This window comes from Nicotiana tabacum, chromosome 4 (assembly GCF_000715075.1).
Source record: "Nicotiana tabacum cultivar K326 chromosome 4, ASM71507v2, whole genome shotgun sequence".
NCBI lineage: Eukaryota > Viridiplantae > Streptophyta > Magnoliopsida > Solanales > Solanaceae > Nicotiana > Nicotiana tabacum.
The window spans coordinates 132,016,304-132,088,392 of record NC_134083.1 but is presented as its reverse complement, the minus strand read 5'-3'; the positions used below and the strand labels follow the sequence as shown (position 1 = coordinate 132,088,392).

Here is a 72,089-nt window from a genome sequence, read left to right as displayed (position 1 = left end):
GGGGCTCCTACAATCCAAGCGCTATCATAATCATCAATATAACTGCTGCATCGTGCAGCCCGATCCTATAACTGTCACTCATAACCAGGCACTCAGCCTCACTCAGTCATCAACCTCTCCAATCTCACCACGTCTCACAATGTCATGAAAATAACTCGGAACAATGATATGATGAATCAATAAATAACTGAGTCCGAGATATGATACAAAATGCATTATCATGACTGAGTATGAAATAGTGAATGAAAACTAGTGAGATGACAGCAAGAAACGACCGCTAAGGGTCCAAACAATACCGGCACAAGGCCTAAACATGATATCTAGCATGATATATAGCCACAAGTAATACAATACGATCAATATAGGCTAAAGAAATTAATTTCACAAGAAAAATGCCAAATTATGGCCAAAATCCAAAATCAACTCAAACCCGCCCCCTGGCCCACGTCTCGAAATCCAAAAAAGTCACAAAACCCAAAATCCCATTCACTCACGGGTCTAACCATACTAACTTCATCAATATCCGACATCATTTGGTCTCTCAAATCCCCCAAATCCACTCTCCAAAATCCCAAGCCCTAACCCCCAATTTTCACTTCAAAGCCCTACTAATTAGGTGAGAAATCAACGGGTAAACACCATAGCTAAGGATAGTTAGGATCAAGGAACTTACCTCAGTGATAACCCTCGAATTTCCTTTATCGCTCCAAAAGCTCCAAAGTCCGTGTTCCAAATTGTGAAAATGAGGAAAAATCTTGAAGTCCTCTATTTATACTTTCTGCCTAGAAAAACTGCACCTGCGGTCCAATATCTGCCGCTTCTGCGGAAACTCACTTGATGCACTGGCCCCGCACCTGCGTCCCAGGTCTCGCACCTCCGGACGCGCACCTGCGCATTTCCCTCCGCTTCTACGGAAACAACCAAATTCCTCTCTTCTGCGGACTCGCAGATGCATTCCCCTTCTCGCACCTGTGATTCCTATCCAACCCAGCCTTGCCCGCATCTGCGACTTCCTAAGCGCTTCTGCAGGGCCGCACCTGCGGGCCTCCCACCACAGGTGCGAAACCACCAGAACACCAGAAAAATCTGCCAAGCCTAAGTCCAAAACTTCCTTCCATTGAGCATCCGAAACATCTCCCGAGGATCTCGGAACCTCAACCAATTGTACCAACTAGTCATATCACCCCATACGAACTTATCGAATCTTTGAATCACTCAAAACAATATCAAAACACCAAATTACCCCCGGATTCAAGCCTAAGAACTTCTAAACTTCTGAATTCCACAAACGATGCCGAAACCTACCAAACCACGTCCGAATAACCTCAAAATTTACACACATGTCAAAAATGACACCACGAACCTATTCCAATTTCCTGAAATCCATTCCGACCCCGATATCAAATTTTTCCACTGCCGACCAAAATTGCCAAATTACCAACTTTTGCCAATTCAAGCCTAATTCCACTACGGACCTCCAAATCATATTTTGGATGCACTACTAAGTCAAAAATTACCTAACGGAGCTAACAGAACCATTAAAATTCAAATCTGAGATCGTTTACACATAAGTCAACATCCGGTTGACTTTTCCAACTTAAGTTTCTAATAAAGAGACTAAGTGTCTCAATTCACTTCAAAATCACTCCGGACCCGACCCAACTAACCTGGTATATCACAATATAGCTGAAGAACACAAAAAGAAGAAGAAATGGAGGAAACAGGGCTATAACTTTCGAAACGACCGACCGGGTCGTTACATCCTCTCCCTCTTAGACAAACATTCGTCATCGAACGAGTCTAGAAACATACCTGGAGCCTCAAATATGTGTGGGTATCTGCTCTGCATCTCCCGATCGGTCTCCCATATGGCCTCCTCCACAGGCTGACCTCTCCACTACACCTTCACTGAAACTATATCCTTTGACCTCAACTTCCGAACCTGCCGCTCTAAAATGGCCACCGGCTCTACATCATAAGTCATATCACCCTCCAACTGAACCGTGCTGAAGTCCAAAACATGGGACAGATCGCCAACATACTTCCGGAGCATGGAAACATGAAACACTGGATGCACACTCGACAAATTGTGTGGCAAGTCAAGCTTATAAGCCACTTCCCCTATCCTCTGAAGCACCTCAAAAGGCCCAATGAACCGAGGGCTCAACTTTCCCCTCTTACCAAACCTCATAACACCCTTCATGGGTGATACCTTCAGAAAACCCTTCTCCCCAACCATGAAAGATACATCACGGATCCTCCTGTCCGCATAGATCTTCTGCCTAGACTACGCCGTGCGAAGCCGCTCATGAATCAATTTCACCTTATCTAATGCATCCTGGACCAAGTCTGTACCCAAGAGCCTAGCCTCACCCGGCTCAAACCATCCTACCGGAGATCTACACCTCCTCCCATATAACGCCTCATACGGAGCCATCTGAATACTCGACTGGTAACTGTTGCTATATGCAAACCCCGCGAGCGGCAAAGACTGGTCCCATGAACCCCCAAAGTCAATGACACAAGCGCGCAACATGTCCTCCAATATCTGAATAGTGCGCTCGGACTGCCCGTCCGTCTGAGGGTGAAAAGTTGTGCTTAAGTCAACCTGAGTACCCAACTCTCGCTGCATGACCCTCCAAAACTGTGATGTAAACTGAGTACCTCTATCTGAAATGATTTAAACTGGAACGCCATGCAGGCGAACAACCTCTCAGATATAAATCTCGGCCAACCGCTCTGAAGTGTAAGTAGTACCAACTGGAATGAAGTGCGCGAACTTGGTCAGCCGATCCACAATAACCCAAATAGCATCGAACTTTCTCAAAGTCCGTGGGAGCCCAACTACGAAATCCATGGTGATCTGCTCCCATTTCCACTCTGGGATCTCTAACCTCTGAAACAAGCCACCCGGCCTTTGATGCTCATACTTAACTTGCTGATAGTTGAGACACTGAGCCACAAACTCAACTATATCCTTCTTCATCTGCCTCCACCAATAGTGCTGCCTCAAATCCTGGTACATCTTCGCGGCACTCGAATGGATGGAATACCGCGAGCTGTGGGCCTCCTCGAGAATCAACTCTTTGAGCCCATCTACATTAGGCACACATATCCGGCCCTGCATCCTCAACACACCGTTATCACCAATGGTCACATCCCTAGCATCACCTCGCTGAACCCTGTCCTGAAGAACGAGCAGGTGGGGGTCATCATACTGACACTCCCTGATACGATCATAAAGAGAAGACCTGGAGACCACACAAGCCAATACCCGACTCGGCTCCGAAATATCCAATCTGACAAGCTGGCCCACTAAGGCCTGAATATTCAATTCCAAGGGTCTCTCCGCCTGGTGACTCAAAGCATCGGCCACCACATTGGCATTCCCCAAATGGTACAAAATAGTGATATCATAGTCCTTGAGAAGCTCCAACCATCTCCGCTGGCGCAAATTAAGATCCTTCTGCTTGAATAGGTGCTGCAAACTTTGGTGATCAGTATAGATCTCACAATGAACCCCGTACAAATAATGACACCAAATCTTCAAGGCGTGAACAATGACTACTAACTCAAGATCATGGATAGGATAGTTCTTTTCATGGGTCTTCAATTGGCGCAAGGCATATGCGATTACCCTACCCTCTTGCATCGGAACACATCCAATACCTACCCTCGAGAAATCACAATACATGGTGTAAGTACCTGAAGCAGATAGTAGAACTAACACCGAAGCTTTGGTCAAAGCAATCTTGAGCTTCTGAAAGCTCTCCTCACACTCATCTAACTACCTGAATGGAGCACCCTATTGGGTCAATTTGGTCAAGGGCGATGCAATAGATGAAAATCCCTCCACAAAGCGATGGTAATAGCCCGCCAAACCAAGAAAGCTCCTAATCTCCATGGCTGAGGACGGTCTAGGCCAACTCTGCACCGCCTCTATCTTTTTCGGATCCACCTGAATACCCTCACTAGACACCACGTGCCCCAAGAATGCTACGGAACCGAGCCAGAACTCACACTTGGAGAACTTTGCATAAAGCTTCTCCCCCCTCAATCTCTGTAATACAATCCTCAAGTGCTGAGCATGCTCCTCCTGGCTACTAGAGTACACCAGGATGTCATCAATGAATACAATAATGAATGAGTCCATATAGGGCTGGAATACACTGTTCATCAAATGCATGAACATTGCTGGGGCATTGGTCAGCCCAAAAAACATCACTAAGAACTCATAATGGCCATATCGGGTCCTGAAAGCTGTCTTAAGAATATCCGAATCTCGAATCTTCAGCTGGTGATACCCAGACCTCAAATAAATCTTGGAGAACACTGGTCAAATAGATCATCAATACGTGGCAAAGGATACTTGTTCTTGACCGTGACCTTGTTCAACTGCATGTAGTCAATGCACATCCTCATAGAACTATCCTTCTTCTTCACAAATAGGACCGGTGCACCCTAAGGTGACACACTAGGCCGAATAAACCCCTTATCAAGGAGTTCCTGAAGTTGTCCCTTCAACTCCGCCAGTGCCATACGATACGGTGGGATGAAAATGGGTTGAGTGCCCAGCACCAAATCAATACCGAAGTCAATATCCTTGTCACGCGGCATGCCAGGTAGGTCTGCAGGAAACACATCCGGAAAATCCCGTACCACCGGAACAGAATCAATGGTAGGAGTCTCTGCACTAACATCCCTCACAAAAGCCAAATAAGATAGGCAACCCTTCGCAACCATACGTTGAGCCTTCAAATATGAAATCACCCTACTAGGTACATAATCTATAGAACCGCCCCACTCAACCCTCGAAAATCCCGGCATCGCCAACGTCACAGTTCTTAGCGTGACAATCTAGAACAGAATGACATGGAGATAACCAATCCATACCCAATATCACATCAAAGTCAACCATACTGAGCAGCAAAAGGTCCACTCGGGTCTCCAGACCCCAAATAGTCACCACACATGATCGATATACGCGGTCCACAACAATAGTATCACCCACAGGAGTAGATACATGAACAGATGAAACTAAGGACTCATGGGGCATATCCAGAAAATGGGAAAAATACGAGGAAACATATGAATACGTGGAACCAGGGTTAAATAATACAGAGGCATCTATGTGACAAACTGAGACAATACCTGTAATCATAATATCTGAAGCAATAGCATCTGGTCTGGTAGGGAGGGCATAGAAACGGGCCTGGCCACCCCTAATCTGCCTCCCCCTCTCGGGCGACCCCTAGCTGACTGACCTCCACCCCGAGCTGGCTGGATGGGTGATGAAGTAACTGGTGCTGAAGTCGAAGGCTGACTCCTTTGCTAAGATGAACCTACCGTCAGGAAGGTATAATACCTCTTGATATGACCCAAATCCCCATACTTGAAGCAACCTCTACCGGCCACCGGGGACTGAAGGGAACCCCAAGCACTGGAATAACCGCTAGAAGGTCCTGACACAGATGAACCTTGAGCTGATGGTGCATGAGATGAACTCTAAGCTGGTAGCGCACCGAATGATGTCTGGCCCTACTGATAACCGTGATAACCATGGCCAGATGATGCACCACGGTGACCTGGATGGGCCGTCTGAGCATTTATGAAAGGACGACCTCTACCGTGCTGGAACTGACCCCCAGAAGGAGCATCGATAAATCCACCCTGTCCACGAGACCTCTTGGCCTCCCTCTCAACCCTCTCCTGACTGCGTACCATCTCAATCTGACAAGAAATGATGACAATCTCATCAAAAGTAGCATCAGACACTCTTTCTCTAGTCATAAGCAATCGCAACTGATAGGTGAGGCCATCTATAAACCTCCTGATCCTCTCCCTGTCTGTGGGAACCAACCAGATAGCATGACAGGCCAACTCCAAGAATCGCATCTCACACTGCGTCACCGACATATCACACTGACGAAGCTGCTCAAACTGCTTGCGCAACTCCTCTCTGCTGGTCTGAGGCACGAACTTCTCCATAAAGATAACAGAGAACTGCTGTCAAGTAAGGGGTTCTGCGCTGACTGGCCTACGCCTCTCGTAAGCCTCCCACCAACTGAAGCAGCCCCAGAGAACTGGAAAGTAGTGAATGAGACCTCACTGGTCTCCAGAATTCCTGTTGTGCAGAGTATCCTCTGAAACCTATCCAAGAAACCCTGTGCATCCTCACCCTCTGCACCACTGAAAGATGGAGGCTGGAGTCTCCCAAACCTCTCCAATATATGCTGCTCATCCTCAGGCATAGCAGGAACCACATAGTCCTGAGCAACTGCAACCGGCTGGGCTGGTGGTTCCCCCGGTGTCTGGAATCCCTGTACCACCTGCTCTGGTGTATGGGCAGCGGGAGTCTGAGCACCTCCCCCGGCCTGAGAAGTTGCTACTGCGGTCGGATTAGAGACCGCCTGAGCAAGACTAGTCCACGCAGTCAGAATCTGAGCTAAGGCCTCTTGAAGGCCTGGAATCACAATAGGCACAGGTGGTTCTTGAGATGGTGCATCAACAACCGGAATCTGGTCCTGATCTGGGGAAACTAGTGGATCTGCAGGTACTACCCCAGCTGCTGTGCGGGCTGCACCTCTGCCCCTACCGTGGCCTCTACCGCGCCCTCGGCCTCTCGCGGCCCTGGCTGGTGGTACTGGTGGCTGTCCATCCTGCCCGGTAGTATGAGTCCTCACCATCTGTGAGAGAATGAAACAACATATGTTTAGTTACTAGAATCAACAGATTCACACGACAAGAATTCAAGAATGTGGAGTTTCCTAAGGGTTCTGTAGCCTCTCGAAGTTAAGTACAGATTCGCACGACAAGAATTCAAGAATGTGGAGTTTCCTAAGGGTTCTGTAGCCTCTCGAAGTTAAGTACATTCGTCTCCGTACCGATCTGTAAGATTCTACTAAACCCACTCATGACTAGTGAGACCTATGTAACCTACGCTCCGATACCAACTTGCCATGACCCAAAATCAACCGTCTTGATGGCACCTATCGTGGAACTAGGCCAGCCTCAACTCAACAACCCAACACTAACAACAATAAGTTTGAAAACATTAACGGAAACATATAACATTAAAGAAAAACTGTTTAAAACATATGAAAATCCCAAAGTGATACAATCCAGCCCAAAACCAGGGTGTCACTGAGTACACGAGCGTCTACATCTGAAATACAGTCTACTACAGTGTCTAGAGATATAAACTGAAAGTACGACAATGATAAAGAAGGAGAGTCAAGGCCCGCGAACGCAGTGCAGCTACCTTGATAGTCCCCAAAACTCTAGGATCCTTAATCAGCAACCACCGCTACGACCGGTATCGTGTGGATCTGCATACAAGGTGCAGTGAGTAACGTGAGTACACCAACTCAGTAAGTAACAAGTCCAAACTTTGGACGGAAAGGTAGTGACGAACTCAACCTCAACAGATATAATAGAAATAAATGTGCAGAAACGTAGGCATGCTTTCACGCCAAATATACATCTCAAACAGTAAAGGAAATACAACTCTGAACAGTGTAAGGTATACAACTCAGCTATCTCTACATGCCAATGCACAGACTGTATGAAATGCACCATGTGCTCCACTCTCAAGTATTCAACCACTCGGTACTATATATGGCTATCCGGCCTAGGGAAATCTATCCCGTAACATATACAACACTGACTATACGTCACCAGCACCGAGGAAAAAGGGCAATCCAACCTTGTGGAGAAATCCATCTCCAGGTATCAAGTACTTTGGACAAATCCATGGCCAGGGAAATCCATCCCTCAATAATATCATTTTCGCTCACTGGAGGTGTGTTACAGACTCCAGAGGGGCTCCTACATCCCAAGCGCTATCATAATCATTAATATAACCGCTGCGGCGTGCAGCCCGATCCTATAACTGTCACTCATAACCAAGCACTCGGCCTCAGTCAGTTATCAACCTCTCCAGTCTCACCACGGGATCACGATGTCATGAAAACAACCCGAAATAATGAAATGATGAATCAATAAATAATTGAGACCGAGATATGATACAAAATGCATGATCATGACTGAGTATGAAATAGTGAATGAAAACTAGTGAGATGACAGCAAGAAACAACCTCTAAGTGTCCAAACAATACCGACACAAGGCCTAAACATGATATCTAGCATGATTTACAGTTCAACTACTTAATCACATGATAAAAAATGGATCTCAATAGGATAGAGTCACTAAACAGTGCCATGGAATCACCCAGGTCACAATTCTCACGGTGCACGCCCGCACGCCCGTCACTTGGAATGTGGGTCACCTCAATACTAATCACTTAACTCATAGTTCGCGGTTTTCAACCCTCAAAACCAAGTTTGGAAGCGTTACTTACCTCAAACCAAGCAAAGTCCTACTCTAGAATGCCATTGCCTCTTAATTCGGCCTCCAAACATCACGAATATAGCCACAAGTAATACAATATGATCAATATAGGCTAAAAAAATCAATTCCACAAGAAAAATACCAAATTATGGCCAAAATCCGAAATCGACTCAAACCCGGCCCCCGGGCCCACGTCTCGAAATCTGACAAAAGTCACAAAACCCCAAAGTCCATTCCCTCATGAGTCTAACCATACTAACTTCATCAAAATCCGACATCATTTGGTCTCTCAAATCCCCCAAATCCACTCTCCAAAATCCCAAGCCCTAACCCCCAATTTTCACTTCAAAACCCTACTAATTAGGTGAGAAATCAACGAGTAAACACCATAGCTAAGGATAATTAGGCTCAAGGAATTTACCTCAGTGATAACCCTTGAATTTCCTTCCAAAAATCGCTCCAAAAGCTCCAAAGTCCGTGTTCCAAATTGTGAAAATGAGGAAAAATCTCGAAGTCCTCTATTTATACTTTTTGCCCAGCAAAACCGCACCTGCGGTCCAATATCCGCACCCGCGGAGCCGCTTCTATGGTTGGGAACTCTGCTTCTGCGAAAACTCACTTAATGCACTGGCCCCGCACCTGCGTCCCGGGTCTCGCAACTCCGGACGCGCACCTGCGCATTTCCCTCCGCTTCTACAGAAACAACCAAACTCCTCTTTTCCGCATCTGCGTCTCAGCCTCGCATCTGCGGGCTCGCAGATGCGTTCCCCTTCTCGCACCTACGATTCCTATCTAACCTAGCCTTGCCCGCATCTGCGACTTTCTAAGTGCTTATGCGGGGCCGCACTTGCGGGCCTCCCACCGCAGGTGCGAAAACACCAGAAAAATCTGCCAAGCCTAAGTCCAAAACTTCTTTCCGTTGAGCATCCGAAACACCTCCTGAGGCTCTCGGAACTTGAATCAAATATACCAACTAGTCATATCACCCCATACGAACTTAGTCGAATCTTCGAATCACTCAAATCAATATCAAAATACCAAATTACCCCTGGATTAAAGCCTAAGAACTTCTAAACTTTCGAATTTCACAAACGATGCCGAAACCTACCAAACCACATCCGAATGACCTCAAATTTTACACACACATCACAAATGACACCATGAACCTACTCCAATTTTCGGAAATTCATTCTGACCCCGATATCAAAATTTTCCACTGCCGACCAATATCGCCAAATTACCAACTTTCGCCAATTCAAGCCTAATTCCACTACGGACCTCCAAATCACATTCCGGATGTACTCCTAAGTCCAAAATCTCCTAACTGAGCTAACAGAACTATCAAAATTTAAATCCGAGATCATTTACATATAAATCAACATCCAGTTGACTTTTCCAACTTAAGCTTCTAATAAAGAGACTAAGTGTCTCAATTCACTCCGAAACCAATCTGGACCCGACCCAACTAACCCGATATATCACAATATAGCTGAAGAAAATAAAAAGAAGCAGAAATAGGGGAAACAGGGCTATAACTCTCGAAACGACCAGCTGGGTTGTTACAAAAGCGCTATCAAGCATCAAATATGTATAATTCCACCTAATAGACACATATGGGTGCACTTTTCCCGTCAACTTTAAACCAAGATTCTTGATACACTCAACAAATTTGACAATCCTTGATTCAGAATCTTTAATATATTTTATACTTTCTCTAATGTTAAAAATAACACTCTCTCTTATTTTCAAACATGCTTTAACAATCAAATTCAAAATATGATTTGCACACCTGATATTGACAAGGTCTCCATCACAAAGCAAAGAATCTGTCAGCTTAGAATGCTCAATCAAGTAACCCACAACACCATCATTATAACTTGCATTATCTAAAGTTATAGAAAATATTTTCTTTTTAATTTCCCATTCTTTCAACAGATTAATCAATGAACTATACAATATAATCCTAAAATAAAGAGAAATAATGCTACTGTTGGAGCAGAAAGGACAAATATTTGAAACAAAATAAAGGCAGGTTGTAGAAATGAGAAAAAGCCCCAAATAGTCCCTTATGTATGAGTGTTGGTGTATTTTCATTCTTATTATAGAATCATGGACACAAATAGTCCTTTATCTTTGTGGAAAAGGGCCACTTTTTATCACATCAAATGAAACACATTCCAAACTAACAGAAAGTTCGTTATTTTAACATAAGTGTGCTGAACTAAATAGCAAAACGATGAAGAAATCAGTCACCTTTGGCTTTCCCATTTGAAAAGATAACATGAGAAATCCTTGACAGGATCAAACACACTTACCTTATCTGATAGACAAAATTCGAGATCCAGAGAAAACTCCGACAAAGAGTTCGCCGGAGAGAAGGAAGATATCAGAGAAATGGAAGTCACCGGAAAAAAGACAGAGACTGGAGATCGTATTTGAAGTTTAGAGAGAAACAAGTCAGTTTTTTGAGTGCACAGAGAGTGGAAGAGAAAGCGTCTTGTGTTTAGGTTTTGGGAGTTTGACGGGTCTGTTTGGGCACCTAAACGGGTTAGAGTTGGGCTAACAATTTTAACAGGTTGAAATGGGCTTAGCCCAGAATGACCCATCAATAAAATTCTTTCATACCCAACCCATTATTTGCTGGGCTGGTTGGGCGGGTTAGTTGGGCTTGGGCTCAAAATGCCACCCCTAATTGAATCTAATCAAAGAAGAAATCTCATAGATTAGTTGATTGAGTCATTGTGAAGAAAAAGAAGAAGAAAAAGAAGAAGAATAAGAAGAGGAAGGGGAGGAGGAGGGGGAGGAGGAGGAGGAGGAGGAGAAGAAGAAGAAGAAGAAGAAGAGGAAGAGGAGGAAGAGGAAAAAGAGGAAGAGGAAGGCGAAGATGAGGAAGAAGAAGAGGAGGAAGAGGAAGAGGAAGAAGAAGAAGAAGAAGAGGAAAATGAAGGGGAAGAAGAGGAAGATGAAGAGGAATAGGAAGAAGAGCAAAAGGAAGAGGAAGAGTAAGAGGAGGAGTAAGAAGAGGAAGAGGAAGAAGAAGAAGAAGAAGAGGAAGAGGAAGAATAAGAATAAGAAGAAAACGAAGAAGAAGAAGAAGAGGAAGAGGAAGAAGAAGAAGAGGAAGAAGCAGAAGACGAAGAAGAAGAGGAGGAAGAGGAAGAAGAAGAAGAAGAAGAAGAGGAAAAAAAGGAAGAGGAGGAGGAATAGGAAGAAGAAGAAGAGGAAAAAGAGGAAAAAGAGGAAGAAGAAGAAGAAGAGGAGGAGAAAGAAGAGGAAGAGGAGGAGGAAGAAGAAGAAGACGAAGAAGTAGAATACGAAGACGAAGAAGAAGAAGAAGAAGAGGAGGAAAAAGAGGAAGAAGAAGAAGAAGAGGGAAAGGGAGAAGAAGAGGAAGAAGAGGAGGAAGAGGAAGAAGTGAAAGAAGATGAGGAAGAGGAAGAGGAAGAAGAGGAGGAAGAAAAGGAGGAAGAAGAAGAGGAATAATAGGAAGAAGACTAGGAAGAGGAAGAAAAGGAAGAGGAGGAAGAGCAAGAATAATAGGAAGAAGAGGAGAAAGACGGGAAAGAAGAAGAGGAAGAGGAAGAAGAAGAGGAAGAAGAGGAAAAAGAGGAAGAAGGGGAGGAAGAAGATGAAGAGGAAGAAGAAGAGGAAGACGAAGAAGAAGAGGAGGAGGACGATGAGGGGGAAGAAGAGGAGGAAGAAGAAGAGGAGGAGGAGGAGGAGCATGAGCAGAAACAACAGCCAGGTCTAAAGTGACACTAGTTAAACTTTAAATAATTTTAAAAAATCAGATATTTTAAATAAGGTTGTTGAAAGGGAATACCTAGTGCAATTCCTACCTTAAAATTAATAGTCAATTATTATTTGGTTACAGAACAACAATAATCATATCAAATGGCTAGTTTTATCAAGTTAAAGAATAGAATCTCAAATGGACATTCCACAAATCTCTCATTTTTTTGCTAATAATGGTGGTGTCCGAGAAATTTACACATACAATAACTATTCCATTAACGGGTGTCTACTATTTTCTATCAATATATACACCGGATTATTTTGCTTATTAAGGTTTAAGAAAGTATGAGAATTTACTAAGTGATTTATGTCTTTGATGTCATTCTTCCTTAACTATTAGACCACGGTTTTATATCATTCCATGAGTCTCTCATAATGATATATTCATCCATTCTAATTAGAAATTAAGAACAAATTTAGAGCTCGTTCGGTCAAACTGCCAAAATCTGCTTATTTTGAACAATACCTTTTTTAGAAGTACTTTTGAAAAAAAAATATTTGTATTTGGCCAATTCATTTAAGTACTTTTTGCAACATTTGGTAAACAAATTGTGATTGTTCAATCTTTCTAAAAAAAATCTTTTGAGTGTCAAATTACCAAAAAGGATAGTACCAAGGTCTTATAATTCTTTTAAAGAGAAAACTGAACTTAAATATTTATCGTAAGAGACTTTTATTATTTTTAAATTTTATTTAATTAAAATATAAAACATAAAATAAACAAACATATTAAAGAATCAATTTTACATATATAGTTATACCAAAGCATATGATATTATCTAGTATAATTACTTATTGTTATATGATAATTTGAGTAATTAAAATACATCATTCAGTATAAATTAGAAGTCTATCCACAAATCTATATATTTACATAAAGCTGGGCAATTGAGAAGCTTATGTGGCATGTCTCTTAAGCCACCATTCTTATTTATCATTTTTCTCAGATTTTCACAAATGTTTCCTCTGTTTTCCCTTCTTCAATTCATTTTCCATTCTGATGTTAAAGCCTTTACATAAAGTTTCAGTCATAAAATTAATTATTTTATACGATCATGGATTTCTCCAAAAATATTCAGTTACACCTTTATACATGCATCACTTAATTACAGAATTTGAATGAACTCTTCACCATTATATTTTTAAACCATTAATATATAAATAGATACACCATATTCAAACACCCTGCATTATGATTTAGCATAAATAGGTTTATTGTTCTGATGAATGAGGTTATGGGACCAAGTCATTAACAATCCAACGTCATTTTCTAATTTCACGTATGGCATCAACACCGCTACTATATATTTGGAACTCTGGTTGTATCAGCACCATATATAGAGGGTGTTTGGCTAAGCTTATAAGCTGGTCAAACTAGCTTATAAGCACTTTTCGACTTATCTACGCGTTTGGTAAAGTTAAAAGTGCTTATAAGCCAAAAGTCATAAGTTGGTCACCCCCAACTTATGGATTTTTAGCTTATAAGCATTTTAAGTTTGACCAAAATTTTTACTATTTTATCCCTAAAATATTTCTTTTCAAAATAAAACTCCTACATCGATACTCATTGCCTCACGTATATTTTCAACCTAAACCCCATGTCTCTTTAAGTCGGCAATTGTTGGGTCAGCGGTTCCAGTGACTCAAGGAATAGGGCATTTTGGCACTGTTGAAGTGATTGGCGGAAATGCCCTTGAGACGAGAATCTGAAAGTACCCCCCTCTTATTGACCAGGTAAACTTCATACGAAAAGCTTTTGAAAGCTCTTGAAAATGTCTAAATAAAACTCCTACATCGATACTCATTGCCTCACGTATATTTTCAACCTAAACCCCATGTCTCTTTAAGTCGGCAATTGTCATTGACTATTTGAGGTAAGCAAATTCTCTATTCCTTTGCATATTTGTATCTATGTGATTTTGTATTAATCTTTGAACTGTATGTAAAAAAACGAGAACATATCAAATTTTTGGTGTATTGGTTTCAAAGTGTTGTAGTGATGAAGACAGTGTTTCTCTTCAAATATATTATCCTATTTAGGTTTATTTGTTTTACTGAGAAACTTTTGTCAATTTATTAATTATTATAACTTATGATTATATGCTTATCATAAAATAAATTATATTTATCATAAAAATTATCTTATTTAATTATAGTTGTATTTAAAATAAAATAATAAATAGAATATTTTGTATTTGAATCGATCTGGAATCTAAAATTTTGAAGAAATTACGCCCTTATAAGTGTAAACAGTCTAAGGTTATTCAAGTCATTTTAACAGAAATAGAGCTTATCAACACATTTTTATCAAATACTGCAGCAGTTTATTATCAATTTCAACACTTGTATCCAAACACGTAATTGCTTATTTATTAAATCAATTCAGCACTTAAAAATACTTTGCTCCACCTAATGCTTATCAGTTATTTCAAATCAGCTAATTCAAACGGGCTCATAGCTCTTCCTTGATCCTACACCAGCTCTTCCGCTAGGGGTTTAAAGTTTCATGGATATCATGGGGGTGAAGCAAGCGAAGAAGAAAGGACGCGGGGGATCAGAAGCGTTGTAGAAGTTCTTCACTGAAGCAACAACCATTTTGATATACCCTATCTTTTTACAATTTGGACTTGTGTGAATGTAGTTTTGTTTCTCTTGAAAGTTTCAATTGTCCCCTCTCCTGTTTTTCCATTGAAGCACTTTGATCGTTTATATATTAAAAAAATACATTGAATTTATTGGCTAAAACGATACGAGTATTCCAGGAAAATTCTAATTTTTAGTGGATTTTGCATAAAATTAGGAAGAATTACTATAGTCAAATTAAAATTTTCACATACGGAGAGAAGTGGAAAAAAAAAACGAGCAATAAAGTCAAAGTTGAAAAGCTTCCACGCTTAAATTTCATTGCAGAAACGATGCTAACTTTATGAGGATTGTTTTGTCTTGGAACTGTTTTAATCACATTTGCAATCGAACTGAGTAATTGGTCCAGTGAAGCTTTCAGGAGAAGATCAAGTGTAACGACCTAATCGTTCGTTCTGAGAATTACCGTCCCGTTCGGTGGCTTAAGGTATCGAGCAGCTTCGTACTAGGTATTCGTCCAAGTTCACACCTCAATTCAAGGTTATGAAACGGTAGATTTCAATAGTAATACAAAACAAGGAGTTGGGATCGAATTCCACAGGGAGCTATATGTGGGATTTAAGAGTATAAATTGTAGCGTATGAGTATGAACTATCTCAAATTACACTTTCACAAATTGATGCTTGTTCTATGTCTATTCCAATTTAAGATTGCAAGATTAAGTAATGAAACTAAAAAATTATTTTTGTTGTTGTTTTTCAAATACTGTAAAAGGCCTAGGGCTATGACCTTCACCTAGGTGTTTGCCTAACGGGTTGTAAACTTTAAAACTTGTTTTATTGGTCGGGGTATAATATAGCCATCAACACTTGAGTACCTACTCAATACCTCTCGGTCAGAGAGTGACTTTGCCCAATTTGGCTTTCTCAAGTCCAAATGGGTGTTGAACAAAACGGTTGATACAAAGCTCAAGTCGGGTTTTTCTATCTCTAGATTCAACCCTTTAATTGGGACTATCAATCTCTTGATTCATCCCAATTTCTTGTTAGCCAAAATTTTCTAGACTAAGTCTCTCTTTCTCAAGTAGAGACCAAGTCAAATATGCATGAAATAATATTTGTAACCATTAATTCTACAACTAAAAGCACGAACAGGGCTAAATATTAAATACCCAACCATAAACAAGCAATAAATCAAACACCCATTAAGTTTACACTCTAGGGTTAGGTCACAACCCTAGTAAAAATCTAGCTACTCATGCTTAAGACGGAAGAAATAGAAGAAGAAATGATAATTAAACCAATATTGCTAATTAAAATAAAGAAATCTATGTTTAAAAAGCTCAAAATGGCAAAAACTACTAAATAGAGTGAAGGAAAACGGCTATTGTAGCTGCTAATGTCAAAAACTTGACCTAAAAAAGTGAAACTCTTCTATTTATACAGAGCCAGAATTTTCGGACAAAAATGCCCTTTCGGAGGTTTTGCGGCCGCACAATTCCATGTGTGGTCCTCACTTTGCTTCAACCTGACAAGATTGGAATCTTGCGGCCGTACAATTCTGAACCGCGACCGCATCTCTCTCTTTCTGCAGTCCGCACATTTCTGAGTGCGGCCGCTCATGGCACTTTTGCGGACCGCACAAATGCAACTACGGCCGCGTAGCTGAACTTCTGCGGCCGCATAATTATTGTGCGGTCCGCACTTCCGTTGAACTTGATATGCAGGTTCTCTGAACTTTTGCTCTTGTCTAGCTTCTGTGGCCGCACATTTCATGTGCGGACCACACTTCTCACAAATCTCTGATAAGTTCTTCTGCACAATCTGCGGCCGCAGATGATGTTCTGCGGTCCGCAGTTTAAGCTTTTGTGTCTGTTTTTCTCCTTGAGTTCAGATCACTTCTTCTTGAGTTGGATTTCATCTTGGAAGCTCATTTTTCAATATTCCTGCAATTAAGCATATTTCATCAGTTTTCGAGAACACAATTAATTATTTTTGGACTAAAACGAAAGCTAAAAGGCGCTAATAAGTAGTCAAAATCCCCACTTATTAGTGGTCGAGTTCGAATTTCGGATGATTCGAGATTGATTTGGAATAAGGATTCTTGTTTTAGAAGCTTAAGCGGTAAGAGATGAACGGAGTTTGACTTTTGTGCAGACGACTCCGGTTACACCTTGATCGCAGAAGCGATGGTCAGCGCAGAAGCGTGATGTTTGCTCGCACCTGCGTTTGCACACAAGCAGAACTTTTTCCAAAGGTGCGAAGGTTGGCCTCCAGTGCTTCTCCGCAGAAGCGATGATTTCGTCGCAAAAGCGATGCCGCCGGTGCGACTAATTGTGTCGAAGGTGCGATCCCTAGGTAGAATGTTAAGAGACGAGGGTTAGTCATTTTCACCTTTTCTTTTGAGTTGGAAACCTCGATTTTGGGCGATTTTTGAGGGGTTCTTCACGATTTTGATTTGGGTCAGTATTCTTTATCCGAAATTGATTGTATTTCATGATTCAATAATCATACATATCATTAAATTAAGGAATTTAATGGAAGAAAATAGGAAATTTTGTAAAAATCTTTCAAAATGTAAAATGGGGATTTGAAGGACGATTCGATATCGGAATTTGATAATTTTGGTATGGTTAGACTCGTATCGAAATGGGTGTTCGGGTTTTATAAATTTTATCGGATTCTGAGGTGCGGGCCCGGGGTTGACTTTGTAGTTTTAATTAACGACCAAAGATTTATTATCCGGAATTGGTTCCTATGAGTTTTAATTATGTCATGAAATTATTTTGGCTAGATTTGAGCCGTCAGTAGGTTGTTTCATATGAGGAGGTCATTTTAGAGCATCGGTCTAACTTCGTTGAGGTAAGTATCTTGCCTAACTTTGTGTGGGGTAAATACCCCTTATGAATTGAGTCATTTGTGGTATTTGTGTAAAGTGAAAGCCGTGTACGCGAGGTGACGAGTACGTACTCGGGCTTATATGTGAAAATTCTATCGGTTTAAACTCTTAGGCATCATTTATATATTTAATTGGAAATTATTGGTACTTGTTATATCTTTTATTCGCCATGTCCACTATTATATTCTAAATTGGAAGTTGTCGTTACCTGTCACATTCTTTACTTGCTGAGCTTGATCTTATATGCCTTATTTGGAGTTGTTACCACTTTTAACATTGTGTGATTTCTTTTATCGTTGAGTTGCTAGTTCATGGGGATACTTTCACTATTGAGTTTATTCTTAAACAGTTAATTGGAATTGAAGTTATCGAAAGGCATTTAATCTATTGTATAATGGTTTAATGGTTTGGGGACGAATTACTCAATTTACTTATCGGATAAACCGTTAACCCGTTAAAGAGTTTTATATTTACACTTTTACCCCTATGTATATAAAATAATATTGAAACCTTAAATGGCTAAATCCCTAATTTCTATTTTCTAATTCTCAATTGTCTGCAGCTACCAGAGGCAGAGAAGTCGCCAGTCTCGTCTCTCTCTTGAACTGAGAACTGAGAAGTCGAAAAATTAAAATTTCAATGATTAATACATATATGTCGGTATGAGTAGTTTTGATGGTATTAAAAATTTGGTTAATACGTGTATAACAGTATGAGTCTTGAAGACTCTTCAATTAAAAAATATTGTTTGGTTAGATCTTAGATGGTTCTAAAATTTTGGTAGTAATTTGAAACTGTTTGGTATTGATTGAATGATTGTTCAAAAAATTTCTATTTGGTTTAGCTGATAACCCGCCCGATAATTGTTAATCCGATACCAATCCACCCGTTGTCTTATTGGATGGCTAGCAGATTACTATATTTATAATTCGATAACCGTTAAGCCGAACCGTTAAGTGTAATTATCTGCCCAATTTGGCCGATAAGCACCCCTACTCTGTATTACCAGTCTTGGAAAATTATTATGGTTATTACAAAGTAGGCTTATTCCGCTTTTGTCTCGGCACTTATATTAAACCATGTTTCAAATTATCATTATCTAAAAAATTAGCTTAATTATGTTAGAAATCGGCTTACCTAGTCTTAAAGACTAGGTGCCATCACGATATTTTATGGAGGGAAATTGGGATCGTGACAAGTTGGTATCAGAGCTCTAGGTTCATAGGTTTTACGAGTCATAAGCAAGTTTAGTAGAGTCTTGCGGATCGATACAGAGACGTTTGTACTTATCTTCGAGAGGCTACAGAATTATTAGGAAAAGATTCCACTTCTTTCATTCATGTTGTGCGGATTTGTTGATTCCGAAGTTTGAGCCTTTGTATCTCTATTCTCTCACAAATAGTGAGGACACGCGCTACCGGGTCAGCTAAGCAGACACCCGCACCCCCTACAAAAGCCGCGAGAGGCCGAGGATGAGGTAGAGACCGAGGAAGGGCACGCGCCACAGCTAGAGCACCTATCAGAGTAGCAGTTGAGGAGCCGCCAGTAGCTCCGGTTGGGGGAAAGGCACCGGGCCGGACTTCAGGATACTTTAGCACAATTCCTGAGCATGTTTGGTACATTGGCTTAGGAGGGATTGATCTCCATTCACTAGTTACTTCATAGATTGGGGAAGAAGCTCAGACTTCCACCGCCCGTACACCAGAGCAGCGGACTCACATTGGTCAGGTTTCGGGTATGGTGCCGGTATAACCTGTTATTCCGGTTCAGCCTGAGGTTAGACCAGGGGCATCAGAGGAGGAACATAAGAGACTTGAGAGGTTCAAGAGGTATAGTCCACCTACTTTCAGTGGCACATCTACCGAGGATGCTCAGGGATTTCTAGAGAAGTGTCACCGTATTCTCGCACCATGGGTATTGTAGAGGTGAGCGAAGTTGCTTTTACTATATTTCAGCTATCGGGAGCGGCGTATCAGCGGTGTTAAGTTTTTTAGGAGGGCAAACCAGCCGATGCGGCACCACCTACTTGGGCTCAGTTTTCAGAGATGTTCTTGAGGGAGTTTGTTCCCAGACCCTCCGGGATACGTGGCGTGCAGAGTTTGAGCAGCTGCTCCAGGTAACCATGACATTGTCAGAGTATGCCATCAAGTTCAGTGAGTTAGCCTGTCATGTACCTACTTTGGTTCCTATATTCAGAGAGCGAGTCAGCAGGTTCATTTGAGGGGTGCAGTTATGATCTTAGATTTTGCATGGCTCGGGAGTTGCAGACTGATACTCTATTTCAGCAGGTGGTGGAGATTGCCAGGATATTAGAGCGTGTTCGGGGTAAGAAAAGAGAGGCTAAGGAGACCAAGAGTTCTTGGAGTTTTGGAGGGCTAAATGGATTTTACTCTTTAGCTATGACCCATCATAGCGAAGGATCGTGCATTCGGCCAGTCCAGTCCGCACTTCATACTACTCGTGGTGCTCTAGTTAGTTCTTTTAGTGTGCCACCAGTACGGGGTTCCTACAACGGTTATTTTAGTTATCCGGCACAGACTCAGTATGAGCAGCCACGCCCACAGAGGGGTTGTTATGAGTGTGGTGATACTAAGCATATTGTGAGAGATTGTCCCAGACTTGGGAGAGGCGGATTCCGTAAGAGCACTCAGGTTATGGGCTCCATTCTAATTGTTACTCCACCTGCACAACCAATTAGGGGTGTAGGACAGGCGGGTAGAGGGGCTATAGGGGGAGGCCCAGCCCGTTGATATATTTGCTACGGTACGACTGAGGCTGCTATACCAGATAATGTCGTTACAGGTATGGTTTCGATTTGTTATAGAGGAGCACTATTCTTATTTTGATTTGGTTCTGCTTATCGAGGTGAGTCCTCCTATCATGCTTCACATATGGGTGAGTTTCGTGATTTTGTACTCTGCTGATGTGTTTGCCCCTGTTGGGAGATTCTATGATGGTAGCCCGTGTCTATCATTTTGCTTTTGTTCATTATTGAGAGCCATGAGGCTAGAATTGTCTTTCTGTTACTCATTACGATAAGTTCTGATGTGATTTTTGGAAGTTTGGTTACAATTTATGATTTTGTTTAGCGGAATTGAATTAGTGGAAGGTTCCGGTTGGTATGATGTGTATACTACTTATGATTTAGAGTTGAGGATGGGATCCTCGCATTTTCATGTGGTTTGATATGTTTGAACCGGGCTACGTGTTATGGTGGAAGTTATATCAGGATGAGATCCTTGTGATTAGTTCATATGTTTTAAATTTCCCTTCTGAAATTGATTCGTAGTATGGTACTAATAGGGAGTTATGGATATCGGGCTTGTTTGATAGTTCTCTTATGCGTTTCTCTTTGCATATTTGGTCATATTTGCGTCATGCTTACTGGGATTTTTAGCTCACGCGGTGTGTGCCCAGGTGGCGTTAAATGTGACTTGATGATTCAGGTGAATAGTTATGAGGTCTTCGTGTTTATTGCATCGTTGTTGGTATTTTGGAGGTCTAGAATGAGGTTTTAGCTGAGATGAGGTTATTTGTCGGTGTTGTATTTGATTATGGGAAGCTATTGTGATCAGAGATGTTGTTATGGACATATCTGTAGTGTGTTACCTTGTGTGTTTGTACCTGGTTGGGGTAGGCACGAGTTGTTACAGCTGGTTGAGGCCCATACCTTGTGTTGATGTAAGAATCAGGTCTTTTGGAAAAGATCGGATGGCGAGAAATTTGGTTCTAAGGTTTGTCAGTGTGGACGGGAGAAATAATCTTCAATTGAGGTGGTGTTGTCAGGCTCATGTGGATTGGGGTGACGTGGGATCACCCCGCGAGTATATGTATGGTGAGTACATTCGGTGGTCTGATGTCTTCGGAATGGTTCTTGGCACATTCGAGGATGAACGTTTGTTTAAGAAGGGGAGAATGTAACGACCCGACTGGTCGTTTTGAGAATTAACGTCCCGTTCGGTGACTTAAGGTATCGAGCAGTTTGTACTATGTATTATGACTTGCGTGTGTGGTCGACTTCGTATTTCGGATGATTCGTGATTGAATTGGAATAAGGATTCTTGTTTTAGAAGCTTAAGCGGTAAGAGTTGACCGGAGTTTGAATTTTGTGTAGATGACTCCGGAATGGTGTTTTGATGGTTCCAATAGCTTTGTATGGTGATTTTGGACTTAGGCGTGTGTCCAGATTTGGATTTGGAGGTCCGTAGGATAATTTGATGCATTTTGGCAAAAATTTGGAAGTTGAAGTTTTTGAAGATTTACGTGGTTTGACCAGGGGTTGACTTTATTGATATCGGGTTCGGATTTTGATTCCGAGAGTTGGATTAGCTATGTTATGTCATTTGGGAGTTGTGTGCAAAATTTGGGTTCATTCCGGATTGATTTGATGTGTTTCGGTATGAGTTTTGGAAGTTGGAAGATTTAAAAATTCATAAGTTTGATTCAAGGTGTGATTCGTAGTTATGACATTATTTGATATGATTTGAGGCCTCGAGTAGGTCTGTGTATTGTTCTGGAACTTGTTGGTATATTCGGACGGGGTCCCGAGTGACTCGGGAGAGTTTCGTATATGATTCAAATCGTTAGGAACATTTTTGGTTAAGGCTGGGCAGGTCTATTTCTGGTGTGTCCGCATCTGCGGAGGGCTGGTCGCAGATGAGAGCCTGCAGATGCGGCATTATGGTCGCAGAAGTGAAAGATGGCTGGAAGTGGGAAGCCCGCAGAAGCGGAGTATCAGGAGCACCTGCGCGTCTACAGGAGCAGAATTCTTGATCGGAGAAGCGATGGTCAGCGCATAAGCGTGATGTTTGCTCGCACCTGCGTTTGCGCATAAGTGAAACTTTTTCCGCAGGTGTGAAAGCTGGACTCCAGTGCTTCTCCGCATAAGTGAAGATTTGGTCGCAAAAGCGACGCCGCAGGTGCGATCGAATGTTAAGAGACAAGGGTTAGTCATTTTCATCATTTTGTTTTGAGTTGGAAACCTAGATTTTGGGCAATTTTGGAGTGGTTCTTCACGAGTTTGATTTGGGTAAGTGTTCTTTATCTGAAATTGATTATATTTTATGATTCCATACTAATATATATCATTAAATTAGTGAATTGAATGGAAGAAAATGAAAATTTTTGTAAAACTCTTTCAAAATGTAAAATGAGGATTTGAAGGGTGATTCGATATCGGAATTTGATAATTTTGGTATGGTTGGACTCGTATCGGAATGTGTGTTCGGGTTTTATAAATTTTATCGGGTTCCGAGGTACGGGCCTAGGTTGACATTTTAGTTTTACTTAAAGACTCAAGTTTTATTATTCAGAATTGGTTCCTATGAGTTTTAATTATGTTATGAAACTAGTTTGCCTAGATTTGAGCCGTCTGGAGGTAGCTTCACACGAGGAGGTCATTTTAGAGTATCGGTCTAGCTTCATTGAGGTAAGTATCTTGCCTAACTTTGTGTGAGGGAAATACCCTTAGGAATTGAGTCGTTTGTGCTATTTTGTAATGTGAAAGCCGTGTACACGAGGTGACGAGTATGTACTCGACCTTATATGTGAAAATTCTATTGGTTTAAACTCTTAGGCATCTTTTATGTATTTAATTGAAAATTTTTGGCACTTGTTATATCCTTTATTCTCCATGTCCACTATTATATGCTAAATTTGGAAGTTGTCGTTACCTATCACATTCTTTACTTGCCGAGCTTACTCTTATATGCCTTATCTGGAGTTGTTACCACTTTTACCATTGAGTGATTTCTTTTATTGTTGAGTTGCTAGTTCATGGGGATACTTTCACTATTGAGTTAATTCTTAAACGATTAATTTTAATTAAAGTTATCGAAAGGCATTTAATCTATTGTACTCAAAATTGTGTTTAAAGGAGGTGTTGTTCCTTGCTGAGTTATCTTTCTGTTCATGTTGTTGTTATTGAGATTCTATACATGTTGTGTTGAGCCGTGGGTTATTTGTTGTGAAATTATTGATATCGTGAAAAATTTGGAAGGGTTGTGGCCAACCGATACTTGTGATACGAGTTGATTATATTGTGTTGTTGTGATGATAGTACATGTGAATCGTTATGCGATTGGGTTGTTGTTATGCAGAGTATAAGGGTGGCATTTCACTATTGTTATCATGCGGGGCATAAGGGTGGAATCTCACTTTTGTTGAATGTACGTAGCGATACGGGTGACTATTGTGTTATTATCCGGGAGGAGTGGTAAGGGTGACTATTACTCGGAGTGATACGGGCGGCTATAGGAAAGATAAGGATGGCAAATGTCAGGGATGATGTGTGATGGATTGGAGACATTGTGTTGGTGAACTTCGTGTGATGGTGTGACTTTTATTGTGTTTGTTATACCCTTTGCGTGACATGTCTTGTTGTTTCGATGAGCTACTCGATGTCTTTGTTATTACTTATTGATTTGGGCTGCAGCAATACACTTGCACAAGCATACACTGTAGCATACCACTTATACTAGCTCACGAGGACGAAACTTGACATTTATTGATCATGCCATGTATTCTGATATTATCCGTTTTCATGTTGCTATTGAGCCTGAGAATATACCGGGCGGATTGTGGTAGTAAGTCTGTGATTATACCGTGCAGATTGTGATTGTGAGCATGTGAACATGCCAGACGGATTGTGACTGTGAGCCTGTGACTATTGTCGGACAGATTGTGATTTTGGCACGTGAGTTGCCCGTGCGGTTATGATTTTGATATGTGGGTACGAGGTGCCGTGAGTATATGATGGCGGGTTGAGACCCGGGACTTGTGACTATGAAATAAGGTATCACAGAGTGATTTCGTTGTGAAACTTGTGCTAGACAGCTTGATGAATTGTTTGTCCTTTGTATTCCTTATTTGGTTTTAAATGATATTTTTTTCCGGTATTCTTATTGCTTTACTGCCTTTATGCACATGTTGACTTTGTCGCCATTTACTGATTTCTTCTTTCTATTATTAGCTTTATGCTACTATATTGCATAGGTTATTTTGTCTAGTGAGTGTCTTGACTGTACCTCGTCACTACTCCACCGAGGTTAGTCTTGATACTTACTCGATGCCGACCGTGGTGTACTCATACTACACTTCTGTACATTTTTGTGCAGAGCCAGGTATTGGAGATATCGGACTCCGACGGAGTTAGCTTGTTGATCACGAGGATTCAAGGTAGAGCTGCTTGGTCGTCGCAGTCCCTTGGAGTCTCTTCCTTACATTGTACAGTCAGTTTACCATTTGAACAGTATTCTATTTCGATCCTTGAGATCATTCCATGTATTTAACTAGAGTTCGTGACTCTGTATTGCCAGTCTTGGGAAGTTATTATGGTTATTGCCGCATAGGCTTATTCTGCTTTTGTCTCGGCACTTTTATTAAACCATGTTTCAAATTATCGTTATCTAAAAAAATTGGCTTGTGTTAGAAATCGGCTTACCTAATCTTAGAGATTAGGTGCCATCACGACATTCTACGGAGAAAAATTGGGATCGTGACATTAAGCTATGCATGTGGAGTATCTTAAAAGGACAACAAGAGCCGGGTATTTTTAGGAGAAAATCGCATCTTGATTAATTGATATACATTTTGTAACTGATTGATTCGATTAATTAGTTATAATGTTTTGATTAGTTAGATACACCAAAAAAAAAAAAACGAGTATAAATTGATTATTCAATATATTTATTTTGTTGACACATTGTTGCTTCTTCTTATTGCCCCGGGTTCTTTATGCTGACTTCTCTTTATTTTCACTAAATATGTAGGTGATCTTTGACTTTTAGTTTGGTTTTCGAAAATTTAATGATCCATTTGTCCATAAGAATTTTTTCCTTTTTTCCGAAAGTCATCTTCAAATTTTTTAAGTTATGCATTAAACTGAATTTTTTAAGATGAGTTTCAAGTTTGAAAAAAATGGTCTTGAAGTACACGATATTTTCTTTTCACAAAACATTAATATTTTTTCAAGTGAAACGCATGTCCAACTACAATTTTAATTTTTAAATAAATTTTTTCAACTTAAATTCAAATTTTATTTTTCAAATCTCATTTTAGTTTATCTTATTAAAGAAAATTAGATTTCACAACATATACTTTGTGATTACTTTCAATAATTGGGTATACGAAGAAATTAAATCTATATGATCTAATGATATTTTTTATGATCGCGCGAAGAGCGATAAAATTCAGTAATTACTATATATTGATAATCCATCTTGAAATAATAAGTAAAGTCACGATAATATTTCTCCACAATTTCATCTCTACTTATATCAAACAACATCTCCAGATTAGTAGAAGACTTGCCTCACATTTCTAAAGGAATATCAGAAGGCTCATCTCCTTCCTCAATCTCTGCAGTAATGTCTTCATTAACATAATAGTCGAATTCCTTATCGGTAGAAGAATATCGCCGGATGAAATTATGTATAGCCATGGTAGTTGTAACTAGATAATTCTGAGTGTCAAACTTGAAAGATGGCATTGAGCCGTAAAATAGAAATAATTTCAAATATATTAAAAAATCATAAAATAAATAGTTATGTATGTTTAAATTCTAATTCAAAAAGAGCAACTAATTACTAACAACACATAATGTATAATTTAATTTTTTAAAAAATTTAAATTCAAAAAAAAACTAATTATTACCTAAACTTACTAACTTTGTCCTAAATTGCCAAGTGGCCTATTGTGAGGCTGCCACTTGACTTAATGTGGATGCATTTTCTTCTTCTTTTAATAATATATAGATAGATTATGGGATGCAATTGTAAATTTATTACCTATTTATATGTCATTTTCACAAATTAGATTTGATAATTGTTTCAAAGATTTGGGAACTAATAGCATATAATAGAAGAAATTATAAATGATTATTTATAAGAAGAGAATTGATAATTCAAAGAAGGATATAGATAATTTGCTTTAGTGTGAAAAAAGAAGAAGATAATTTGGAAAGTTTAAAAAATAAGAAAAATCAATAAAGAATTTAGAAAGTTACAATACGATTCATGTATATCATATCTTTAATCTTAATAGAATGGTAAAAACTAGAAACAAAAATGAAAAGAAAAAACTTAAATTAGTAAGGGATAATTTGAAAACTATAAATTTATGGTGAGGATAGTTTTGTCTTGAATAACTTAATTTTCTCCTTCTACTTCTGTTTCTTGGAAGAAGTTAGAATTTATTACTTGTTCCCAAAAGCAGAAAAACTACTTCTGCTGTTGGGGCAAAAGTACCTCTATATTGGCCAAACAACTCAATTTTTAAAAAAAAAACTTTTTTGGGGGAAAAAAATTACTTTTAGCCTCCCAGATGCTTGGTCAAACAAGCTCTAAGCTTTGTAAATGGAAAATTAAAAGCCACATGACCCAATTGTACATGCTATTTAAATAAACACTACTTACTAAATATTTCAGACTCCAATTAATCTCTTAATCAATTCATACAAGGATATTATATTTCTCATTATAATTATTTCTTATTCTTGTTCAAACATGTTTTAGCGGGGCAAGTTCACATATAGCCGATTTTGAAACCCCCATTTAAGGTAAAGTCAAAATTATAAATATTTATAAGTTTAGGCATTTTAGGAAATAACTCCCAGCATAAGTGATCGAAGTATATTTACGCATTTTAGGAAATAACTCCCAACATAAGTCACATAAATTCGCAATTGAAGTTGCAAATGTTGCTTGAAGTTTTACATACTGCTTGTGTAAGCATACTTCTGACATACGCGGGTGAAATTTGACCTGTCAAGGCCAAATTTCCGACATACGCGTTCAAAGTTTGGCTTGCCAAGGCTAAACTTCCCATATATGCATCCAAACTTTCAATATATACGCCTAAAGTTAAGCTTCGAATTTTCAAACTTAAAACATGTATGTCTAAAGTTTCAGACATACATGTTCAAAATGAGAGTAGTTTTTCTGAAATTTGAACTATCAACCTTCATACTTGCCAATATTTTCAAGTTTTTTCAACAACACCCACTAAATTTAAACTCACTATTTAGATTCAAAATTCAAGATCCACTTCTTCAAGCTTGCAACAATGGTGATTTTAGAGGTGAATTCAGGATTTGAAATGTATGGATTCAGAACTTTAGTCTTTTTGAGTAATTGAATTCTTAATTGATAATTTTTTTATATTAATTAAATATTTTAAGATAAATACAAAATTTTGACCAAAGCTAATGAGTTCACCAAGCCCATAGTCGAAATTCTGCCTTTGTCCCTATTTTCAGTTGACATGCTTTAATTTTCTCCGCTCATACCTCTGTTAAGTTTTTCGATTTAAGTCAAAGAGTTTCAGTAGTTTCTTCCTAATATAAATAAATACAACTTATTAACTGTTTTGGACGAATTACATTACACCCAAAAGGCATAAAATCAAGAATCAAGGAGCAAACAACTATTGTAACTGAATGACGCCAATTTATTTATGGATATTTAGGTTTTTAAATGGTGTGTTAACTGATTTGTTAACTACACTTGAATTCAGGAATATAATTCGAGAATTCAACAGCTACACAGGAGATCTACAAAGGATACTTGAGTGTTCCAGCCCAGAAATGGAGGAGAAGAAGATTGGAAGAAGAAGAAGTAGAATTAGAAAATTATAATACTTTCTTATTGATTGTAATAAACTAAGTACAATTATTTATACAATGAAAATGACAGCTCAGTTTGTTGAATCTAGCTAACTACTCTAACTAACTTGACACTGTGCTAACTATTTTTTGTACTAACTCTAACGACCTCTGCTGCCTCATAAGGGGTGGCGTGGATAGCAGAGTGATAAGAAGTGTTGTACCAATATTCAGCCATAACTAAACATGAATACCAATCAGTGGAGTCTTCATTGCAGAAACACCTCAAGTATGTCTCCAAACATCTGTTCAAGACTTCAGCCTGGCCATCTGACTGAGGGTGATATGCTGTAGAAGTATTCAACTGAACTCCTTGTAGTGAGAAGAGTTCCTGCCAAAAGGAGCTTAAGAAAACAACACCACTGTCACTGGTTATAGTCTAAGGTAAGCCATGTAGCCTGACAACCATATCAAAAAAGACCTTGGCTACTGACTGTGCAGTGTAGGGGTGTTTTAAAGGCATGAAGTGAGCATATTTGCTCAGTCTATCAACAACCACTAAGATGACTTCATGTCCCTTAGACTTAGGTAAGTCATCAATAAAATCTGTGCTTATTTGGGACCATACCACTGTTACGCCCCGAACTCGGGGAGAGCGACCAACGCTGAATCGAGTGAACCCGGTCAAGCAAGCATGTCAGATACTTTCTACCCAAACTCACTTATGAATAAGATAATACATATTTTCGTTAATTAGACAATAAAGAGATCATGTGTGCAATACTAATTCATTACCATTAGTTACTTCATTTTAAAATCTCAAATTACTCACTTTCATAATTTGAAGCGGAAGAAGTAACATATATACAACATTACTATCTTGACTTTTTCAATATCAATAAAACCCACACCATGTCTACGGAGCCTCTAATAGATACGAAAGAGTACTATGATAGTGCCGGCAACAAGGCCCCAACTATACCTCAAACACAATACACAAGAAACAAAAGATATATGACCCCGAAATGAAGTGGGGCTCACCAAGTCAGCTAGGAAGAGGGTGTACCGCTATCACTGATCAATGTCTCCTGCTGTGGAACCACCTGCATCCATTGAAGATGCAGTGCCCCCGACAAAAGGGACGTTATTACATATGGAATAGTACTAGTATGAATGACAAAACACCCTCTCAATAGAACGATTAATAATACAAGCAAGAACAATTATAATATCAGTGGAAGCCTCAAACAACATCAAACCTCAAGTTAGGACCAAGACCGTGTTCAAATATATTTCCATATTTTAAGTTGTAAGATCTTTAGTACCAATATGCCACCGTTCATAATACCAATGCCACCGTACTTTTAGCACGAAGTCCGATCACGACCCGATCGGCTAGGCTGTCTCATCCGAGACATCAACCACAATCACGATTTCAATTATAATTTCCAGTACAATTACCACCATATGTGCGGTATGGCGTCCGATCACGACCCGATCGGCTAGGCCGTCTCACCACAATGATGTGTGGATCGACATCATCCTTTTCTACCAATCATCTCGTTTCATACTTCTTTCACATCTTTTCATTTGGCTCTAGTGGCCACAATTATAAAATCATTCTTGGCACGTCGGTCGTATTTAGTATTTCATGCTCACATTTTTCACTTGCAAACATCATCATCATCATCAACAACAAGGCATTTCAAATCAAAGTTTTTAGTATACATGTGAGCAATTAAGAGTCTTAGGCACATAGAGTTTTTTCACAAAATTTGGCATATTAGCCTTCGTTTGAACTTGACTTGAAGTCGAAATATTTTTAATGCATAACCCATACTTTGAACACATTCTCAAATGATAACATAACATGATAAAATCATTTGGGATACATATTAAACATATATCTTTCAACACAAACTTATTTGGAATAGCCATTTATAATGAACAACTCGGGACTTACATAAATTACATGAATACAGTGGGATTCAATTTTAAGAGAGGAGTTTAGACAACATATCTCGATTTGAGATTTACTTATATTACTATAATATTTCGAAAATCCTAGCAATTCCAATCTATTTTGAGACATAACAAAATTGAACACAAATTAGGAAGATATTCATAGTTTCAGCTCATTTGAGTATTTTGTCAAACACTAGGTGTGCAAATATGGCTATAAGGTTCTTCTACAAGATTTCCTTCATTCCACAACTCAATCTTTACTTATTTGAGCTCAATAATCTTCCCACAAACCTTATTGATACATGCATGTATACATAATACTCTCACACCCAAGAATCATACTCCCAATCACCCATCTTTTACTCCCAAACTCAAAATTGAAGAATTGGAGAAAAAAATTCTAACCTCTTTGAAGTCTTAGCAAGATCCGTATGAAATCTTCAAGCCTTGAGCAAGAATTGATGAAACAATGGCTAGGTCTTCTCTTTCTCTCTCTAAGATACTCTCACCTCTCTCTAAAAATATCATATGATGTCCTTAAAAATGACCCCCAAAGCCTTTTTATAAAAATGGGATCGGGTAAAATTTCCAAAACATAAGCTTGTCGAAACCGGGTCTGCGATCGCAGACCGTGCCGCATAATCGATATGCGACCTGCATAATGGCCGCGAAAATGATGCCCAAAAATTGGACTCTCCTGACCTAGTCTGCGACAGTTCTGCGGTCCGCAGACCTATTCTGCGACCGCAGACTAGACTGCAAAATCATATTCCAGATTTCCTCATGCCAAGTTTACGACTGAAATGCGGTCCGCGAAGTGCATATGCGATCGCATAATGGACTGCAGAAATGACCTTCAAATTCAACAATCTCCCTGCTTTAATTCGCGGCAGATCTGCGGTCCGCAAATCAATTTTGCGACCGCAGAATGAACCGCAGAAATGCCCTATGCTTCCGAAGATTTTCTTCAACTCCCTAATGCATTGTTCAACCCAAAAGATCCGAGACGCACGTAAGCCTACTCCGACACCACGAAACCTTAAATTCCTTTACGAAATTTTACGGGACCTTACAACCACCTCAAATAGAGGTAAGGGCTGTAGAAGGCCAAGATAAGCTGCCAAGTTTGCCTTATTCTTCTGGCAAATATCACATCTTTGTATGAAGTTCTTCACATCAGTTCTTATCCCCTTCCAATAGAATAGAGTGAGCAGTCCTTTGAGGGTGACCTCTACACCAAAATGGCCACCGTGTGGAGAGGAGTGCCATAGTTTAATTATGTCAGTCCTTAGGTTCTGCACCTTCCCTACCACTAATCTATCTTTCCTCCTCAATTGATCACGATTCCAAGTAAATTGTGAGGGTGTGGTGGGGTTGGATTTCAGCAGCTCGATAAGGATCTTCAACTCATCATCAGTAGACCAGTTGTCCACTATAGCTTGAAGTAAAGCTGAGTCAGTAATGGATGCTACTAAAGCCAATAATTCAGCTCCTAACACTCTTGACAATGCATCTGCCACTTTGTTTTCTACTCCTTTCTTGTATTCGATCACATAATCAAAGGGCATCAATTTGGTCAGCCACATTAGCTGTGAATTGGTGTGTAACTTATGTTCCATAAGGTACTTCAAAGCCTTCTGATCTATCCTTATAATGAAATGATGTCCCAGTAAATATTGGGACCATTTAGTGATTGCATGGACTAAGGCAAGTAACTCTCTGTCATAGACTGAAAGTGTAGCATGCCTAGGAGATAAGGCCTTGCTGATGAAAGCTATTAGGTGACCCTGCTGCATCAAAACAACAACAATACCATATCCACTAGCATCAGTCTCTACTACAAATGTCTTGGTGGGGTCAGGTAGGGCCAGTACAAGAGCATTTGTTAAGGCTAATTTTAGCTTCTCAAAGGCTTCAGTAGCTTTGGGTGACCATTTGAAGCTATCTTTGTGTAGAAGATCAGTTAATGGCTTGCAAATTATCCCAAATCCTTGAATAAACCTTCTGTAATATCCGGCTAATCCCCATAATCCCCTTAGTTGCTTAATAGTTGTTGGTATAAGCCACTGCTTCACAGCTTCTATCTTCTGTGGATCAGTAGACACGCCTTCTTTAGTGATGAAATGACCCAGGTAGAAGTGTACATGAGGTGGTTTGGTTCAGTTTTTCATTAAACCAAAATAAAACCAACTATGTTGGTTTACTAAATTTATAATCAAATCAAACCAACATAAACTCAATTTTTTCGGTTTCGGTTTTAGTCAATTTTTTTCGGTTTCTTCGTTTTTTTCAGTTTATTTTTGGTTTTCGTTTTTAGTTATATTGTACTTGAAAAAGAGATCAAATAATCATCAATTATCTGCATGATTACTATTCATTAAAATAATCTAAGATAACAGTTCTACCCAAATCTAAAGGGACAAAATAACATAATTGGTTTAATCAAACCAAGTGTATTGAAACAGTAAGACTAGTATGCAATTACAAACTTGAACAATGGCTACTTCTCAACACGAATTGTTGAGCGAGAAGCTCGTGTGAAGTAGAGGGAAGGGTTTCCAATATTTGGGGTTCTTTGAGTTTGGAATTGAAATATAGGGAAGATACGGAAGATATGGAATAACCTATTTTATTGTCTTTTGTCTTGTTGGATTTTAGTTTGGGCTTCAGATTTAGGTTATATAGAGAGAATCTACTTAGTGGATAGTGAATTTACAAGCCCACACATAAATAATATCTCAAGACATTGAAAACTATAAAATAGTTTAGAAAATACTTACAAATATATATAAAATGTCGGTTTGGTTTAGATTCAGTTTGACTTTTTTTTTTGTTAATACCAAACCAAACAAAGAGTAATCAGTTTTTTATTTCCCAATGCCAAATCAACCAAACCAAACCACAAGTCATTTTTTTTTAGTTTGACTTGGTTCGTCGGTTCGGTTTGGCTTGTACACCCCTAGGCCCAGGTACTCTATCCTTTTAATCCCAAAGAAACACTTGCTTCTTTTAGCATATAATTGATGCTTCACTATTTCTTGAAAGACATCCCTTAAATGCTATAAATGATCCTCTAAGGATCTGCTATAGATCAGAATATCATCAAAAAACACCAATACATACTTCTTGAGGAAAGCATTGAACACATAATTCATCAAGCCTTGGAATGTAGCAGGAGCATTTGACAATCCAAAGGGCATGACTAGATATTCATAATGGCATGAGTGTGTTCTAAAGGCAGTCTTAGGTATGTCTTCAGTAGCCATCCTTAGTTGATGATAGCCCGACCTTAGATCAATTTAAGAGAAGACTTTAGATCCCCCCTAATTCATCTAGTAAGTCCTCTACAATAGGTATAGGAAATTTGTTCTTCACTGTGGACTTATTCAAATCTCTATAGTCAACACATAGTCTCCAAGTCCCATATTTCTTCCCTACCAATACCATAGGTGCAACAAAGGGGTTGCTGCTAGGTTGAATGATTCCCTGATCCAGCATTTGTTTAACTAGAGTTTCAATCACATCCTTCTTCACTGATGGATATCTGTAGGGTCTCTTATTGATTGGTTCAGTACCATTTTGTAAAATAATTCTATAGTCAAATACACCTCTAGATGGGGGCAGTTGAGTAGGTTCATCAAATATTATTTTGAACTCATCTAGTAAAGCCAACAACTTAGGATCAAGTTTAGTCATTTCTTTAGCTTCTAGAGAATACCATTGTACTTCATTACACATGGTTGGTACTAACTAAATCATGCAAAGTTCTGAGTGATTACCTGTGATTTTGGATAACTTCCCAGCTCCAGGATTCAATATATGTCTACCAGCTCCTCTCAAAACATGCCTCTTTCCTTTATAGATGAATTTTATAGTCAACTTTCTGAAATTCATATTAATATCCCCCAATGTTAGTAGTCATTGTAGCCCCAGTACTACTCTACAAGACCCCAGTGGTAGGATCAGGAACTCAACTGCAAATTCTACACCCTGTAGTAGCCAGGAAATCCTGCAAACCTTGTCCGCCTTTATCACACCATTAGCTGCAGCCACTACTTGAGGTGAAATTTGTGTAATGGGGAATCCTAGTTGCTCCACTATTGCTGGATCAATGAAATTGTGAGAACTTCCTGTATCAACCAAGATATGCAATGGTTTCTTGGAGTAATAGCCAGTCACCTTCAAGGTCATATACCCCAATGATCCATTGAGTGTATGAATGGAAATTTCCATTTGTTCTGTCATCTATTCTGAATTATGGATTTGCAATGCCAGTTCATCTTGTGTTCCCTCCAGTTCTGATTGCTCCACTTCTTCTTGCTCCTCAAGTTCCAGTAGATACAACTGCTTAGCATTCTTGCATTTATGTCCAACAATGTACTTTTTATCACAGAAGAAGCACAAAAATTGTGCTCTCTTCTCATTTATTTCTTCTGGACTCAATCTCCTCCTATGAACCTTACTAGTGCTAGGATTATGAAGGATTGGTTTGTCATAACCCTTCGACTTCATGTACTTCTTTGGTGGATTAGTATAAGTGGATTGACCAGTAGTTTGTCTGATGGCTGAGAGATATGCCTCCTGCATTCTAGTAGCTTTGTATACTTATGATAGAGTTGTAGGGTTGCTAATTTTGACTGCAATATTCAGCTCAGGTTTGAGCCCCCCCAATGAAGCAACTGATAGCATTCTCCTTTGATAATGTCATCCTAATCAAATTCCTTTCAAAGACAACTTGATACTCTTTCACACTCCCCAACTGTTTGATCTTTTTGATTTTCTCCATAGGAATCAGTACCAAATCTTTCAACTAAGGCCATCACATATTCATTCCAAGTAGCAGGTTGAATATATTGCCTGTATTTCATGAAAGACAAGTGACATTGGATTGCCTCTCCTTCTAACTGTAAAGCAGCAACTCCGATCCTCTCATCCATGGGTACTCTTTCCATTGAAAAGAATTATTCTATTTTGAACAGCCAAGATTTTAGATCCTCACCTGCAAAGCGCAAGAACTTCATTTTTGACCATCAATTAGGATTTGAATTGTAATTATGGTTACAATCAGGACTCATTTCACCCTGTGATCTCTCTCTTGATTGCCTTCCTCCAGATATTCCCTCGCCATTCTCCGATAGAGTTTTTCCCTTTTGCTTTTCTCCTGAAATTGTAATTTGTTCCCTCAGCTCGTGTATTGTTTTATCTAATCCTTTCAAATGAGCTACTTCACCAGCAAGAGTCCCTACCTTTGCTAGCAGTTTCTGTATCATCTCTCTCAGTTTATCCATGTTTGAAGATGAATTTTCATTAACAGTGTCACCATTAGACCTAGTTCCTTTCGCCATGAGTGCCGAGAATTCGAAAGCTCTGATACCAACGTTAACTGATTTGTTAACTACACTTGAATTCAGGAATATAAATCGAGAATTCAACAGCTGCACAGGATATCTACAGAGGATACTTGAGTGTTCCAGCCCAGAAATAGAGGAGAAGAAGATTGGAAGAAGAAGAATTAGGAAATTATAATACTTTCTTATTGATTGTAATGAACTCAGTACAATTATTTATAAAATGAATATGACAGCTCAGTTTGTTGAATCCAACTAACTTGACCCTGTGCTAACTATTTTTTGAACTAACTCTAACGACCTCTGCTAACGTGGCTTCAATAGCTTCTTCAGCTTATAATATGCGTATCATGGTTTGAGTATTTTGATTTTGAATATGTATCTTGGGATATTGGCATAACATTGTAGTGGTGGTAATGGAGGAGGAAAGTTCTGTCTGAAATTTGCTGCCTTGACTACCATAAATAATTTAGAAAATTGGTTATAGGTTAAGTTGGAGCATCCAAATAGGCTGCCCATGCAATTTTTACCGAAGAAATTCAAAAATAGCCGAAAAATGTATAAAATTTATATATATATATATATATATATATATATATATATATATATATATATATATATATATATATATATATATATATATACACACACACACACACACACACACACACACACACACACATTCTGTATGTTATATACAAAAATTATACAAGTTTTATACACTTTTTCGGCTACTAATTGTAAATAGTTTCTGGCGTGGGCTAAAAGTGATAATACCCGAGTCTTACTGCACAAAACTGCGGCCCAAAACGACCTTTTATGTTGGGCTTTGTTTAGGCCCAACCCATTGCCTTCACTGCAGCTAAGAGTTGACAACTCCATCTACTCCATGGCGCACGTTAGCATATAGAGACCCATTTCTTTGCTACCACTGTGAAACTCCGGCGAAAAAATCAAGCGGTGAATATTTTCCGGCGAAATGCAGAACCAAGACGATATTCGTAATCTTCCAATCGACATAGCATTCGCTCGCCTCGGAGGTAAAAAAATCAACTAACAAATAAATAAAATTCGATAAAATTCTAAATTGCTTATTTATTTTTCTTCTGTCTATCATTTTTCTGATGAATTTGATTATCGGATTGAAGAATGGTTGGCTGATCGGAAGAGAATTCCGGCGGATTGGCGGAAGCGACTTGCGGCCGTGAGAGCTAAGATTACGACGTCGTTTGCTTCGCTGCCTAAAGACATTGATCCTTACTTTCACACTCTTGATGTTGAAGGTTTTTTTTTTTTCCCATGAATTTTATGATGTAACAATTCAGGCTTGTAAAAATTTATGCTTTTAAGCCCTAGAATTTGATAATAATCAAGTGTGCTCATGCTCGTGACCTAGTTGCTGCCTTGCTGGTACCTCGAAATAGTACTCTACCTCTGTCCCAATTTATTTGATACTTTTTCCTTTTTAATCTATCCCAAAAAGAACAATACCTTTCTACATTTATTAGTAACTTGTTTTAAACTATAAGTTTCAGAAGTCTTTCTTTCTTAAACTCCAAACACCTTCACATAAATTGGGACGGAGGGAGTATCAGCTAGTGTTAGTTTTGTGTTATTAGTGTACTGCCATACTAAGTTGTAAACTGGCTGAACCATTTTAGAATTAGAGGTTAAAACCAAGATTTTTTTTTGTTTGACCTTTTGTATAGCATTAATAAGAACAGGCTATGCTGGCTCCTTTTCTTTTGTTTTTGAAGAAGAAGAAGCAGGCTATATTAGTTCTTTGAGAAACTGAAAATACAATGGGAAATGAAAGTGTATTTGCTGATTATTTTGTTAAGAACGGTAAAAGTGCTAACAATTAAAGGGCAGCCCGGTGCACAAAGCATCCCGCATTTACGCAGGGTCCCGAGAAGGGCCGCCCTCCTAGGGGTGTGATGTAAACAGCCTACCCTAATGCAAGTATTAGTGGTTGCTTCCATGACTCGAACCTGTGACCTATAGGTCACATAAAGACAAGTTTACAGTTGCTCCAAGGTTCCCCTCAAAAATGCTAACAATTATTAAATAAATAAAAAAAAGAAAAAGTAAAAGAGGAACCGTAAAAATGTTACTTAGCAGTTTTGGATAGGCATACATCTTTGTGTTAGTTAAGAACCGATAATCTTTTCTTATATTCTTTTTTGTCATTAAAATCAGGTAGATGATGATATTTGAAGTATGTTTGCTATTCACTTTCTGACCTTTTATGCTCTTTTCATGGGCCTAACGGCTTGTTTGGATGGTTCTTACATATCGTTTCATACTTTCGTAATTTATTGTATCCTATTGTTATTGTATTGTACTGTATCATTTTGATGTATACAATATTTGGATAGATTGTATTGTTTGTCGTTGTTTCATGATATCACGCACCAACAAATATAAAGAAAAAACTTGTAATATTACAAGAAAAAGTAGGGTACGAGTTAAAAGTATTACAAAAAAAGCGGGGTAAAGGATAAAATAGAATTATTTAATAATAAGAAAGGGCAAGATGAGAGGAAAAACAAGGTAATGGTGCGAGCATACCAAATCGGTCGTTACTTAAAGTGACACTTTTTGTCGTTACATGATACGATAAAATTTAAGTAACAATCAAAGCAAACATTGTATATAAAGTAACAATACGATACAAAACAATAGGTAACACCCATCCAAACAAGGTGTAACTACTAACTAGTATAATTTAAAAGAAAATTGGTATAATTTGATGGAAATTTCACTTGTCAGAGGAAAAAAAACCAACAATGAAAATTGGTGGAGATTTCAGCTGCTGACATACCATTGAGTGACATTTTGGTTGCATCAATTCTCTGTGGTTCCGATGAAGATATTTTCTACACTCCACTTTTGCTGAGCACGAAAGTGTACTGATTGAACATTAATTTTCAGGGATCGGTTATTTGGAAGCCAAAAAAATATATGAGATTCTTCTGAAGTCAACTCCAGAAAGCCGTAATATTTTTGGTCGGCTTTCAGGTGATGCTGTAAGACCTTCTCTCTCTTTCTCTCACGATATGTATATGTGTGTGTGTTTCCAATATAGCGTGATCTTATTTTGACTCTTGTCAGGGTGTTTGGGAAGCAATAGTGCGTGCCTATGAGAAGGAATACATTTTCCTTGGTGAAGCTGCTCAGACTATGGTCCAAAATGTTAACTATGAGATGTAAATTTACTAACTTTATCACACTACTAGCAAAACAAATTAAGCTATGATTTGACTGTAGTAATTTTCTGTCAAGATATCTAAGAGCTCTATGATTATTTTGTAGCCCCTATCAGAAGAAGCAGATTCAGAAGACACAGCAGCAACTAGCTGAATTGGAGCGCAAAGAAACTGATATAAAAAGAAATGCAGCTGTTTCGGCGTCTAAATATGTAGAGGCTTGTCAGGAGCTGGGCCTGCAGGTTTTAGCTTGCTTGACTCTGTTACCATTGGATTAGCCTTTTTATTCATTTTTCTTTCCATTTATAATATACTTGACTTTTCTCTTCTATTCAGGGAATAAATGTAAGGTCAGAACTTTTAGAAACTGCCTCTAAATCTCTTCCAACCACATTTAGCAGAATCTTGGAAGTACTTAATGGTGATTCTGTCTCACGGGCTACTGAGTTTTACTCAGATTTCGTCAAAGATGCTCATACAGAAAAGGATGTAGGCGACGAACTTTGTGACTTTCTTTCCCATATCTGTTGTTAGTGTAGCATCAGTGTTTGGTGTAGCATGGATTACTTAAGTTGTTTGTTCTGGTTGCAGAAAACCGCTGCTGTTGTGTTACCAAATCTGAGGAGTGTTTGTGAAAGTCCCCCTTCGACTGATGTTTCCATTAGCTCTGAAGTATTGGAGGTTATGAAAGCTCAAGGAGGATATAATGGCTTAGGTCAAATGACTGTAGAAACTGATATTGCAGCTGATGGGATTGACTGGGATATTACTTTAGATAGCTCTCAAATTGATTGGGACATTGGCACTGTGGAAGAAACAGAAGAAAATGGAAATGGTTTGGGTCCCTATGAGATTGTTAATGCAAGCGATATTTTGCCATCTCCTCGTAATGACAGTGTAGAATCTCATCAGACCTCAAAGGAAGAAGGATTCTCAGCTCCTGAGGTCTCTGCATCAGAAATATCTTGGGATATAAGTGTTGACAATCCTCTAGTTGTTGTGATTGAAGAAGACAGTTCACAAAATAATGCTGCGGAACTACGTTCTCTTCAAAACAATTTAACTGCAGAGAGGAGTCCTCTACTAGAGACAGAGTACAGGAATAAGATACTTGATGACTTATTTGAGGTCTGTATAAATGGTGTTATCCTCTTTTATTTGACTAGTATCTTTAGACAATTTTTCTTTGTTCGGGACTAGTTTATCAACTTTTGTGCTGGAAATAGGCTCTATTATTGAGGCCGCTTGATTAGGTTGTCGTCAATTTGGACTTTCAATGTCTTCGTTGAGTCGTTTTGCCTGGTGGGTTTGACGGTTTCTGACATCTAGTGTTTGATGCTTGGCCATCAGGTGAAAGCATTCTTGAATCAACGGTTGATTGAGCTAAGGAACGAAGAAACTACGTCTTTACAACATCAAGTCCAAGCAGTTGCTCCGTTTGTTCTGCAGCAGTACTCTTCGGATATAATTCAGACAATGCTATCTGACGTTTCCTTAGCCATTTCATTGCTTACAAATAGGAAAACAAGGGACATGATCATGATCCTCAACTCCAAAAGGTACTGATTAGTTATGGATTCCATGAAATTTGTTTCCTGTTGCAAGTTAAATAGTATATTTTCTTCCTTTTTCAGATCTTTATGACGTGCAAAGTTCTTGAATCTGCATGCCCCCAATATATCTTTTGTTTTAAACTGCTAAGTATACATAAACTTTATAAGTTTAGTAATCTATTCACTCTTGAAGTTTATGGCATTCAACTTTTGATAGAGTAATAGCTCACTTCTGTTGTCATCGTGATGAGATGGTTGCCGCACACTAATACTAGATCATTATTCTATGAAGTTTGTGGACTGCAGACTTAACTATTTGTGTTAAAATTGCATGATGGCTGCTGTATTAATCCTAATTCCAGATTTTTGGATCGGTTGGTCAATACTTTGGAGGAGAAAAAGCGTCAGGAAGCCAAGTTAAAGGACGGATTAAAGGACTTGTCTGCTAGGCGTATGGAACTTCAGAATTCGATGTCTTCATCTTGGCCAAAACAAGTGAGTTTCTTATTTTATTTCCCTTCCAGTTTTGTTTAATGTAATTTGCAGTAATTGCAAAAATGTGAGATTAGCTACTTTGAGTTAAAGTAAGATTAGCTACTTTGAGTTTAAAGTATTAGTTATGTTCTCATAATTTCATTATTTTGGATAAAGTAATAATTGTATTTAAAGTGCGGGCATAAAAATGCCCGGATACAAGAAGTATATCAAAAAGTAGAAACATTCTCATAATTTCATAACATGCTTTCTCTGATTTTCAAATATTTACGATCCCTGACAAGTGGCCAAGTAAATTATGGAACCTTGTGTACATAGTGTCTTTTAGACTTCAACTTTTCCTGTGCTTTTGTTGTCAAGCACAGTAATTCTTACAGATCTTCTGAACTTCACAATGCTGTAATTTATACTAGATATGTATGGTGGCTTTGCAATACATTTTTTCGAATAGTTATCCCACCCCCCAAGAAGAAAAAGAGCACCACTATCAGTGCCTTTTGAAATAACCTCGATAATATCTATTCATATCTCCGAAAGGAAATAAAAATGTGGTGAAGTAAAGCATAGCAGAAGTCCCCTGCCTGCTCTTTCTCTCTTGCATTTGTAATTTTTTTCTTGAAATTTGTTTTCTTTCTTATGCAGGAAGCAGCTATTGCGAAGACCAGGGAACTGAAGAAACTCTGTGAGAGTACACTTTCATCCATGTTTGACGGACGGCCTGTCAATATCATAGGAGAGATTAATACATTGTTAATTAGTAGCTAGTATTAGAAGGCTAGAGCAACTCTTATACATCATGTAACTCTAATTGTTGTTGATACTGTAGAAGTTAAAAATACACACAGTTGAATCTGACGTTGGCAAAACGCAGGGTATTTTGGTTTGCCACTGCTTCACAACCCCTCTTCCCCGAATAAAGGTATCCCGGTGCACTAAGCTCCCGCTATGCGCGGGGTCCGGGGAAGGGCCGGACCACAAGGGTTTATTGTACGCAGCCTTACCCTACATTTCTGCAAGAGGTTGCTTCCACGGTTTGAACCCGTTACGTCAAGGTTCCCCTTCCCCGAATGACAAGACAAATAAAGAATCAACTTTGTTGCGCTCCCATGGAATGTGTGCTAATTATCTTAGTTCTATTTCATAAGCGTGGGATGTTATCCTAGCAACTGAGATTATTTGTGTTTGGTTGAGGTTTGTTCAAGGCCTAAAGCTAGGTGCATAATAGGCTGAGCGCTTCTTCTTTGCTTCATCGATGCTTCAATGCAAGCACCAAGGCGCTGAGACACATGCCTCATCGTCGCCTATTGTTTTTGTTTTGGAGAGAACGACAGCAACCAAACAATCTAATTATAGTATTTCAATTTATCAGTTCAGATAACTGTTGTCTGGGTTTATAGTTTATCATAACTGAACTACATAAATGTTTCTTTTCCTTTTCCTTTAATTGCGCCCTTCTTTATTTGTGCTTTGCACTTAAATCCTCAATTTACTTCAGAATGTTTTTTCTGATGTATTCACCTTTGATAGCACTGGATTCGTTTGTCACGTTGGGTGGAATACTATCAACTCTTATTCCTCGTTCGCATTTCTATTGTTCTTAAGTACGTAACTTTTTACTTGAAGTGCGGTCTAGTTATTTGTGTTTATTGGCTGCGAAACAGTTGAATCTGAGTTCATAGTATGATGTAAAATGCTGGTATTTTGAAATGCTATGTATTCCCACGGTAGAAAGATAAATAACGAGTTAGCTTAACGATAGGAAGACTTTATACCTCTTTGCTCTTCTTTTGGTGAAAATAAATCTGGCAAACAATCCTAGAATTTGGAAAAAGCAAGATAAGAGGGATGTACTCTCTGGAAAAATCAATGAATGCATTAAACTCTATAGAGGCTATACAGGCATTGCAACTTTAACAATCATCCATGCTGATGCTACAATTGTATTGTTGGCATTGAGCTAGGCCTAAAATAGAACTGGAGCTACAAAATCAGGTCAACATAAAAGAATGGAAATGGGTTGTGAAGAAGTCCTTAGCATGAAAAGAACTATACAAAGTGGTATTCAGCACATTGCAGAGGATCATCAGATGGAGTAGTAGCTTGCAGTTGGTGAGGCAAAGAAGCGGCTGTTGGTTGAACGAAAGGATCGCTCAAAGGGGTCAACCTCATTGCCTTCTGCTGTGGATTTATCTTTTCCAGACTTTGCTTTTTCTGGTCCATACTTCTGTAACACTGACACCAGTGACTGCACAACTTCAGCCATTTGAGGACGGAATTCCTTCTCTGGCTGCTCATATTTTTCAGCAACAGACACAAAAGTTAAGGATAGCTGTCAGCTGAAACCTTTATCTGAAAAGCTTTTAGAAATTATCATAGTTTCATTAGAGTAGTCTTCTAATGAAGATCACTCAATTGTAGTGTGCATGGTCTGTTGTACAAACCTGAATGCATTGGGAAATGATGTCAGCATAAGATGAAAGAGCCCTGGAGGAAATTGTTCTCTTTATGGTTGGATCAACCATGTTCAACAATGACTCACTGTCATGAAGCTTGGAAGAAGCCCATTCCACCAGTGACTGCTCTCCTTTTGGTTTTGAACTGCATTCGTAACAGGAAAAGAAAAAAATATCAGAGACCAAGTAATGGTTTTTGACAAAGTTGAGAGAAAGTTGGCATATAGAAACCTGTCAAAAGGGCGTCTTCCAGTTAAAAGTTCAAGAAGCAGCACACCAAAGGAATAGATGTCAGCGTTTGGGTTACCACTTCCACGTTTGACATGCTCAGGCGCAACATAACCACTATCTTCAATAGCCATTTCAGAAGCCTGTCTTGCACCAGTAACAACGACAGTAATTGCTTGTGAGTATGTTGAAAAACTTGTGCTGTAATTCTAGTTTACTCAGCATTTCCCTGAGCAGTTCTTTACTAATCATGAATAATAATAATACTAGTGAAGAAAGGTTATAAGTGTAAAGAATGTACCTTGATTTTAACACTGTTGCTGGCCAGTGGTCTTAGGACAGCTAGTCCACAATCACAAATACGAGGGTTAAGATCTTCATCAAGCAAGATGTTGGCAGCCTTTAGATTGCTATGGGTGATGGGAGGGACACATGACGTGTGCAAGTAGCTGAAAATGTAAGTGGAACGATTAAAGCCATGAACGACACGAGAGTAAGTAAAAGTTTATCCTCATCCACTGCAGTATTTGCAGTCACAATTACAATGACAATGAAAGCTAGTATTGTGTACTTACTTCAATGCCCTAGCAACGCCAATGGCAATGCGGAGTCGGAGGCTCCAAGTCAGAGGCATGCACAGAACATTGTGCAAGGCATCATCAAGTGTCACATTCCTTATGTACTCATACACAAGAAGGTGGTTGCCATGCCCCACACAATATCCAACAAGTGCAACGATATTAGGGTGCCTCAAACGGGATGCAGTTCGAATCACATCCATAAATTGTTCTTCCTCAGTTATGGAGAGTGCTACAGTTTTAATGTTCTTGACAGCCAGAATCTTGCACAACCAAGAAGTAACAAGAGTAAGAAAACTTTGTAAAAAATTCTCTTGGTTAAGTGTGGGAAGTCGCTGCTAGGATATACCTGTCCATCAGGGAAATCTGCTCTATAAACAGAACCAAGGGTTCCTTCACCAAGCAGATTACCGAGACTGAAATTACTTGTGGCCAACTGCAACTCTGCCACTGTATAGTGTTTGGCACATATTGGGATTTTGCACTTCTTGGAGAAACTTCTTCTTTTTGACATTTTCAGAGTCATGGTCGGTGCAGATGGAAACTGCCATGAGGAAATCAGTGGAGGAGAGTCACTGCTGGAGGAATCTGGACTATCGTATTGAGCAGCTAAAGGACCAGTGGTGACTGGTAAAATGAAAAGCACAAACAGAGAAAATATCTATAAGAAATGTGGTTCATTTTCACAGGAAAAATGGTGCATTATCATTGGCGTATGCATTAGGCATTATCAAGATTGTAATTCATGATAATTGAATTTCATAAAATTGTACAAGGCATCTAAACTGTAAAATGAAGTGGTTTCTGAAGAATTATATCTGACCTTGGGGTGCACTGATTGGAAGAGACTGCAATGAACTTATGCTGCCTCTTATGCTGTCGAGTGTCTGTTTTTGGGATCGACGAATCCGGAAAGTGATAAAGACTGCTGCACCAAATACAGTCAGTACAGCTCCAACAACCATAATAACTATTCCTCCAGAGCCTGGTCTTTTCTTTCTGTTGTCTCCTGTTTCATGGGAAGGATATTTCTCAACGGCACTAGATTCTGTTGTTGGAGGACTAGAAATATTGGGCATAACATCAGTAGGAAACTTCCAGGGAGGATAGTCTGCTCCTCCACTGTGAAACCGATTACCCCCAATCCTGATTATTAGGTAAGACATAAAGCCAAATGTCAAGTAGGGTAAAATATACGAAACAAGTAGACTTTGAATCCAGATAGTTTACCATAAGTTGTTTATATTTTGAAAGCTCTCAGGAATAACACCACTAAAATGATTATCTTCAATGTTCCTGGAACAGACACAATTGAGCAATTTGAGTGTCTGAGAGTTTAAACTTTGATAGATAAACTCATCGAAACTGATAACTCACAGGTCATGTAGATGAAGCTCAGCTAGAAAAATTACTGATCCTGTGAATTCATTGCTCTGAAGATACCTGCCAAAAGTACCTCATTGTTACTAATGGAATATGCAACTGGTAGAAATGCTGTCAGTTGTGAAAAAACTTACAATTTTGTAAGGTTCTTCAGAGCTCGAAATGAAGCAGGTAGATCTCCACTGAACTTGTTGTGTGACAGATCCCTGTTGAAACAAATTGTTTTTACTTAAAATTTCCGTAGTAAAATTTTCTTGCCAAGTTCAATTTCTTCACTACTTTAACCTTATACAGCATTGTCTTATGCACCTTTGTTTACCTCATCTATTTGTTTATAGAAAGTACCTCCTGATTTTGGATACATAATGCAAGTATTCTAACTCATGTTTCGGTCGATCACTTTCTAAAGTCAGAAGTATCATATAGAGAGAGACATCTATTGATAAATGACAGATAAGTATAAACAATGGAATTCAAGACATGCCGCACTAATTTCAATCTAGAGCAGAGATCTCACTACACATAAAATATGGCAATGAAGGCTTGAAGCTGTGTCTCATTCAACTACAGAAGGCAGATAATCGATTTTGAAGATCACAGTTTGCTTCATAATGAAAACTAGGAAAAAGAAATTAAGAACAAGAAATATATATCATACATCATTATAAGATTGTCTGAGGCACCAAAGACATCTGCCAGAGGTCCAGATAGTAGGTTATAGCTCAGATTTCTGCAACAAAAGAACACTTGTTAGGACTCTGAGAATCAAATAACCAAAATACTGATAGAAAGAAGAAGCTGCTTACAGGTGCCTGAGATGTTTCATTGAACTCACAGAAGGAGGGATGCTTTGAGTAAAGTTATTGCTTGCCAAATTTCTATATCAACCAAAACAAAAGGCATAGTTCGTGAGATAATGTCTGTGTATAGCTAATTTCTTGCTCTGAATAGGAAAACTAATTGACAAGGATATTCATCTTACAAGTCTGTGAGATTATGTGGCAAGCTATTTGGTATCTCGCCATGAAAATGGTTAGAGCTAAGATCTCTACATAAACAGAAACTATGAGTTATAATCCCAATATATTTTACGTTTTCGTATACAAAATGACACCAAATGAAATAACTTACAGGTGTTTCAAGTGTTGTAGACTAACAAGTTGATCTCCAAGATTACCAGTAAGATTTAACCCTTGAAGTTTACTGCAGGAAACACAGAAACAGGAAATTCAATTGGCTTAATTTGTTGGTGAGCTTGAATTTAGCGAAAAAAGATACAGTAATCAATTATTTTCAGTAAAGTACATCTCAAGTACTGATGATTGATAGCAAGAAACCCCAGTCCATGACTCTTCACAAGGATCACCTCCCTCTAATTTCCAATTCTTAAGTTCAGCAGGGCTGTTTAGAGCTCTGTACAAATCTCTCAGTGCTTGAACTGCAAAAATGAAAATGCTACAATCAAATAAAATTTTCTAATCCCAATACAATTCACTTCTAAAACTGCCCAAGTCAAGAAGTAACCCTACATCTTTCAACCACCAAATTAAGAACTCCCTATGATAAATGCATGCAAAATTAGGAAAACCTAAAATAAAGTAGTTATTTGAAAGAGTGAAAATACCTTGGAGGTCATCAGTGCGGGCAAAAGCTTGAAAGAATAGAACCCCGAAAAGCAAAATTGCAGCGGTAGCCAACCCCAGATTTCTCTGCTTCGCCATTGTGCACAACAACATACATAGAGATCTCCTCTTAACTTCAAATCACGTAACACTGGAAATGCAAAATTCGGTTATTCTATAATCATCAGAAAATCATCAAACATAAGAAAAATAAAAGAAGTACAAACGCACAATCAAAACCGGTAGTAAAACAAGAAAATCCAACTCAGAAAAGAAGAAGATTCAAGAAGTAGCAGTAGTCCAAGTGAAAGGGAAGTTGAAGACTAATAAAAAAATCAGAAACATTCGTGCTTGACAGGAAATCCAGATTACAAAACCCAAAACCCAAAAAAAAGCCAGAAAATCAGACTTTAATTTGTTAAAAGCATGCAAAAAACAAAAAAAAACAAATTATGGGTAAGTAATTGGAAGAGAGATAGGCATACCCAGACGAAGATTTTTTTTGAGAAACAAAATGGAGAAAGGACTCTCTGTTGCTTCGACTCCAGTGGGGGTTGAGCGGTTAGTTAGTTAGTTATAATAGAAGCTGTGCCTCCTCAAAGGAGCGCGGGAAAGATTTTCTTTTTTCTGTTTCCACGGCTTTAATTCTTATAACCTGCCCAGAAACGAAATTTCTTTTAACTATAAAGTGATGCTGTAATTTCTTTTTTTAATGTAGCTTTAACTTTCAACCTATCGTGTCACATTATTTCCTTTATTTTCTTGGTTATCAATTCACGTTATTATAATACATTACTTGTGATCAATATTTGAGTAAGTTGATAGTAAGCAGAGATAAAAATTCAGGTTCAAAAACATTCTCTCTCATGTTAAGGTGATTCAACTATTTATGTTTATACACATAGAAAAAACTTTTTACCTTTATATATAGTATAATTTCTTGGCAAGTAGAATTCAGTTGAGCTTTCTCTGGTGAATATTATGTCAAGTTTGATAGTATAAAATGTCTTAGCATCAATTGCGTAAAATATTTAAAACCGTCTATAATAAGCATAGGTTGATAACTTAAAAGAGAGGATAAGTAAAAAATTATTACAATTTAACCACATTGATACTGTTAAAATTTCTTTCTTGATATATGTAATTTTTATCAAATCCTGTTAGGGAGCATTTTCTCCTTAAATGAGCCTTACGCGATACGAATCTGGATATAATCGAGCTCCAATAAGGATATCGAATATCAGGTGGCAAACCAATTTTTTTTTTTATCCATTTCTCATGCTCTTTCATCGTCCTTCCCACCCATCCCTCCTTTTTTTTTCCTTCCCTTTTTTGGAGAAGACATTGCTAAAGGAGTAAAATTTATGATACTATCAAAGTCGGACTTACTATTATGGTTTCACTCTATAGGATTTAAGATCATTCAATTTCTTTTTTTCTATTATACCCACAATATTAATTATTCATTTCAAATCATTTTCTCAAATTCATTAAAAATATGCATCAATTAATATGAGTATCATGATAAATTATGCACTTTATTTATTATTTTTTAAGAAGTGTGCAAAGTCCATAGTGGTATATTATTTTATAACTAATAGGAAGTATACATAAAGGGCTATAATAAAACAAATACATACTTTGAGGACCATTTCAACAATTTTCCGTTTAGCAGGATCCGATCCTCTGCACATGAATCCCAGTATAGTACCCATGGACCTCAATCAAAACGTAGCGCGTTATTCTTGCGCTAGTTCCCACAGAAGCTTGCAGCAGGTAGTAACAATGGCGGAAGAAGAGGAAGAAGATTACATGGGAGACCTTTCTCATTTCATTCCTCCAGAAGCTTCTTCTCTTCCCCCTAATCCCTCCTCTAAACCGGTCAGTTCCCCTCACACCTAGAAACCCTAGACTTTTTTTTTGTGTTGACTAGATTTCCCCAAATCTCATGGAACTATAGTTATTTCATAGTTTAATACTCGATATTATTTCTCAGTATTGCTTGTTAATTTTTACTTTTTTCAATATTCAGTAACCTTAGCTACCTTTTCTTCTAATATTTTTTTTCTTTTCAATTTCCTCTGTCATGTAGGAGTATATTTTCAATATTCACACACTAGTCAGCACTTTGTGTGGTTGGAGTCTCTATATTATTTTTGTTATCACTTATTGGTTTTCATTTGTTTAGAAATGTTTACTTGCATATGTATTATAACAATTAGAACCTTGTTTTCGTAGTTTAGAAATGGATCAAAAGTGACAAAACTGATTCTGCTAGCTCCAATACATGAGAACTAGACTAGGACTAGGGAGCTTACAAAATCCAAAAAATGGTCCATGCTATTTACAGAAGAGAGTTTACACCAGCTAAACTGATTCTTAGAACACCTAGTCTTCAAGGGATGATTTGGAGTTGAGATACCATCTACACGTCTACAATTCCTTTCTGTCTAGATACACCAAAAAATACTAGCAGGGACCATTCTCCAGATATTCCTGATTATTTTTTGATATCCCAGTTATATAGGTTTTTTTTTTTTTTTTAGGAGTTAGCCAAGATCCAGACCCCACTAGTGGGATTTCACTGGGTCGTTGTTGTTGTTGTAGGAGTTAGCCAAGACTTTTCAGTTTGTACTTTTTCTGCATCTTCTTGATGCCTTTAATGCAACACCTTACTTCATAAAAAAAAAGTTTTATCAACTTTCCATGCCCTCCAGGCTCCAGCTTTCATATGCATCCTTAACACTGAATGGCATAAGTGAACTAAAGTAAAAAAAATAACAGTCAAGTGAAACATGATCCATAGGTTTGCTGCTACAGGACAAGGGAGAAGTAGGTGGTTGATGTTTCTGAGTTGAGCTGACACATGTAGCATCTGTTAACAAGCTGAAAATCCCTTCTTGTGAGGTTATCTTGTGTCAGACATGCTTCTTTGAGGGCTGTCCAATTGAAACAGATCACTTTTGTGGGAAACTTTGTAGCTTCCAGGGCCATTTAAGCAGTTGAGTAGATCATTAAGTTCCCAACCTTGTACATCTTTCTGAACGGCAAGTCCTGATCTGCTCTGAGCTATTGTTGAATTTGGAACAACGGCAATCAAAAATAGGTTGGGGAATTCCTTCTTTAGGATGACGTTTTCTAACCAGTTGTCCTTCCAAAAGCTAATGAAAGCTCCATTCCCCACTCTGAAACTTGTACGTTGATTGAATTCTCTCCATAAATTGCAAATACTTTTCCAAAGGCCTACTCCATGTGGTGATTTGTGTACCAGTGATTTAGCTCACCTCATTTTACTCTGATTACATCCTTCCAAAGTCCAGGTTCCTCTGAGCTGTACCTCCATAGCCATTTCATTAGCATGCATTTGTTGTGATTCTTGTGAATTTCTAAAAAAATTATGCCTAAACCACCTTGACGTTTAGGTTGAGTGAGTGAATTCCACTTTACCAGGTGAAACTTGTGGCTCTGGCTGTTGCATTCTCGTAAAACTGTCTTGATTTTATCAAGATATTCAGAACCTTGCCTGGAATGGGAATAAAGACATAAAATATGTAATTAACCCATCAAAAACATTGTTGATTACTGTTAAACCGTCTCCCATTGATAAGTATTGCATTTTCCAGGTTGCCAATCTTCTTTCAAACCTTTCAGTAACTCCATTCCGGATCTCAGCTGATCTCAGTTTTGCATCAAGCGGCAATCCCAGGTAGGTTGTAGGAAATGCCCCAATGTTGTAGCACATTGTTTCAGCTAGTTCTTCCAAATTGGAGACATTGTTGACTGGATAGAAGGTACTTGCCAGCATATTGATGTGTAATCCACAATGGCTTCAACGAGCAGCAGTGTGAGATTGAGATTTAGCACCTGGTGCCTATCTGTCCTTCAAAGCGTATCATCTGCATACAACAAGTGTGAGACTGATATTGAGTCGCTAGGATTGTGACCCACCTTGAAGCCTTCTATCCACTTCAATTGCCTCGCTTTTTTGTAGTATTTTGCTAAGTCCCTCTATAGCCAAAATGAAAAGGAAGGGAGATAGAGGGTCTCCCTGTCTAAGAGCCTTTTGAGGAGAGAAAAAACCCACAGGACCCCTATTGGCCAAAACTGAATGTTTTACTTAATTATGCTGAATTTTATCCATTTTATCCACTTCTCACCAAATCCCATCTGTCGGAGGACTGTTATAAGCTAGGTCCAGTTTATCTTATCAAAGGTTTTCTCAATGTCATAGGCTAGCTATGGCTCGAGTAACTTTTTATCATAATTTTGGACCGACTGTTAAATTGTTTGTTTAGATTTCTTTTCTTTTCTTAGACTTTCAGTGCAAAATTGAGTCTAAATTCAGTGGGACAAATTATAAAATTATGGCAATGGTGTTAAATTGATGATATGGTATGTTGTTGCCTCTGACCCTAATCCGTGTGTCTTTTGGTTTCCAGGCATCAAGATCAAATAAGCTTGTAGTTTCGAATTCTTCAAACAAGAAACGTAAGGTGTTAAACTGGCAAGAACGCAAAAAGCTCAAGAGAGAGAAGAAGCAGATTGAAGAGGACCAGAAAACTCTAGTTAACTTAGAGTCAGCAATTCCTGAGACCAACATTGGATTCAAGATGTTGAAACAAATGGGATATACTCCTGGATCAGCATTAGGCAAGGAAGGCTCGGGTATGTCTGAACCCGTGGGGCTGGAAATCAGAAGGGGCCGTGCCGGGATTGGGAAGGAAGATGATAAGGTAGAGAAGATGAGGAGGGAAATGGAGAAGGCCGACAGGGATAGAAGGAGAGAAGCAGAGCTAATGGAAACTTTTGGATCTCACCTGAAGGAGCGATGGAAGGAAAAGAGGATCGTCAGCAATTTTCACAAGGCTGAGGCAGTACTGGCTCAGTTAGAGAATAGGGAGGTAGTAGAGGAGAAAAAGGAAGAAGAGGATGAAGAAAAGGAAGAGGAAGAGGAAGAACTGATCACTGAAGAGGTATTGTATTCTGTATCATTTTCGAATGATTTCTTAAATAAGCAATTAAGATTTAAGCAAAATTCTAAGTTGGAAACTAGCATCTAGTTCCCTTTTGCTTTTAACCCATTTTATGCAAAAACTGAGTTGGCTTAGGTTTGCTTTGCAAAACGATTCTAGGACGGTTAGTGATTAGCAATACCAGATGCGTAGTTTCCTGGTGGCTGACTTCTTATATATCGTATGTAATACTTATGGCTTATAGATGTCAAATCTCTCCTGTAAGTCATTTGTTTTGATTTTTATGATATACTTATGATCCACGTTTGTCTTGAGTGGATGCTCTTTTCTGGAAGCAAATGTAAAACTGCCTGCTCTTGATTTTCTTATTTTATTTTTGACTTCCCAATAAGTGCATATGATTCTTCCTAATGGTGCTTTTTTTGGCTTTCTTTGAGTATGGTATGTTTGCATTGCCATTCTTAATTAAGGTTACTTTCTTATTTAGCTCGCTGCTTGAAATGCTTGTGTTCTCGTTTAACCTGGTACTAATTTTGGGTACTGCTTCACTTTTGTCAATGCAGGATTTGCTCAATACATTGATGAAACTGAGAGATGAATATCATTACTGTCTTTTTTGTGGATGTCAGGTTAGTAGATGATTATCTTAGATAAATAGTAGCGATTTATTTTCCCAACTTTAATTATGGTTCAAAACCCAAATTTAGTCTTGAACTGGTGTGGTGAGATTGATATTGAAGATAAGAATTGTGTTGTCACGAACTTCTTAGCTCTTTATGTCTCCAGCCATAAAATGTCTTGACATCAAGATGTGCGAGCTAGTGCAGTCCAGAAGATAACAGCCCCTTGATTTTGGGGTAAGGGTTCAGGATTTGTTGAGAACATTAGGTGGTGAAATTAATGAGTTTAGCAAATTAAACCAAAGGAGAGGTAAATAAATGCTTGGCTACTATAACGACTAATTATCCATCTAATGGATACATCCTTGTCTATCTGTTAGAGATTAGAGATTGTGCGTTGCAGACTCTGGAATTTCCAACGTTCTACTCAGTGGTATCACGTAAGGGGGAGTGGAAAGGAAACAGGCTATAGCCCGCACATTTTTCCTTGAAGAGAATGGCTCTAATCAACTAAATTCGAAACTTAATCTTGGCTACTTTAATTACTGATTCTCCATCTCCTTGGGTAATTTTTTGTCTATCTATTAGAGATAAGAGAGATTATGTGTTGAAATGTCACCGTTACATATCAATTAAATTTGAGAGGTAATGTGTTGGACTCTCTCGGATTTCCAGTTTCTAGTTAGAGGTATCATGTAAGGGGAGTGGAAAGTAAACATGGAATAGCGCACACATTTTTCCACGAAGATAAAGGCCCTCGTCATATCTGTATCTTATTGCTAATATTCTTTTTCTTTTTGCAGTATGAGTCAACCGAGGCGCTGCTATCTAACTGCCCCGGGGTAGCTGAGGAGGACCACTAAATGCCATCTCCCAATTGGCCTCAGCAGCAAGACCTTAAAAAGAAATTTAAAACCCTCCTAAACATATGGAAAATTCCAGGGATGATAGGAGCAACATCCATTGCCCTAATCATGCATCTCGGCAAATAAGAGCTCAGAATGACAATTGTTTTCGCACTTGACTGATTCCTTTCAGGCAAATGTGGATTCTCAAGAGATAGAAAGCAGAATCCTCAGACAACATTGGTGCATCTCCCATTGCATGGAATTGCATTTGTTGAGCCAGGAGCCTTTATAGCATGCTATGGATGGCAGCTGGATATCAAGATGAGTGTTCATGTAATACATAGCTGTTGATTGAAGTTGTAGCTATTCTTCATATATTGATTCCCTTGTAATGTTAGCACTGTCATATTCGATTGCTCCAAAGGTCGTATAAGCTTCCCATAACTTTTTCTTTTGTTGTACACCACACACTATCTTGTCTGTTCAGCAGCGGTCTCCGCGTCAGCTGGGGTGATCCTGGACTCATTGCCAGGATGGGGCTGTTAAAAAAATTGAGTGTACAAAAATATGAAGAGAGTATTATTGCTCATATTCCAATTGGATTTGACCAACTCGAGTTTGAACAATGTATCATTGTGTACCTCACTTATTCTGGCTCTTTGGTTTAGGATGGATCTGGACTGAACTGCTCATAGTATAAATATAATGATTAGTCAATGTAAACTAAGATAAGTATTGACTTTTTTTTTAAAATAAAAAATAGAGAAGTATTGAATTGTCAAGCCCGGCCAAAAAGTTGACTTGTAAGTTGCAAGTAATGAACTTGGCCTTCTTGATGTGTTAACCATCTGTCAAATGAGGCTCAGGCTTAATTTGAAGTATCTCAATGGTGTAACGCCGTCAACTACTTAGGAGAAAATGTGGAAGCTGACTTTAATCTCTTGTTTTGGAGTGAAAAACAGCTCATGAAAAAAGAAAAGGAGCATATTATATTTAATCTCGACGTTCCTTTAATCCATAGTTTAGAAAAATGCAGCAACAAGGGACAAGAAGCCCACACAGGCAGCAAGGTGCATGGCACTACTAAGACCATTGGTGAAACCGCTGCTGGCGAGAAGCCTCGTAGGCCTGCATGGGGGAGCATACCATAGTGAAGAATGTAAATCTGAACAATGGAAGAGCTTGAGCAAAATAAAAAATAAAAAAATTGATAACGTCATAAGAAAACACCTTAACAAGTTCACCTACTAGCGCCTAAAGGGCGGCGGTCCAGTGCACAAATCATCCTGCCGTCATGCAAAATTCAGAAAAGGGCCGCACCCCTAGGAGTGTAATGTAGACAACCTACCCTGATACAAGCATTACTGGCTGCTTTCACGGCTCAAACCTATGACCTATTAGTTACACAGAGACAACTTTACCATTGGTCCAAGGTTACCATCGCCTAAACATCTTAATCAATTCTAGTTCGAACTATCTACATATCATCTTACCACCCCATTGCATGGGAATATCTCTGCTCTTAGTAAGATGGACACTGCTCTTCCTCGATGTGTATATCAAGAAAGGGACAGTGGAAGAAAACACCAAGCTGCTTTAAAAAGAAATGCAAAGTACACGGCAGCAACAAGAAGTTAAACGGTACACACAATTCATAAAATAACCACATTGGAAGTCATTATTGATAAACTCTGGGAGAGTTGCACAAAGGCAGCATCATAAAAAGCGCCATTAGTCAACATACAGACTTACAAACACGATGCCATTTATTGAACAAAAGTCTTCCAACGACAATGATAGTTAGATATGAAGGAGATGACACTCAAAGTGTCCAGTGCACATTCTGAACAGAAGAATCGTAACCCTTTGAGTGCTCCAGTTCCATGTACTGTCTTCCACTGTGCTGAGCCATCCCAAGCTCAGCAGAGTACTGATTGACAGCAAGTTGAGAAATGTGACCCAGCCCGAGATCAGGAGGTATTGCATGTGAACTGCTACTAGCTTCATTTCCTTTAAATCCCCATTGAGGGCCTGAGTAGTGATTGACAGGAGCAGCATGGGAACCCGATGGCTGAACGGTATGTCCGCCATCAGTGTTAACCAAGTCGTTAACCCCGAGGCTAGAGGATTGGTTCCTCGAGCCCCACGACTCATTTGACAGAAGAGAGAGAGCACCACTGGAATCTGAGACTCCAGAGAAGCAGTTTCCGGAAGGAATAATACCAGGACCAGAATAATTGGCACCCCTAGCAACTGAACCTTGCAGAACAAGGTCGGATGTAGGATTTTCAGAACTGTTCAGCCAATGACTTTGGAGAAGCTTCCCTGATGCAGTGGATTGATTATCCCATCCCCGCTCAGATGATCTAGTATTTGGCCATGCACCTCCAGTGAGATTCGGATATGCAGTGAAGTCGACCAGAAAACTTCCAGATCTGCCATTGTTTTCTGCAAGTGCAGATGTTAAAACAACTATGGTAAGCATGAAGTAACAGAGCCAAAGAAATGCTTAAGCTCCATGAAGTCTTAATGCAAGGAGCACCCTTACCAAATATTGATGAAGAAAGACTTCCATAGCGATTAGACAAAAGAGATCCAGGTGGAGGTTTCCTGCGACGCTCATTATGGCCTGCTAGGCGCCTGCGGCAACTGCGTTTCCCTTGGTCAAATTCTGGCAACCGATGGAACCTGGAAGCAAAGTACCAACCATTAATTCCAGGCAAAGAGAAGCAACTGATCAAAGATATTGTTAGCCAATTACAAACTAGCATTTTCCATTATTATTAAACAACATACTGATATTTAAAATCCACCTTATTTGCAATAAATCATTCAGCAAACCATTTAAATTTTGGGAAACACAGCTTAGCTATGGCATCCCCTTAACCCCTCAGACAAATAAAATAAGGTTCGATCACTGCAATACGGATAAAGAGCCAAATGTAATTAACGATGGACACCTTGGAAGCACTTCTGTTATCATACCATCATGTAAAAGTAGTTATATTATATGGTTAGACATGTCAAAAATAATGCTGAGGTTAGCCCTCGCTCTTGGTGGTTTCTAACATTTTTTGTTTTTCAAGCCACTTTATTATTGTAGTTAGATCAACAATTCAAGCGCTCTTGATCACATAAGATTTAACCAAAACCTGAACAAGCATTTGTTACTTTCCGAGATCTATTGATGATAATAATGAGCTTAACAATACAAATAGCAACGAAACTAAAGAATTTAACAAAAGCAAGAAGCCAAAAAGGAGTTATAAATGACATATAGGGTGTGTGTGGTACGAAGGGAAATGTTTTCCTAGAAAATGTTTTCCTGAAAAATGAATGGTTTTATCACTATTTTCCCATGTTTGGTTGGTGAGTGAAAAGTTTTTTTCGAAAAATATTTTCTAGTGTTTGTTTAGAGAGCAGAAAATAATTTTTAGAAAAATAATTTTTTATGCTACTTTCCTTGCCCCCTTCCCCCAAATCCCCATGTTTTCTGCGCTCCCTTTTCTACATCATGAAAAGAAAATACTCATTTTGTTGAAATGAAAGAAAATATTTTTTACTATATCATTTTGTTGAAATAAAAGAAAATACTTTTTACTACATCATTTTGTTGAAATGAAAGAAAATACTTTTTCAACATCATGAAAAGAAAGTACTTTTTTGTTGAAATGAAAGAAGATATTTTTTACTACATCATTTTGTCGAAATAAAAAAAAATACTTTGACATCATGAAAAGAAAAGAAAGTACTTTTTTGTTGAAATAAAAGAAGATACTTTTTACTACATTATTTTGTTGAAATGAAAGAAAATACTTTTTCTATATCATGAAAAGAAAGTACTTTTTTTGTTGAAATGAAACAAAATACTTTTTTTATATCATGAAAAAAATACTCATTTTGTTGAAATGAAAAAGAAAGTACTCTATCTACAACATGAAAAGAAAGTATTCTTAATAATATTTCTATTTAGGGTGGGGGTAGGGCAGGGTTGGGTGGAGGGAGTGGGGTGGTTGGTGGGGATGGGGAATAGGGTGGGGAAGGTTGAAGAAGAGTTTTGGAAAATATTTTCCCTTCTCTTGATAGGGAAAATATTTTTTTCCAATTGGAGGAAAATGAGTTCATGAGGAAAATATTTTTCAAAACATTTAAGCCAACCAAACATGAGAAAATTGAAAAATATTTTCCTTCGTACCAAACACACCCTAATAGTTTGAATAATAAACAAGAATACATGCTTTGGATCACAAATGTTACTTTAACCCCCCCCCCCCCCCCCCAAAAAAAAAAGTTAAAGTGGAAACAAAGAAAAGAAAATCATGATTCAACTTGAAGTGCCACAACCTTTTTCCCCCAAAAAATGGTGTGATGTCGGACTGTTATATTGTGAAAAATGTTAACGTAATGTGTAAGAAATTGTAAATATGGCAAGAATCCATTCCTTGTAAATATGGGAAGGTTTGGTATCCCTATGATTGTGTAACTAGAAGTTGGAAGTTCTTTCTTTTCCTTTTCCGAGTTACTAGATGCTTCAGGGAATAACCAAGCACTTCATTCCCCAAATCTCTCATTCCTCCTTTCTTGACATAGTATCAAAGCCGATGGTTAGACAAAACGAGTAGGGAGATAGCGAATAGTTTGGAGTTGGTTGGTTGGAACACTTGGGCCCATTGGAGACGCATAAAAGCAGTCTGGTAATGTCCTTGATGGCCATAAAATTTTTCGAACAATGTAAGTAGCACATAACAAATCTCAAACCTGTTAACTTTCGTGGTGAGCTGGCCCGTCAGTCTTGGTGGTAGGCCATGCAGTGTATAGAAGATTTGTTAGGGGTATGAACAAAGTCCCATATTGACAGTTGAAGCTTGAAGGAAAAGAAGCTACATGTAAGATGTAGGGATATTTTTAAATTGTGTAGACCTTTGGGGGAAATCCTGCTAGCTTGGCCCAAAGCGAACAACTATGCCACGAGTGTCTTTGGGCTGGTATGAGGCCCACCAAACTAGTATTCACTTTATACTACCAAGTGAGTAGTCTAAGATGTTACCTTAGAGGTGGTTGGAACCACCCCTCCCCCCCCCCCCCCCCAAAAAAAAAAAAAAAAGGAAGGCATAAGTTAAGCACATAAGGACTTTGGTATAACGATGACTTGAGCTAAGAGAAAGAAGTGAGGATTCATATAGTCGAATCCCACTTGTTTGGGACTGAGGCGAAGTTGTTGTTACGTTAAGCGCATCAGGAATTAGCAGCTAAAATATCTTTGAAATAGAAGACGAACATGAAAAACTTTTCCCTTGTCAGAAGAGCTAATGCAGACATGGCAACAACTAACAAAGAACCAAAAAATGTACTGCCATTTTTGTTTTAAAGAAAAATCAACTCACTAGGATTAATCTGGATCTTGTAAGAATGAATATCAATGCCATCTATGGCAGAAAGTAAATTCGTGCAAGGCAAGTACCTTTCTCATAAAAAAGAAGACACCACATTGCTTCAATCGGATCACTAAATTGAATGTCCTATCAAAAGAATTTAAGCCAATGTAGACAATGTAGCTACTTATCCATGTAGGACTCTTTGAAAGAGTACTTCTTGCATCCAGAAGGATTTCTTTTTGTTCTCCAGATAATTAGAGTTCTAGCACTGGAGCTATTATATCCTTATTTCAGCTTGGAAAGGCACTGCAGTTACTTTATTTGATACTGAGATAGAACAACCAAGCCACTCAAGGTAAACCACAGAGTACTCTTCATTGCAGCGAGCAAACTGATCAAGCACTAGCCACTCTATTCCTGTTAGCCTCAGGCTACAACTCATGCCTATAATGTTGTCTGCAGTAGTTATTTTTAATTGTTGATTACAGTGCATGATGTCAATTCTGTGAATCTCAAAAAAGGGGCTTTTGACATGGAAATCCAGGAGATTGGTTATTTCAAAGTAAATGAAAATTCAGCAGAACTTAGACAACACAAAAATAAAGTTGAAGTTAATCCTTTACAGCACAAATTTTAAAATTGTTTGCCAGAGAACTTCACCATGTCTAGACTTGGGTAAGAGTAGCATGAGACACAGAACAGACAAATATGTTGGTGCAAAAAAAAAAAAAAGGTTTTAGCAATAAAAAACACACCTTTAGTCAATAACTGTAGTTTCAATAAATTGGAGAGAGTTTGCACTATCATTTGTGATAATCTTTTTTTTTGGGGACAAGTGCATTATCAGTTAATGATTCCTTCTTCTAAGCGATACTGCATGCATAATGAAAGCCAGATTCAAGAAGAATAGCAAAGATCCTACATTTTTCCCCAACCCCAACTCCTTTTCAGAACGAAAAAATGGGAAAAAGTTAAAAACTAGATAGAGGGTAATAAAGAAAGGAAGAGTTGTTTGCATAACTCTATTTCCCTGTCAAGAAAACCAACAAATAAGTATTCTGATTTAATAAGTGTAAGTTAACTGCTGTGTTTTGTTGACATCTCTTCAACAACAACTAAACTAGCAGAGGATATCTCTTCACAAATACTCTCAACTTAATTTACTTGGTCTTGTCCTTTTCCTTTTTAGCTTTTACCAAATTCTTCAGCATCCATTATGCTGTCCAAAACGAACAAAAACATATCCATCATATAAAATATATAACTTCGACTTCTGAGGGGAAAATGGGCACGTAACACTGAATTTATATTATTCCTGATAGTAATTTAGTACAGTAACATTTATTTTCTGATAAAACTGCTCAGAGTTGAATTTTTACACCTGCTCCATCATTCAACCCTTTTCTACGGATATTATTACTTCAACGTGAGTATATCTGCGCCAGTGACAATGCAACTTCTCCTAAACTTTTTTTTTTGAGATGGAATGCAACTTCTCCTAAACTTGGAGTTATTCTTCTCTTTTTCCCCTGTTTTCTCTAACGAACCATGCAATATAATTGTTATCTTGTAACTAAATTTGTTAGAATGCTCAATGAACTAACCCAAAAACATAGATAGGCCAATTTTCGAAGAGGAAAGCCTCCATTGTGTTAACCGCAGCAATTTAAACATACCATTTCTTTGACCAGTAACTTGGCTTCAAAACACTAATTTACATCATCTTTTCTCCATCCACATTTTCACGCTCAGCGACAAAACACATGTTTTTGAGTGAAGCACAAACCCAAACACCACCTTACCACAGCCTCCTCAAACCAACAAAAGTTAATTCCTGGAAACTCTAACACACCGTATAGCCATGATCATATCTAGAACTTTCGAACTTTATTAATCCTGCAGTTGTAGTCATACTAAAATTATTGGAGTACGCTATATCTCCCAAAGTTAGTCTCCTATTGCTTCCCAAGTAAAATGAAAGAAATATTTCTTTTCAAATGCAATACGCATTAACTTTTCTTTCAATGAAGAATGTATGACAGTCATTTTGAAACAGAAAAAAAGCTCTACGAACATATACGTCTAGTACTTTTTACATTTTTTCTGAATATTTAAATTTGTTTTTCAGAAAAGCAAATCATGGTTTAAGAAGACTGATTCTTGATTAGGTAGTAATCCTAGTATTTTTTTCAAGCCATTAGTTCCTGCTGAATCCTCCACAAGAAGCAGAAGATTGCACTGAACATCTAAAACAAAATCAAACACATATCACATTCAACCACAGCATAGTGGAATTCTCAGCTTTCAAGTAGCTTTTGGATGTTATATTAGGGAAGAAAAACTGAAAGAGACACCTTAACTAGACAAAAGATAAATATTATATAAATCCTCTTGCACCAATGAATTAGTAAACACCAAATTAACAAATCCATCATAGTCAACTCTCCAAATAAACCAATAAGCAAACTCCACAGAGGCACAGGACCACAACTTCATAAGCACAAGAAACAAATAGCAAGCAATAGTTTAATATTTCAATCATATGCATGCAGCTATATATATATATACTAACTAGGGGCATATTTTTTTTTATTTATGAATGTGGTGTTTGAGCCTGTTTGCGTACACCTCGACTATGTTACAAGATACCTGCTAACTCTTGGCTACACAGGTAGCTCGTCTGTCCACCAAGGCGAAATCAGCTAGTGTTTTTGGCCTCTGGGACAGTAATATTTTTTTTTTAAAAAAAATGAAATTTTATAGTAGTAATTAATAAGGTCTGACCTGCTACACTGTTGACAAAATCTTTGTTCAAGACCAGCAACAATGACCACAGGAGACTTAGAATGTGTAGCACAGACTTTGTGCCTTGAATAATAAGCCTTAACATCACTCAGATCTGCTTCACACCCTTCAACTTGACACCTAGATGGCTGTCGACCTTGAACCACACCACCCCCTCTTCCTTTCTTGGACGTCGTCGGCGCCGGAGTTCCGGTGACCGGAGATGAAGACGACCCAGTTGCTGATTTGGGGTGGTGAGGTCCAACATGTTCAAAGTAGATTTTTTGACCAAATTTTAAAGTGTTAGGAGGAGAGTCAGGGGAAGTAGAAGTAGTAGAAGTAGAAGAAGAAGCAGAAGCCAGAAGTTCCATTTCCGACTTACTGAGCCCATTCATTACAACCTTCTTTGAGTCAAATCATTGATAAATAAAAATAGGTGCCCCCCCATTCAGTTTGAAGAGACCCTGTCACTTTATTTACATTTATGGTGAAGCAGAGTTGTGAAAGCCTTAAAAAAAGAATTCTTTAATAAAAAACTTTTTTTTGTGATTATCTTATGTCCAAATATATGTGTGAATACTTTTTTTATTTTTTATTTTTTATTTTATGTGTGAATTGGGACTTGGGAGTATCTAGATTAAAGAAAAAGGGGGTTTAGTGGTAAGAGTTTAAGTTATAATATAAATATATAAAATGGTTTTTTTATTATTAGTGTTATTTAATTTTTATGTGACAAATAATTACATTATTTATCAGATTATGAACTTAGGTTTATACAAAAGGTTACTTGTTATTGTTGTTATAGGTTAAGCAAAGTATAAAACTTTATTTACGGTGCTCCCCATTATTTTTTTTTTTAAAAGTTATAAACACTATGTATGCGATTAATATATTTAACCTGTTAATTATAAGTAATTTGCTATAGTAAGTAGTGAGTTTATAAACTAAAAACTAATAATGTTAGTAACCTATCGCAATCAGAATAAATGTTTTCAGTTCAAAGGGATGATATTTAGTTATTTACACAACCAATTATTAAAGACAATCACAAGTAACTTTATATATTTGTTTAATAACACAAAAAAAATTGTACTATTAACCTATTATAACCGATTATTTTAGTATGCTAGTGTGAAATTTTAAATATTTTGTAAAATTAGTTGACATGTGTAAATTAATTCGGATACTACAATAAAAAAAAGAACAAAATATTCTGCATTCACGCAGAGCCAGAAGAAGAGTAGCAACCCAAAAGAATGTGATATTTTGATACAAACATCAGTTCAGTAACTGATTTCATAGTTCGAATACATAATTTATACGTTATACGAAGACAACCTTAACGTCGTTTCCTTTTCTTTTTTGTTTTTTTCATTGAAGAGGGTTTGTTACACAGTGTAAACAAGACAGCTGACAATGGGACATGGTTGTGAAGTACTCTGACCACTTAAAAGAGACTGTCAAATAATGGAGCTGAAGAATTGTGTGTGTGTGTGTGAGAGAGAGAGAGAGATTTTTCTTTTTTGGAGTTCTCATCAGCTTTACAACTCTGCTGCTTTTTTGGGGTTCATTTCCACTTGCAAACCCATACAAATACAGTAGTTTAGTAGTTTACATCTGTACACTTATTATAGAATAATCCCAAGTTTGAACTATGAAAGATTCTACTTCAAACTCCTAATATATATAAGTACTACTCACTACTTACAAATTATAGTTTCAAGAAAATTGTAGTCCGTACCAACTGCCACCCCCCCCCCCCCAAAAAAAAAAACACTTAACTGATTTTCTCCAATACATCTTCTAGTTTAGTAAAATTATCTTGGTCTCCCATGTATTTTAGAAGTATAGGTAGATCTTATCGTTCCGCATATCTTACTTGTAAAACTATATTGAGTATATTATTATTGTACAAATATATCATCTCTAGTTTTATTTTATTCTTACTCAAGTCTCTCTAATTAAAGTAACCTTCTAAGAGACGCGAAGATTAATAAGTTAGTCTAACTCTTATTTGCATCGTTTTCTTTTAAACTTCGTTGAGAAAATCAAGCAAAACAACAAAAATATTGTAACAAGGATTATTTTTGTCAAAGTCAAACTTCTCTATAACAGCCTCGTTTGCTCCGATATTTTTTGGCTGCTATAGTGAGGTGTTGTTATAAAGAACATATATTATAACATAACATAAAAATCGGTTCCGAAAAGCCTTGACTTTTATAGTGAATGGTTGTTATATAAAGATATTGTTATACAAAAGTTTGACTGTGTGCAAAAATTTGGGCTAACCATATGATATTGGGTGTACCGGGCTATTCTTTTAATCATTTAATGTTTGAAATTTATTGTCTTAATTAATCTAAATTCATACTTAGTAAGTAGAAGTGCTCTCTATTAAGATTTTCCCTTACCCTTACTAACTCATTTGGCCATAGATTTTGTCAAAATAAATTTGGGTTTTATTTGGCAAACACATGTTTGGCTATAGATTTTGCCTATATTTTGGCAAAATCCCAAAACCAGCTCAATAGCTGGTTTTGGGCCAAAATATCACTATTATATTTTTAAAAATTATCCCAAACTTTTGTATTTTATAAAAGAGCCCATCATTTATTATTTTGTAACAATGTTACTTCGTCTTCTCGGTCACCTGATAGTGTATCATGTAGTTCATTATAAAAATGATAATTTTGTATCAAATTTATTTATGTTCAGGACTATGATTTGCGATAATATAATGAATGTTATTGATAATGGTAATATTGGGTATTTGTGATAGTTTTTAGAACTTGTGGGTATAAGTCATGTTTCATATTTTTTCAAAATAAATTTGGGAAATATGTTTTGAAAACTGATGTCCAAACACATTTTATCTTCAAACCAAACTTCACCAAATCAGATTTTTCAGAACAAATTTGGAAATCTATGATTATTGACAAAATATCAGTTGGGACCTACTTAATTTTCAAATTGCAAATTCCTTTGACTCTCTTATTAATACTAAACATTATAGCTAAGGTACAACTAACAAGCCTAATTTATGAGAGACAGAACCCCACAAGCAAACCCTTCTTCCCTTGTCCTCAAAAGGTTTTGGTAGATGGAATGCCACGTATATCACATTAATAAATGAGTAGGCTTTAAAAATGACCAGACAAGTTAGCTTTATTTTCCAACTCTTTTTTTTGTAACGGTAATCTGTGAAGGTATCATTTTGCTGCTCTAATTTAAAGTAAGTCAAAATGGGAAGTCAAATTTAGAGCCCAAAACCAAGTACTTTGAGACCAATAATTAGCTAAGATTCTTAATTGTGGTAATGTTTGTTAGTACATGTAAGAATGTCGATTACCCTTACAGGAAATTTTAGCCATCATTCCCTAAAGGTAAATATGCACTATGAGTAATTTTAGTATGTTTGACTGTTTCTCAACCAACGACTTTGAAAATTTTCAAACTAAAGCATAAATGCATAATGATGGATGCAAGTTCGGAGGGGAACTGTTCATCTCCTTTATTATAGTAATTAAAAATTCGTATTAATTGCTTATTTGTTTTTATCGAGTGCGACTTCTGTTATATATTTTTTTTAAAGGAAAAAAAGGAAAGGTCTAATGAATCGAGTCATAGAGCGGGTCTATAATAGTTTTAATTGATACAATCACGCCCATCTATAAGGACATCCCTATATAATAATTATTTACTATAAAAATTGAGTTTTTGCTCGAAATCAATTATTATGTTATGTTATATTATATGTCCTGTATAACAACACTTTACTATAGTAGTCAAAAAATATCGGAACAAACGAGGTTGTTATAGAAAAGTTTGATTGTATTTCTTTTTCATTTTATCCTTTTCCAATTCCATTCATTTTTTACAAATTATATTTTTCTTTTCTCCTTATGTGGTCGCGATCGCATAAAAGGAACTTTCGGCAGTGGAGCTTAGTGCTTCGGATCGCGTGAGCTAGGGAATAGCGGTGTGTAAATCGCTAGCAGAAGTACTTTAAGTCCAAATTTTGGAATTTAGCTCATTCTCAATATTTTTGAGTTTTAAAGAACGAGAGGAGAAGATTTTGAAGAGGATTTCTTTACAATCTTGAGGATAAGTAATTTCTACTTGGTTTTGATCATATATCTTGATTCCGCATGGATTGCTATACCTAAAACATAAAATTTTAAAGTGAAATATAAACATTTTGTCTATAACTTAAGTGAGTATATTTTGAGATTTTGAATACTGATTTGGGCTCGGATTTGGAGACTAATCATATATTTAGACTCGTGGGGTTATGGATCAACAGGATCTAGTCCTATACTCGATTTTTAACCATGTTGGCCTTTTGAGAATTGATTAAAGATTGAAATCTCATTATTTGGAATTAGTTTTTATGGCTTTATTTGACCCCATTAAGTATTATTTGGCTAGATTTGAGCCGGTTGAAAAAATTTCTAAAGAAAGAGCGGTTGTGGAAGGTTGAAGCGGTACCAGGAAGAAGTAAGTCTCTTGGCACCCCTTGTTAAGAGACAATTCACCTAAAATGGACTTAATTGCTATGTGTTACTTGAGTTGAGGAATAATGTATATGCGATATGATGAGCGTATATTCACGGACCAAGGCTATACCATGTTTTGGAGTAGTTTAGGTTTCTTTATGTCTTGTTTGATTATGTATTCTTCTGATACGTGATTTATTTTGTTGTATAGCTATGTGGGCTTTTTTTATTCATACCATACTCCCATGAGCATATACATTCACATATTTATTTCTTATATCCTTGTGCAGTGTACCTATATTATATCACACGCATATGCATACATCTCTGCATATGGATTCAGTTATATGAGCAAAGTTATGTCACAATGGTACATTTCTATGCGGGTTGATGTTATTATGGTACTGTGAGATATTTTGGCACATTGAGACATATGAGCCAATTGAAGATACTGATTATTGAGCTATTATAACATTGACACTTGGATATGGATCTGTCCCGCAGGATTCAGGTGATCACCCATGTTACTTTAAGCCTTGTGAGTGTCAAATGCGTGAGTTGTGTTTGTGAAGGGCATTTATGCCATGCACACGTACAATGCTGAGTGCGTGTGGGTTGATACTGATTTTTGGGAAAAGTTGAGTTTTGAGCATACATATATATCATGCACTCATTTAAAAGCATTCCTTTGCATGCTATTTCCTGTATATCATTTATTTTATGTGGACTTGGTGTATAATTTCTATTTTGTTCATTATTTCATAAAAGTATGTTTATTATCTTCTTTAGCTGTGATTCATGTTACTAATACTCACTGTTGATGAACTGTTCCTTTTTTATTTACATATTTATTTATGATTCTAACTACAAAAGTAAGTATCCTAATGGTTAAAGCCACACCACTATTTTTTCGAGGTTAGACTTAATACTTACTGAGTACATTATTCGATTATACTCATACTTTACTTCTATACATTAGGTGAATATCCGGGCATTGGTACCACTGGAGCACAACAAGCTACTTAGCTATTGATCTTAGAGACTCAAGGTAGTGTTGCTTGCTTGATCGTAGGCCCTTGAAGTCACATTCTTTACATCTTATCACTATTATTTGATTCAGACAATACTGTACTTATTTTAGACCTTATATTTTGTTACTCTTAGAAGTTCATGTACTCAGTGACACCGGATCCAGGACTATTGTGTAGTTTTGTACTTATTTATTAAGTTCAGACTTATCTATGATATTGATCTTGTTTACTCTTATTATATCTATACTAGTTGGTTCTTTAGTGCTTGTGATTATTTGTTCGCCTAGCCAGCAAGCTAGGTGCCATCACAACCATTGGTGGGTTTTGGATCGTGGCAAATTGGTATTAGAACCTGGGTTACATAAGTCTCACGAGTCATAAGCATGTATAGTAGAGTCTTCGGATCAGTATGGAGACGTCTATACTTATTTACGAGAGGTTATGGGAGATTTAGGAAACTTTACTTACTTTCATTATCTATCGTATGATTTTAATATACCTTGAAGTTTGAATCTTTACTCTTCTTCTCTCTATGAGGACACGTGCGTCAGCTGCAATTGAGTAGGAGCCAGAGCCCCAGGTTGTAGCCGCTATAAGAGGTAGAGGCCGGGGCAGAGGCAGGGCTAGAGCCAGACAAGGGCACACGCGATAGCACCTATAGCCAATCATGCTCGTGCTAGAGCAATCTAAGGAGCCACCCGCAACTCCAGAGGTGGACCAAGTTCCAGATTATGTTGTTCCATCAGGATGAGCTCACGTTCTCGGTAGTTTATTGCTACCCTAGTGCTTGATGATTCTTTGGTCTGTATAGTGGGTTTCTTTGAGAGCATGGTTAAGGCCTAGTGTACTTTCTATGAAGCTAGCTACTTCTCAGGCCGGGGGAGGAGTTCAGACTCCAACTACACACACTCCAGGGCAGATGGTTCATGGATTTTAGGCTGCATGAGTTCTACTAGCTGTTGTGGTTCAGCCTATCTATAAGGCCCCGTAAAACTTTACCTTGAACTCGGGGTTTCGTGATGCCGAGGTAGTCTAATGTGTTTGAGGATTGTATAAAATCTTTGTGGCGAGCTTGCTCTCCGCGGTACAAACCTTTTGGGCTGTAAAATACATTGGGGAGTTGGAGGAAATATTTTACAGAACATGGCATTTCTGCGGTCCATTATGAGATCGCAAAACCCCTTCGCGGACCGCGGATCAGCCGCAGAATGCAACAGGACTTAAGCCAATTTTTGGAGGTCATTATGCGACCGCATAATTATTTCGTGGGCCGCACATCCGTCGTAGAACAAGCATGAGAAAATTTCGGAGGAAGATTCTGCGGCACATTATGCGACCGCATAACTGATCTGCGGACAACAAATCGCTCGCAGACTGGACCTGTCCAGCCCAATTTTGGAGGACCATTTTTGCAGTCCATTGTGTGGACCGCATACCTATTCTGCAGTCCACTCTGCAGCCGCATAATTGAGTTCGAAGAGTCTATTTTTTTTATTTTTATAACCCGACCTCATTTTGATTAAAACCAATTGGGGCTCATTTAGAAGGCAAAAATCAGATATTTTAGAGAGAGGGGAGTGCTCTAGAGAGAGAAGGAAGGGCTCTAACATCTTCCACTTTAATTCCTTTCACAAGCTTTGGAGAATTCACAAGGAAAACTTGTAAAATTATCTACTAAAGAGGTAAGGTTCTAGCCTTAGCTTTCTATTTCGAATTTGGGGCAGAAGGTAGGCAATGTGGAGTGTGATTCTTGGGTATGGGAGTTGTTCTTGTGTATTAATGTATCAATAAAGGTCGTAGGAAGGTCATTGAACTAATATGAGTAGGCTCTTGGTGTTGGATTGGTGGTGGGTTGAAGGAAATCCTATAAAAGAGCCTTGTAACTAAATTGCACACCTAGTGCTTGATAAAATGCCTAAATAGGCTGAAACCATAAAATCTCTTCCTAATTATGGTTCAGTTTTGTCATTTCTTTAATAGATTGAAGTCGCTAGGATTATCAGAACGTTGTAGTAAATTAAGGAAAACTCAAGCGAGGTATGTTGGCTAAACTCCTCTTGTAGAATCGAATTCCATGATGTACTCATAAGTTGCAATTATGATTGGCTCAAGTTCTTATCTCTCATGTTCCGAGTCTTTTCTAATAAATTTGATTATTCTAAATAAGTGTTGTGTTGAAAGATGTATGCTCTCAAAATGTGTTCCAATTGTTCCTATCATATCATGATCTCCTCTGAGAATGTAACCGAGTATGACCAATATATCAAAGGTGTTATGATTTAAAATCATGTTTCAATTGCAAATTATTATGCTTAACTGTGGAAGAAAAACTCAATATGCTTAAGACTCTTATTGCTCATATATATACTTAAAGTCTTGATTACAAATGCCTTGTTGCTGATAACCCATGATGGAGCTTGAAAGTGATAGGAGTTAGTATGAAAGAGTATGAAATATGATATACGGCCGACGTACCAAGAACGAAATTACACTTGTGGCCACTAGTGCCAATAAAATGAAAATACATGTGAAAGATTATGAAATGAGATGTGAATCCTTTGTAGAATAAATGTTTTGGGAGTATCGTTTAGACACCGAGGAAGGGTAGGTTGAAATAGCCTAACCCCAAAACTACACATGCCGGTGTAGGAGTGGTTGAGGGGTAAAATCCCTGTGTTGATGGGATGAGATTATTCCCCTTAAATGGGATAAGATTGATGTATTGAGATTTTCCCCCTTAATTGGAATGAGATAATTGCTAGCGGAAAGTAATGTCGACCCACACGATATTGTGGTAAGACGTCTTAGCCGATCGGGCTGAGATCGGACGCCATGCCGCGCACATGGTGGTATTATGATTGGATGTCTTTGGGTGAGACGGCTTAGTCGGTCGGACCGTGATCGGACTCCGTGCTAAAAATACGATGGTGTAATCGGTGCTAAAGATCTCCCAACCTAAAAATATTGATATTTACTTGAAATTTTATTTCTCTTAACTTGACACTTATATATTATTTGGGGTTCTTATTGAGACTATGTTGTTTCTCCTTGTTCCGTTTCTCGATTCATTGAGAGGGTGTTTAGTCTTGCATACTAGTACTATTTCATATGTACTAACGTCCCTTTTTCCGGAGGCGCTCCATCTTTGGATGCAGGTAGTTCTACAGCAGGCGGCATCGATCAGCGATAGCGGTACACCCTTTTCCTAGCTGACTTGGTGAGCTCCACTTCATTTTGGGATTTTGTGCCTTATGTATAATATTTTGAGGTATAGCCGGGGCCCTATTTCCGGCACTATCATAGTACCATTTTTATCCATTAGAGGCTTCGTAGACACAGTGAGGGTTGTGTTTTGAATTAAGTAAGTCATTAAAAATGTTGTATTTGTATCACATGTTTTCATTGCTAAACTATGAATATGGAATGTATTTTTGGGAATTATAAATAATGTTTCTAATGGTAATTAAATTGTTATTGCCTATGTAATCTTCTCATTGTCTAATTAATGGAATACATCTTCACTTTATTCATGGGCAAGGTCGGGTAGAAAGCATCAAGTAGGCTTGCTTGATCGGGGTATCTTGGTTGAGCGTTGGTCGCACTCCCCGATGTCAGGGCGTGACATTATTATTGCAGCACGACCTGAGGTTAGACTTGCTATGTCAGCGGATGAGCATAAAAGGATGGATAGGTTTCAGAAGTTGCATACCCACTCTTTTAGGGTGGTTCTTCTGAAGATGCCTAGGATTTCTTGGATAAGTGTCATGAGATATTGCACAACTTGAGCTTGGTAGAGTCCAATGCAATTGGATTCACTATCTTCTAGTTGAGAGGGTCAGCCAAAAGATGGTAGCAGACTTATGAGTAGGGTAGACCGGCAAGGTCATTTCCTCTCACATGGATGCAATCCTCTCTTCTTTTCTTGGATAAGTACATTTCACACACCAGGAGGGATGAGTTCCCTGGTTAGTTTCAGCACCTACAACAGGATCACATGTCAGTCACAGAGTATGAGTCAAGGTTTCTTGAGCTATCACGTCATGTAGTATTTCTGACTCCTACCGAGGCTGAGAAGGTGAAGGGGTTTATCGAGGGGCTTAACTATGGTATTAAGATTACTATGACTAGAGAGGCAGAGACGGCAAGCATATTCCATTAGATTGTTGAGATAGCACGTAGCATTGAACTCATATGAGGTTAGGGTAGAGATGAGCATGAGGCTAAAAGACATTGCAGTATGGACAGATTCAATAGTTCCTCATTTAGGGGCAAGGGATACCATGGTAGAGGTCATATTAGCAGGTCAATTTATTTAGCACCTTAACCCATTTATGGCGTTCTAATTCAGTTATCATTCACTGCACTTTCGGCACAAGGTTCATCCTACACTTCTTCCATTCGAGGTTCTTCGGGTATTCAGGTTATTAGGGGCAAACTAAGGCCCAATAGTCTATTCTAGCTAAAGTTTGTTTTGAGTGTGGAAATTTGGAGCACGTTAGGAAATTTTTCCCCAAAGTCCATAGAGGTGCAGTGCACACGGTACTCAGGCTATGGTTTCTGCACCAATTGCTACACCACCTGCCTAGCCAGCTAGAGGTGGAGGTCAGACAAGTAAAGATCGTCCTAAAGGTAGAGGTCATGCATGTTGTTATGCGTTTTTCTTGGAGACTTGAGGCGGTTGCCTCCGATGAAGTCATAAGATGTATTGTTTCAGTCTATCATAGAGATACTTCTATATTGTTTGATCATGGTTCTACTTATTCGTATGTGTCATCTTACTTTGCATCATATATGGGTATGTCTCGTAATTCTTTGGATATTTATATTTATATGTCTACACTTGTTGGAGATTCTACAGTAGTGAATCGTGTTTATTAGTCTTGTGTGGTCACTATTAATAGA

The 72,089-nt window shown here is 38.1% G+C and overlaps 4 protein-coding genes across 4 annotated transcripts; 2 read left to right on the top strand and 2 right to left on the bottom strand.

Moving 5' to 3' along the window:
* Positions 1–36,395: 36,395 nt before the first annotated feature.
* On the top strand, positions 36,396–41,662 carry LOC107817112 (CDK5RAP3 protein homolog). The gene is made up of 10 exons (XM_016642887.2): positions 36,396–36,579; positions 36,688–36,822; positions 38,474–38,568; positions 38,654–38,748; positions 38,855–38,990; positions 39,085–39,237; positions 39,340–39,876; positions 40,099–40,307; positions 40,664–40,796; positions 41,439–41,662. Exons 1-10 carry the CDS (start codon positions 36,519–36,521, stop codon positions 41,559–41,561), a joined length of 1,677 nt encoding a protein of 558 aa, XP_016498373.2. The 5' UTR covers positions 36,396–36,518; the 3' UTR covers positions 41,562–41,662.
* A 1,100-nt stretch (positions 41,663–42,762) lies between these two features.
* LOC107817104 (protein STRUBBELIG-RECEPTOR FAMILY 2-like) lies at positions 42,763–47,212 on the bottom strand. The gene is made up of 16 exons (XM_075251179.1): positions 47,063–47,212; positions 46,744–46,876; positions 46,570–46,641; positions 46,421–46,486; positions 46,245–46,316; positions 46,097–46,168; positions 45,573–45,644; positions 45,433–45,498; positions 45,286–45,351; positions 44,879–45,201; positions 44,405–44,682; positions 44,053–44,318; positions 43,779–43,926; positions 43,481–43,620; positions 43,238–43,394; positions 42,763–43,083 (listed from the first exon to the last, which is right to left on the bottom strand). The coding sequence occupies exons 1-16, from the start codon at positions 47,172–47,174 to the stop codon at positions 42,880–42,882; spliced, it is 2,247 nt and encodes a 748-aa protein (XP_075107280.1). The 5' UTR covers positions 47,175–47,212; the 3' UTR covers positions 42,763–42,879.
* Positions 47,213–48,746: 1,534 nt separating this feature from the next.
* LOC107817111 (uncharacterized) lies at positions 48,747–54,110 on the top strand. Its single transcript, XM_016642885.2, has 4 exons — positions 48,747–48,941; positions 51,500–52,033; positions 52,597–52,662; positions 53,457–54,110. Exons 1-4 carry the CDS (start codon positions 48,753–48,755, stop codon positions 53,514–53,516), a joined length of 849 nt encoding a protein of 282 aa, XP_016498371.1. The 5' UTR covers positions 48,747–48,752; the 3' UTR covers positions 53,517–54,110.
* Positions 54,111–55,323: 1,213 nt separating this feature from the next.
* LOC107817110 (squamosa promoter-binding-like protein 9) lies at positions 55,324–62,055 on the bottom strand. Its single transcript, NM_001325988.1, has 3 exons — positions 61,661–62,055; positions 56,050–56,189; positions 55,324–55,949 (listed from the first exon to the last, which is right to left on the bottom strand). Exons 1-3 carry the CDS (start codon positions 62,053–62,055, stop codon positions 55,324–55,326), a joined length of 1,161 nt encoding a protein of 386 aa, NP_001312917.1.
* Between the last annotated feature and the right edge of the window lie 10,034 nt (positions 62,056–72,089).

Bases quoted from the DNA above. Each gene is read 5' to 3' on its own strand.
- LOC107817111 (XM_016642885.2), top strand. From the start codon at position 48,753: ATGAATCCCAGTATAGTACCCATGGACCTCAATCAAAACGTAGCGCGT. The intron at 52,034-52,596 runs GTATTGTATTCT...TTGTCAATGCAG, and splicing joins AAGAACTGATCACTGAAGAG to GATTTGCTCAATACATTGAT. The intron at 52,663-53,456 runs GTTAGTAGATGA...TTCTTTTTGCAG, and splicing joins GTCTTTTTTGTGGATGTCAG to TATGAGTCAACCGAGGCGCT.
- LOC107817104 (XM_075251179.1), bottom strand. From the start codon at position 47,174: ATGTTGTTGTGCACAATGGCGAAGCAGAGAAATCTGGGGTTGGCTACC. The intron at 46,487-46,569 runs GTAAGTTATTTC...CTGTTTATGTAG, and splicing joins CTACAACACTTGAAACACCT to AGATCTTAGCTCTAACCATT. The intron at 45,352-45,432 runs GTGAGTTATCAG...TGTCTGTTCCAG, and splicing joins GAGCTTCATCTACATGACCT to GAACATTGAAGATAATCATT.
- LOC107817112 (XM_016642887.2), top strand. From the start codon at position 36,519: ATGCAGAACCAAGACGATATTCGTAATCTTCCAATCGACATAGCATTC. The intron at 36,823-38,473 runs GTTTTTTTTTTT...ATTAATTTTCAG, and splicing joins TCACACTCTTGATGTTGAAG to GGATCGGTTATTTGGAAGCC. The intron at 39,877-40,098 runs GTCTGTATAAAT...CTTGGCCATCAG, and splicing joins TACTTGATGACTTATTTGAG to GTGAAAGCATTCTTGAATCA.
- LOC107817110 (NM_001325988.1), bottom strand. From the start codon at position 62,055: ATGAATGGGCTCAGTAAGTCGGAAATGGAACTTCTGGCTTCTGCTTCT. The intron at 56,190-61,660 runs GTCAGACCTTAT...CTTTGCTTCCAG, and splicing joins TTTTGTCAACAGTGTAGCAG to GTTCCATCGGTTGCCAGAAT. The intron at 55,950-56,049 runs GTAAGGGTGCTC...CTGCACTTGCAG, and splicing joins TCTTTCTTCATCAATATTTG to AAAACAATGGCAGATCTGGA.